The sequence below is a fragment of the Gossypium arboreum genome, chromosome 10 (assembly GCF_025698485.1).
Source record: "Gossypium arboreum isolate Shixiya-1 chromosome 10, ASM2569848v2, whole genome shotgun sequence".
In the NCBI taxonomy this organism is placed as follows: Eukaryota; Viridiplantae; Streptophyta; class Magnoliopsida; order Malvales; family Malvaceae; genus Gossypium; species Gossypium arboreum.
Window position 1 is genome coordinate 28,404,910 of NC_069079.1, and position 72,089 is coordinate 28,476,998.

General features: G+C 33.6%; 6 protein-coding genes across 12 annotated transcripts in view; 3 read left to right on the top strand and 3 right to left on the bottom strand.

The window, feature by feature from the left end:
* Positions 1–25,058: 25,058 nt before the first annotated feature.
* LOC108489242 (receptor-like protein kinase FERONIA) lies at positions 25,059–28,784 on the top strand. Its single transcript, XM_017793629.2, has one exon. The coding sequence runs from the start codon at positions 25,800–25,802 to the stop codon at positions 28,479–28,481; it is 2,682 nt and encodes an 893-aa protein (XP_017649118.1). The 5' UTR covers positions 25,059–25,799; the 3' UTR covers positions 28,482–28,784.
* Positions 28,785–29,518: 734 nt separating this feature from the next.
* Positions 29,519–34,743, bottom strand: LOC108487231 (thioredoxin H9-like). Of its 4 annotated transcripts, none has more exons than XM_053020002.1 (5): positions 34,631–34,743; positions 33,716–33,821; positions 31,087–31,209; positions 30,618–30,740; positions 29,519–29,857 (listed from the first exon to the last, which is right to left on the bottom strand). In XM_053020002.1, exons 1-5 carry the CDS (start codon positions 34,678–34,680, stop codon positions 29,705–29,707), a joined length of 555 nt encoding a protein of 184 aa, XP_052875962.1. In that variant the 5' UTR covers positions 34,681–34,743; the 3' UTR covers positions 29,519–29,704. The 4 variants fall into 4 exon arrangements, with proteins under 4 accessions (XP_052875962.1, XP_052875963.1, XP_017647015.1 ...); XM_053020003.1 differs by having other exon boundaries at positions 33,716–33,781; positions 34,631–34,703; XM_017791526.2 differs by lacking the exon at positions 34,631–34,743 and adding an exon at positions 34,370–34,624 and having other exon boundaries at positions 33,716–33,781.
* An 821-nt stretch (positions 34,744–35,564) lies between these two features.
* Positions 35,565–37,762, bottom strand: LOC108489758 (ubiquitin-conjugating enzyme E2-17 kDa). Its single transcript, XM_017794488.2, has 5 exons — positions 37,544–37,762; positions 37,322–37,437; positions 36,570–36,697; positions 36,359–36,463; positions 35,565–35,872 (listed from the first exon to the last, which is right to left on the bottom strand). Exons 2-5 carry the CDS (start codon positions 37,389–37,391, stop codon positions 35,729–35,731), a joined length of 447 nt encoding a protein of 148 aa, XP_017649977.1. The 5' UTR covers positions 37,392–37,437; positions 37,544–37,762; the 3' UTR covers positions 35,565–35,728.
* A 3,893-nt stretch (positions 37,763–41,655) lies between these two features.
* LOC108487086 (probable inactive receptor kinase At3g08680) lies at positions 41,656–45,731 on the bottom strand. 3 transcript variants are annotated; one of them, XM_017791316.2, is made up of 3 exons: positions 45,164–45,731; positions 42,570–43,856; positions 41,656–42,480 (listed from the first exon to the last, which is right to left on the bottom strand). In XM_017791316.2, the coding sequence occupies exons 2-3, from the start codon at positions 43,846–43,848 to the stop codon at positions 41,873–41,875; spliced, it is 1,887 nt and encodes a 628-aa protein (XP_017646805.1). In that variant the 5' UTR covers positions 43,849–43,856; positions 45,164–45,731; the 3' UTR covers positions 41,656–41,872. The 3 variants fall into 3 exon arrangements, with proteins under 3 accessions (XP_017646805.1, XP_017646806.1, XP_052875643.1); XM_017791317.2 differs by lacking the exon at positions 45,164–45,731 and adding an exon at positions 45,048–45,136; XM_053019683.1 differs by lacking the exon at positions 45,164–45,731 and adding an exon at positions 44,216–44,319.
* Positions 45,732–63,290: 17,559 nt separating this feature from the next.
* On the top strand, positions 63,291–65,158 carry LOC108487400 (NADH dehydrogenase [ubiquinone] 1 alpha subcomplex subunit 1). 2 transcript variants are annotated; one of them, XM_053020739.1, is made up of 3 exons: positions 63,291–63,522; positions 63,630–63,737; positions 64,905–65,158. In XM_053020739.1, the coding sequence occupies exons 1-2, from the start codon at positions 63,415–63,417 to the stop codon at positions 63,714–63,716; spliced, it is 195 nt and encodes a 64-aa protein (XP_052876699.1). In that variant the 5' UTR covers positions 63,291–63,414; the 3' UTR covers positions 63,717–63,737; positions 64,905–65,158. The 2 variants fall into 2 exon arrangements, with proteins under 2 accessions (XP_052876699.1, XP_017647222.1); XM_017791733.2 differs by having other exon boundaries at positions 64,910–65,158.
* A 6,103-nt stretch (positions 65,159–71,261) lies between these two features.
* Positions 71,262–72,089, top strand: part of LOC108488828 (acid phosphatase 1-like) — a 1,630-nt gene continuing 802 nt past the window's right edge. The window contains exons 1-3 of the mRNA XM_017793112.2: positions 71,262–71,420; positions 71,601–72,007; positions 72,087–72,089. The exon at positions 72,087–72,089 is cut by the window's right edge and continues 210 nt beyond it. Coding sequence (XP_017648601.2) covers positions 71,277–71,420; positions 71,601–72,007; positions 72,087–72,089 — 554 coding nt within the window. The 5' untranslated portion in view covers positions 71,262–71,276. The remainder of the gene's footprint in view (positions 71,421–71,600; positions 72,008–72,086) is intronic.

Below are 72,089 nucleotides of genomic sequence, written 5' to 3' on the forward strand. Positions count from 1 at the left end.
GGATTCAAGAATGGTGCGTTAGAGCCTTACATCCTTTCCCTTTTCTTCAAACACAATTTGAAAACACTAAATCATGAAGTAAACCATTACAAATCGAGACCATAAGTGTAATTACAACAGTTAGGGAAAAAATTTAATTTGACGAATACAATTTTAGTTACAAAATATTGTTCTTCAAAATCCTAAACCTTAGTGCCACCCCTATTGCCATGCATAACACAGAATCATTAGAGGTCTTACAACATGAAATATCCATTGGTGTGTCCTTAGTGATTCCTTTACTTCTTCAATGATCCTGAGAAGGAAAGGTTGTATCACCCTTAACCCATATCCATTGTCGGAACAGGGTTACGGAGCATTACCGAAATATATAGAACAAATACATTCATTTCATATTATTTAACATTCATGTCAGGAATTATTCATAAAGTCACTTATTTGAGCCCTCAAGTCCCAAAACATATATTAGAAACAAGTCAGGACTAAATCGAGTACTCAGAGAATTTTCCACAAAATCTCAAAATTTTTCCAAGGTGCAAGGGACACATGCCCCTGTGGTCAGGCCATGTGGGCATTCAAAATAGCGCACACGGTTGTGTTCCAACCCGTGTCTGTACCCGTGTAACTCTCTGACTTGGGTCACACGGCCAAGTCACACGCCCGTGTGCTAGGCCGTGTGTAGGTGCAGGGGTTACACGGCCAAGCCACACGCCCATGTGCCAGCCCATATGAAAAATCTTGAGTATTTTGTTTTAAAATTTTAAAGATGCAGGGGACACAAGGCCAAAACATAAGCCCGTGTCTCTGCCCATGTAGACGAAATAAGGCCATTTCTAAGCCATATTTCTCACCCATTTGGTCTTCCACCTACACTAACATTTTAACACATTCAAAAACCAATCCAAGACATTTAAACTAACCAAAATCAAGTCATAAACATGCCATACATTCTCTTTTCTCATCATTCAAATTTACCATATTAATGAAAACATCTATTCATTTACTTATACCAACTATACTATCTCATCTCATATATCAATATGCCTATAACTTATCCATCACTCAACCACATCAAACACAACAAACATGAAGAAGCTAAACAAATATATACTTAAAAAAGTATGTCCAACTCAAGCCCATCCAATGGCTATCTATAACCAAACACATATTTGTCATCAATGGCCCAATTAAACCTATACATGCCATTATACCAAAATTTAGCTCATTACATATACCAAAATGAGCTGAAGGATAGTGTGATGATGCTCTGACCAACTTCCAACCACTTCGAGCTTCTATATTACTATAAAACAGGAAAATAATACAGGGTAAACATATTATGCTTAGTAAGTTCGTATAACAACATATTATGCTTAGTAAGTTCGTATAACAGGAAATTAACTTACCATTCATTTTTATTTAAAGTAACATGCAAAATTCATCCAAAGAAATTTTGGCAATTTGCCTAAACACATATAATCTCAAGAAACAAGTTAGTCATGTACTTCATGTGAATATCAAGAAATAATAATGAGCTCATCATGTAAAAATTTCCATATATATATATATGCTTTCCACATCATATATTCATATAACATGTACATTTCCATAATAATTCATCTCAAGTTCAGATTATCCCATGTCGAAACTTTGCCCGTTGAATTTATTTGAAATATCAATGGATACACATGTAGTACACTCGAAATGTACAAAACTGTAATTTTTCAATTCATATTCGAGAATGCTCATACGAGCACATAAATGGGAAGCTCTCTCTCTCTAGAGCAATATAAAAGGAAGCTCATGTGAGCTGTATAACGGGAAGCTTATCCAGGCTATATAACGAGAAACTCATAAGAGCCATAATTAGGAAGCTCATGCAAGCCAATAACGGGAAGCTCCGGATAGCCATATATTGGGGAGTTCAAGCGAGCCATATCGGGAAGCTCCGAAGAGCGATTGATCAAGAAGCTCACTAAGAGCCTTTAATCGAGAAGCTCACAAAAAGCCATATATCAAACGCTCATAAGAACTGTGGTGTGTCTACAACACATGCAGAATCACAACCAATCAAGATGCTCCGAATAGCTATTAACGAGAAGCTCAGAAAAACCATATAACGAGAAGCTCGAGAGGGCTAATAACGGGATGCTCATGAGAGCTAATAACGGGACGCTCTTTCAAACTGTGGTGTGTCCACAACATATGCAGGACCATAACCAATTTGGGAAATCCTGTATCCATCGAATTTCATTTATTCAAACGGGACTTAACATTTATTAGGCTTTGTCAGATATCTGATTAATTTCATATACATGGCAATAATACAATCACACACATATAATTCAATTCAAACATATAAATATACAATTTAGTTACACGAACTTACCTCGATAATATTCGTGAACTTGTATGCTACTAATTCATTACTTTTTCTTTACCTCGATCTAGCTCCATATTTGGTCTATCTAGATCTATACGAGTAAATTTAGCTCAATTTAATACAATTCATATCTTAGGCAAAATTACCATTTTGCTATACTTTTAATTAATTCTAATTTCGTCCTTAGGCTCGGAAAAATGAAATTCATGCAATTTAACCCTTATTCCAAGCCTAACCAATTTTTACATGTAACATTTGCAGCAAATGTAATTCATAAAATTTATAATTTTCCCATAAATTTTACATCTTTACAATTTAGTCCCTAAATTACAATTTCATCAAAATTCACTTTAAAAAAGTTGTTTATCTATCAACAACCTTTCATTTTCTACCATAAATTTCATAATTCATGCATATTCATCCATGGAAAAACTTTAATACTTTGATAAATTTACAAATTAATCCCCGAGATAGTTAGATTAAGCTATTACGATCTCGAAAATATAAAAATTACTAAAAACGAGACAAGATTTCTTACCCAATTAAGCCAAGTAAGCTTGCTTGAGTTCTCTTCTCTTAACTAGGGTGTCCATGTATTTAATTTTGGGAAAGATTATATAAATGATGATATTTTCTTTTATTTTATTATTTTTCATCTTTCCAATTTTGTCATTTTCTTTATTTAATTTTCCATGGATGAATCATCATACTTATCTACTACCCTCTCTTAATGGTCTATTTGCTATATAAGGACCTCTAATTTTGAATTTCATAGCTATTTGATCCTTTTAGCTACTAGAATTCAACTTTTACATTTTATGCAATTTGGTCCTTTTATCAATTAAACATGTAATCGGTAAAATTTCCTAACGAATTTTTTATACGATATTTTTATCATACGGTCGACCATAAAATAGTTTTTAAAAAGATTTTCTTACGAACTCGAATTTGTGGTCCTGAAACCACTGTTCCGATTTCACTAAAAACAGGTTGTTACAAAAGTAATGGAGTAAGTTCATAGAACTTAGTGAGTTCCAAAGCAGACACTAAGATGACTATATATATGTTAAACAAATAAACCTTTCCAACTCAGTGGAGCACATAGTTCGCCCATTGGCGATACAATACACAAGAAGACTTCATACAACTCTCCTATTGACGAATATTATACACAAGCAAACTTTATACAACTCACCTATTGGTGAATACTATACACAAGCAAACTTTATACAACTCGCCCATTGTTAAATACTATACACAAGCAAAATTTATAGCAGACTTTGTTCCTTTAGCGCATACATTACTCCAATGCATTCATGCAGACAACTTTCTTCGTGTTGGCCAAAAACCCTAGTCCGTGTTTGTAACACCCCAAACCTGAGACCATCGCCGGTGTCGGACCCGAGGGGTTAACAAGCCAAGTTCACATGTTTTTGCCCACCAATTTGACATTTCCAGTCAGGCTGGAAAACTGCGTCACTGTCGCCTTAAAAACCATATCTCGAGTTTCAAAACTCGGAAACTGGTTTCGTAAATTTTCCCTGAATTTAGACTCATATATCCATCAATGGATTTATTTCTAGGATTTTTGGTCGGGCCAATTGGTACAGTTTATTAGTTAAAGTTACCCCTGTTACAGGGATCGACTGCTCTGACCTTCGCGCGGTATAACTTGAATATCTCTCTGTACAGGGCTTTGATGCTGGTGTCGTTTGTTTCTAATGAAACTAGACTCAAAATGGAATCTGTACATATAAGGTATATCTCCTAATTCTTTTGGATAATTTATAGTGAATTTTTAAAGTTGCGACAGGGAACCCAGAAACCATTCTGGCCCTGTCTTACAATAGCTTTAATATCTCTTAACCTGTAACTCCTATGACCATTTCGTTTCTTCCATATGAAAATAGACTCATCAAGGTTCATTTACATAGCTTATTCACTATTTAATTCCATTCCTATGAATTTTGGTGATTTTTCACATTCATGCCACTGCAGCTGGCAGCATCTGTTTTAAGATAGGACTTACCTATTTGGTGGTCTCCATGATTCAACTAGTCTTACCATACATAGGTTCATATATGATCATTTTAACCATGCCAATGGCTGATCATATGACCAACATTCCCATTTCAAGCCATAGCCACATCATGACACAAAATATATACATACAACCCACAATTAGTCTAAGTTCATGCTTCCCTTTTCGAGCCATTTTCGCATGGCCGTACATACTTACATTACAACATATTTAACAAACAAGGGTAGTCCTATACATGCCATCTCAAGTTCAACCAAAAATTTATACCAAAATGGAGGCTTGATAGTGTGGATGACTTGACTTCAACGATCCCAAATCCGATTGCTTGAGCGAAATCTAGAAAACTAAGAGCCAAAGCAACGGGGTAAGCATTTTATGCTTAGTAAGTCTCAAGGAATATAATTAACTCTAATTACAGCAATACATTCACATAGCCAAATGCATCATTTCATTAATACACATTCTTACTTCATACTTCATCATTATATAAGTTCGCAAGCATCAATCAATTCAATAACTGAAATTCATTAGTCGATTGAGCGAATGTTGCTCAAACACGTCGACTTTCCAATGCACATATAACGTACCTTATCCTTTGGGCTTTCCGAGTGTACTAATTGAATTCATTTCAGCAACCAACACTCACCTCCAGCCCAAGATTCTTGAATATAACCGGATATAATCACGTGCACAAATGCCTTGGTCTTAGCCGGATAGAATAACTTCATACGAATGCCTTGGGCCTTAGCCCGGATATAGCCACTAGCACAATTACCTTGGTCTTAACCGGATATAATTTCAACATAATTGTCTTGGGCTTAGCCCGATATCATTCAATTTCTCATGCACACATACATCAATAATCATTGGACATACATATTTCATTTTCGTTACTAAGGCTCAAACACAATTATAATCATTAGCATATTCACCTTCGGGACTTAGCCCGGTGGAATTCAAATACTCATACACACATAATCAATAATCATACACAACCATATTTCATCTCACATAATTCAAGTAAGGTCACTTCTTGAGGACTTACCTCGGATGTTGTCGAACGGCTTTTTCGGCTATTCGATCACCTTTTCCTTCCCTTGTCCAATTGTGGCCCTCTTAGCTCTTGAGCTAATTCAAACAAATTCAATTTATTAAAACCTCATTGTGCTTGCTTATGGCGAATATGACAAGGATTTTAAATGGTCATATGGCCACTCTTTAGCTTGAATACACAATGGTCATTCACATTTTATACTACATCAAGCAATTCAATACAATTTATTTGAGCATCAAGGAAATGCTAAGGCCTTCAATAGGCTACCCAAGGCCGAATATTCATGTACATGTTGAGGTCAATTTTGCACTTAATACCTCACAAAAACAGCATGCAATTTACTAATTAATGCTTTGCACATTGTATTAAAACTTATAATATAGCATCAAGCACCTACATGTGTGCTAGGCAATTGTGCTTGAAATTTCACAAGCATTCTTCCACATCTTCTTCTTTAAACCAATATATTCATCACTTAGTTCATAACCAAAACATAATGCGAAATCATAAATATGCATATATGAGCATGGCCGAATTTTCAAGGTGTCCATAGCCATCCAAAACACAAATTTTAACTAACATGCAAGAAGCATGAATCATGCTCAAGAATGCATCATGGCGAATATGACAATCATGCTCCTTTTCAACTTCAATCATGATAAAACAAAGAAAACTCAAAATCTTACTCATGAGTAGAAAATCCATCATTGCATGCATCATCATCAAGCTTCACACTTAGCATGCAATGGCTTTATCACCATAACAACTTTGCCCAAATACCATTTCCATGGCATAACAAAGATTTGAGCCATGGCTAACATGCACATCAAGTTAGCAACCAAGTCATGCATGAAACTCCTAACACAACCTCATACATACCTTAATCTTGATGTAAACTTAGCCAAATCTCCTTCTAGGTCTCTTCCAACCCAAGCATGAAGCAAAAATCCTCCCCCTTTTCCCTTAGTAATTTCGGCCAAGAAGATGAGAAAGGATGAACAAATTTTTCTTTTCTTTCCTTAGTACATTCGGCCAAGCCTATGGAGAAGGATGAACATTTTTTTTCTTTTTTTTTTTTCATACTCTTATTTTATTATTTCAAACATGCACCACTAGCAAAACATGTTTAAGACATGTTTTCTTTTGCCCATATTCATCACCATGGCCGGCCACTATAGTCAAATTTGGGGAATTTGACATGCAAGGACAACATTTCCTAGTGTGCATCAATAGGCCACTTCCACATTTGCCTATCTCAAATTCTAAATTTTCTCACACAAGTCCTTTCTAGTGAAATTCACCTTTATAACACTAAATCAATCATCAAAAAATGTCATACATGAATACTCACATATTATAGGCATCAAAATAAATTTTAAATTATTGTTATGCCTCGGTTTTGTGGTCCCGAAACCACATTCCGGCTAGGGTCTATTTTGGGCTGTCACAACTCCCCCTCTTAAGGAATTTTCGTCCCGAAAATCTTACTGTAAATAGGTTCGGATATCGCTCTCTCATAGAGTTCTCGGTCTCCCAAGTAGCTTCTTCTATCTCGTGCTTGAGCCATAACACTTTCACTAGCGGAACCCGCTTGTTTCGCAACTCTTTCACTTCTCGTGATAGGATACGAATCGGTTCTTCTTCATAACTCATATTAGCTTGAATTTCAATTCCTGATGGACTAATCACGTGCGATGGATCGGATCTATAACGTCGAAGCATCGAAGCGTGGAAGACATCGTGAACCTTTTGAGTTCGAGGCAAAATCAAGCGATATGCCACCGGACCGACTCGCTCGATATCTCATATGGCCCAATGAACCTCGGGCTCAACTTGCCCTTACGGTAGAACACGAGTATCTTTTTCCAAGCGATACCTTGAGAAACACTTTATCACCCACGATACTCGATATCCTTACGCTTCATATCCGCGTCGACTTACGACGATCGAAGGCTATCTTCAAACTTTCACGGATTACTTTCACTTTACTTCAAGATCCCTAATCAAATCCACCCGAAAATCTTGCTTTCACCAAGCTCGGTCCAAAACAATGGTGTACGGCATTTACGCCCGTACAAAGCCTCGTAGGTGCCATCTTAATACTCGATTGAAAGTTTGTTGTTGTAAGCGAATTCAATCAACGACAAATACCGTTCCCATGAACCACTAAACTCGAGGACGCAACATCTTAACATATCCTCGAGTATCCGAATTATCCGCCGGATTGACCATCGGTTTGGGGTGAAAGGCGGTCTTTGAAATGCAACTTGGTACCCAAAGCTTCTTGCAACTTTTTCCAAAATCGCGAGGTAAATCTCGGATCTCTATCCGACACGATAGAAATAGGCACCCCGTGTAATTTCACAATCTGAGAAACGTATAATTCCGCTAATTTGTCCATTGAAAAATCCGTATGTACGGGGACAAAGTGGGCCGACTTAGTCAATCGATCTACCACGACCCAAACCGCATCCTTCTTACTTGCTGACAATGGCAGTCCGGATACAAAGTCCATTGTGACTCGATCCCAATTCCACTCGGGTATCGTGATTGGCTGAAGTAATCCTGAAGGCACCTGATGTTCCGCTTTCACTTGTTGACATATTAAACATCTCAAACAAAGTCGGAGATGTCTCGCTTCATACCATGCCACCAAAATCGACGTTTCAAATCATTGTACATCTTCGTACTCCCGGGTGGATTGCCATTCGGCTACAATGGGCTTCATTCAAATTATCGAAATGAGTTTCAATTCTTTGGGACACAGACGACTTTTGAACCTCAAACAATCGTCATCGTCGATTTGAAACTCCGAGTCCTTGTTGAACACACGCAGCCCGTTTTGCAACCAACTCGTCATCGACTTTCGAGCTTCTCGAATTTGGTGTGTCAATAATGGTTTGGCTTTCATTTCAGCCACTAACACACTTTGTCGGATCGGATAGACAAGTGCACATTCATCGCTCGTAAAGTGAATAACGATTTACGACTCAAGCCATCCGCAACCACATTCGCCTTTCCGGGTGATAGTCAATGATCAGCTCATAATCCTTTAACAGCTCGAGCCAACGTCTTTGTCGCAGATTTAAGTCTCATTGGGTCATCAAATACTTGAGACTTTTGTGATCCGGTATACATGGCACCTTTCACCAAATAAGTAATGTCGCCAAATCTTTAAGGCGAATACGATGGCGGCCAATTCGAGATCATGAGTCGGATAATTTTTCTCATGTGGCTTTAATTGCCTCGACGATAGGCCACAACTCGACCTTCTTGCATTAATCGCAACCTAACCCAAGTAAAGAGGCGTCGCTATAGATAACAAACTCCTTGGGACTCGGGTTGCACTAGAATTGGGGCTTCATCAAATAAGTTTTCAGTTGATCGAAGCTTTTTGGCATTTCTCCGTCCATTCGAACTTAACATCCTTTTGGAGTAACCGTCATCGGCGTGGCTATCGTTGAGAAGCCTTTACAAATCGTCGGTAATAACCGGCAAGCCCCAAAAAGCTTCGAACCTCAGTAATATTTCTCGGAGGCTTCCAATTTAGTATGGCTGAAATTTTATTCGGGTCGACTCGAATACCCGATGCAGATACCACATGACCCAAGAAGCTAACCTCTCTTAACCGAACTCACACTTGTGAACTTAGCATATAATTGCTTGTCCGTAAAATTTGCAGCACTAACCGCGGTGTTCAGCATGTTCGGTCTCATTTCTTGAATAGACCAAGATGTCATCAATGAACACGACTACTGAATCGATCCAAATATGGTCTAAAAATTGATTCATTAAATCCATAAATACCGCAGGGCATTAGTGAGCCCAAACGGCATCACCAGAACTCATAGTGACCATATCTCGTTCTGAAGGCAGTCTTGGGCACGTCTGAATCTCGGATTCGCAATTGATAGTAGCCCGATCTCAAATCTATTTTCGAGAACACCGAGGCTCCCTTCAGTTGATCGAACAAGTCATCAATACGTGGCAACGGATATTTGTTCTTTATCGTCGCTTTGTTAAGGCGGCGATAGTCGATGCATAGTCGCATGGTTCCATCCTTCTTCTTCACGAACAACACCGCGCAGCACCCAAGGCGAAAAACTTCGGGCGAGCAAAACCTCTATCCACCAATTCTTGCAATGAGCTTTCAACTCCTTCAATTCCGTTGGTGCCATACGATCACGGAGCTATCGAAATTGGAGTGGTACCGGTACCAATTCGATGCCAAATTCTATTTCCGAACAGTGGTAAACCGGCAATTCTTGGGGAAAACATCCGGTATTCACAAACCACGGGCACAGATTCGGGTTTCTTCTCGATTCCTTGTCATCGAGTACGTCGCAAGGTACGCCGCACCCTTTTCTTACATATTTACGGGCCAACATCGGCGATATTACGGTGGCAACCCTTTAAGTCCGTGGACTCAACCCGAATTATTTCATTATTCGCGCACCTCAAATCGATAGTCTTGCTCTTGCAATTTACAACCGCATCGTGCATGGTCAACCAATCCAAACCAAGAATAACATCGAACTCATCGAATGGCAAAAGCATTAAGTCCGCGGAAAACAAGAACCTCGGAACACTAGGGGACTTTTCTTGCACACTTTGTTAACAAGCACGTAATGACCCAAGGGTTTGACACCGAATTACAAACTCAGAGACTCAATGGGCAAAGTCTTCTTTGGATGCTAAGGTTTTACATATATATGAATGAGTAGAACCAGGTCAATCAAAGCAATTACATTTGTATTGAAAAGAGTGAAAGTACCGGTAATAACATCCGGAGAGCGGCATCCTCGGCGTGCGCGTATGGCATAAGTCCTAGCAGAGCACGAGCCTCGGATCGATGGTAGCATCTCTAGATCCTCTCGACCGCCACCGACATTGCCCATATTTCTAGGTGGCCTACCTCGGCGATGGTAGCACCGGGTTTGCACTCGACTTGCATTTTGTTCATGCATCCTCGGGCAATCCTTCATAAAGTGGTCGGCCGATCCACACTTATAGCGAGAGCGATCACGAAACCAACAGCTCCCGAATGCCATTTGCCACAATGTGGACACTCCGCCTCTCTCGGCGATCATTTCCACCACCGTGATCGAGGTGACTCGTGTGGTCACAGGGGTCGATCGCGTCCTCGTCTAGAAAAGCCAAACGCCTCTAGACCGGCTCGCATCATCTCGAAATCTCTTGATGCTTGTTGAAGAGACTTTCCGAGGACCTCTTCGAATTCTCCAATCCCCACATCACTTTTGTTTCTCCTTTCTAAGCTCTTGACTTTACAAGCTCGCTCAACAAGTACTACTGAACTCTCGTATCTCGAGAATGCCAACAAACATCCTTATATCATCATTCAGCCCATCCTCGAAGCGTTTACATAATAGCTTCGGACGAAATGCATTCTCGCGTCTGGCTAAGCCTCACAAACTTTCGTTCGTAGTCGATAGCGGACATAGAACCTTGCTTAAGATCAAGAAATTCCCTCCGCTTTTGGTCGATGAATCTCGATGATATACTTTTTTGAACTCGGTTTGAAAGAATTCCCAAGTCACTTGCTCTCTAGGCACCACGAAGTCGAGTACTCCACCAATAGTAGGCGGACTCACGTAACAAGGAGATGGTACACTTTAAGCACTCATCGGTGTCAGGGATAGCTCATCAAGCACCGGATAGTGTTATCTAACCAAAATTCAGCGCTTCGGCATCATCATCATCCGTAGCCTTAAATTCAAGGCCCCATGTTTTGAATCCTATTGATGGGGCTTACTTGACCTTATTTGGTCATCACGGAGGTATTGTAGGTGCGGGGTTGCATTTGTCGGGAATGGAGGTTGTGGAACAGTAGTGTTGGTTCGAATGTATTGATTAAACCATTCGTTCATCACACTATAAAAGGCTTGCTTAGCCTCGTCATTAGGATTGCTGGCCATAGGTTGAGAGTCCGCGGCGCTGTCCCTTGCGCGGAGCAGCGCCACACTCTCCACATCATCAGCTATCGCTCGGTTGGGATCGGGATCCATTGCTATAAACAAACATAAAGTCAAGTTGTCGAAAATCATCACACTATCGATTCATCATTTAATGGCATGTATAGCTAGACCCCAAACACATCACGGTAGTCCTAGAATCGACTAAACCGTGGCTCTGATACCAATAAAATTGTAACACCCCAAACCGAGACCATCGCGGGTGTCGGACCCGAGGGTTAACAAGCCAAGTTCACATGTTTTGCCCACCAATTTGACATTTCCAGTCAGGCTGGAAAACTGCGTCACTGTCGCCTTAAAAATCATATCTCGAGTTTCAAAACTCGGAAACTGGTTTCGTAAATTTTCCTGAATTTAGACTCATATATCCATCCATGGATTTATTTCTAGGATTTTGGTCGGGCCAATTGGTACAGTTTATTAGTTAAAGTTACCCCTGTTACAGGGATCGACTGCTCTGACCTTCGCGCGGTATAACTTGAATATCTCTCTGTACAGGGCTTTGATGCTGGTGTAGTTTATTTCTAATGAAACTAGACTCAAAATGGAATCTGTACATATAAGGTATATCTCCTAATTCTTTTGGATAATTTATAGTGAATTTTAAAGTTGCGACAGGGAACCCAGAAACCATTCTGGCCCTGTCTTACAATAGCTTTAATATCTCTTAACCTGTAACTCCTATGACCATTTCGTTTCTTCCATATGAAAATAGACTCATCAAGGTTCATTTACATAGCTTATTCACTATTTAATTCCATTCCTATGAATTTTGGTGATTTTTCACATTCATGCCACTGCAGCTGGCAGCATCTGTTTTAAGATAGGACTTACCTATTTGGTGGTCTCCATGATTCAACTAGTCTTACCATACATAGGTTCATATATGATCATTTTAACCATGCCAATGGCTGATCATATGACCAACATTCCCATTTCAAGCCATAGCCACATCATGACACAAAATATATACATACAACCCACAATCGGTCTAAGTTCATGCTTCCCTTTTGAGCCATTTTCGCATGGCCGTACATACTTACATTACAACATATTTAACAAACAAGGGTAGTCCTATACATGCCATCTCAAGTTCAACCAAAAATTTATACCAAAATGGAGGCTTGATAGTGTGGATGACTTGACTTCAACGATCCCAAATCCGATTGCTTGACGAAATCTAGAAAACTAAGAGCCAAAGCAGCGGGTAAGCATTTTATGCTTAGTAAGTCTCAAGGAATATAATTAACTCTAATTACAGCAATACATTCACATAGCCAAATGCATCATTTCATTAATACACATTCTTACTTCATACTTCATCATTATATAAGTTCGCAAAGCATCAATCAATTCAATAGCTGAAATTCATTAGTCGATTGAGCGAATGTTGCTCAAACACGTCGACTTTCCAATGCACATATAATGTACCTTATCCTTTGGGCTTTCCGAGTGTACTAATTGAATTCATTTCAGCAACCAACACTCACCTCCAGCCCAAGATTCTTGAATATAACCGGATATAATCACGTGCACAAATGCCTTGGTCTTAGCCGGATAGAATAACTTCATACGAATGCCTTGGGCCTTAGCCCGGATATAGCCACTAGCACAATTGCCTTGGTCTTAACCGGATATAATTTCAACATAATTGTCTTGGGCTTAGCCGGATATCATTCAATTTCTCATGCACACATACATCAATAATCATTGGACATACATATTTCATTTTCGTTACTAAGGCTCAAACACAATTATAATCATTAACATATTCACCTTCGGGACTTAGCCGGGTGGAATTCAAATACTCATACACACATAATCAATAATCATACACAACCATATTTCATCTCACATAATTCAAGTAAGGTCACTTCTTGAGGACTTACCTCGGATGTTGTCGAACGGCTTTTTCGGCTATTCGATCACCTTTTCCTTCCCTTGTCCAATTGTGGCCCTCTTAGCTCTTGAGCTAATTCAAACAAATTCAATTTATTAAAACCTCATTGTGCTTGCTTATGGCGAATATGACAAGGATTTTAAATGGTCATATGGCCACTCTTTAGCTTGAATACACAATGGTCATGCACATTTTATACTACATCAAGCAATTCAATACAATTTATTTGAGCATCAAGGAAATGCTAAGGCCTTCAATAGGCTACCCAAGGCGAATATTCATGTACATGTTGAGGTCAATTTTGCACTTAATACCTCACAAAACAGCATGCAATTTACTAATTAATGCTTTGCACATTGTGGCCCAAAACTTATAATATAGCATCAAGCACCTACATGTGTGCTAGGCAATTGTGCTTGAAATTTCACAAGCATTCTTCCACATCTTCTTCTTTAAACCAATATATTCATCACTTAGTTCATAACCAAAACATAATGCGAAATCATAAATATGCATATATGAGCATGGCCGAATTTTCAAGGTGTCCATAGCCATCCAAAACACAAATTTTAACTAACATGCAAGAAGCATGAATCATGCTCAAGAATGCATCATGGCGAATATGACAATCATGCTCCTTTTCAACTTCAATCATGATAAAACAAAGAGAAAACTCAAAATCTTACTCATGAGTAGAAAATCCATCATTGCATGCATCATCATCAAGCTTCACACTTAGCATGCAATGGCTTTATCACCATAACAACTTTGCCCAAATACCATTTCCATGGCATAACAAAGATTTGAGCCATGGCTAACATGCACATCAAGTTAGTAACCAAGTCATGCATGAAACTCCTAACACAACCTCATACATACCTTAATCTTGATGTAAACTTAGCCAAATCTCCTTCTAGGTCTCTTCCAACCCAAGCATGAAGCAAAAATCCTCCCCCTTTTCCCTTAGTAATTTCGGCCAAGAAGATGAGAAAGGATGAACAAATTTTTCTTTTCTTTCCTTAGTACATTCGGCCAAGCCTATGGAGAAGGATGAACATTTTTTTTTTTTTTTTTTTTTCATACTCTTATTTTATTATTTCAAACATGCACCACTAGCAAAACATGTTTAAGACATGTTTTCTTTTGCCCATATTCATCACCATGGCCGGCCACTATAGTCAAATTTGGGGAATTTGACATGCAAGGACAACATTTCCTAGTGTGCATCAATAGGCCACTTCCACATTTGCCTATCTCAAATTCTAAATTTTCTCACACAAGTCCTTTCTAGTGAAATTCACCTTTATAACACTAAATCAATCATCAAAAAATGTCATACATGAATACTCACATATTATAGGCATCAAAATAAATTTTAAATTATTGTTATGCCTCGGTTTTGTGGTCCCGAAACCACATTCCGGCTAGGGTCTATTTTGGGCTGTCACAGTGTTTAGAGATCATATAATTCGTACATTTTTTTTCCTTTGTCATGCTTTACTAATCTAGTTTGCAATTATGCTTGCCCTACTAGAAGCCACATAATCATTCTCATGTATCACAATTTGCCAGTTTAATAATCATATCATTGAAGGTAACGTCATGATTTCATTTCCTTTTTGTTCAGACCATATGGTTCCTTTCAGAGTATGCGGATATTAACTCAACATGAATCAATGCCCTTATAATGTTTATATAGATATGCCAAACAAGACCTTTCACAATAAACATTCGTTACTTTGGTGCAAACACTTTACCTTTACAGGATCGGTAAACTTACCTTGTACGAAGCATGAACAAAAACATAACACACGCATGGAGTATGAAAGAGCTCACCAAACAAATTGTAGAAAAGCTTAGGCAATAGGACTTTTGCCCTTATCTCGGGAGCTTTCATGAATTTCTTGATTTATAATATCAAGGGTTATCTTATTAGTTCATTTCACCAAAAGCTAAGCAAGTTTTAACAAAAACATTAACAGGAAACCCAGAATATGAAAGTTTCCTCCTTGTTTCCCTTAAACTAACCTTAGGGCCCCGTAAATAACCATGAAAATAACTTGAGTTTCATTAGTATTTACTAGGTACTAATCGTTGGTGAAGTTTGTTAAATACAATGAACTTGTTCCTTCAGGCAAGTCTTAGTTTTTTTAGTTTTTCTGGAAAATGTAGAAAAAGTTTTTGGAGAGAAAATTTTAAGTTTACCAAAGAAAGCACAAAACTTAGTCAGGACGCCAATGTTGGCTTTATACAAGTGCACACAAAAAGAAAACCTAGTGGGCAAGCTTATCCTCCTACTACCCTTCTTTTGGTACCTGTGTCTAATAACAATCTCTCCCATCTTAAATGCATATCCTTTCAATATCAGAGATCTTGTACCATTCTAACTAGTACTCTTTAGGCAAACTAGATGGTTCCAAATAAAATAATAATAAAGTCAATCGTTCTTTTAAACTAAGGGCTTAGCACTTAAGGAATAAACATCAAAATTTATCAGATGGGGTGGCGTATACCCTGTGAAGGAGTCCACCAAACCACCAAGCTTACCTTAATAAAGACTTCGCCCAACGGTACATTGTATAGTCTTCGAGCATTTAGTCATATCTAGTACCATATTCACTTAGAACCTATTCCATATGTCTTACATCTAATAATAGTACTCAAATATTGTGGCTTCATCGAGCGAGATGTTACAGGTAAAATTAGGGTGAGAAAATTATTTAATATGTAGATATTAAAGTTTATTTTGGGAAATAAAAAATTGAATTGGGTTGGATCATATTACAGAGCACTGGATCAAAAATGTTCAAGAAGTACTCGTAATTAAACCCAACGTAAGAGATGCCCAAAACCAATCATTTAGGGAGGTGGGACGACAAAACCTTAGTATTATTAACTGGGGTTGCCACCCCTTATATCTTAGATAAATTAGGATGTTATTTTTCTAGTGGAAATAAACTTCTACAACTCTATAAAGGTTCTACCTTCTCTTCTTATAAATAGATGGCATTAGTAGAACAATTTACACAAATTTTGGGAGATTGTTATTTTGCCAAAAAATAGAGAGAATTATTCTCAACTTATAAACATATTTTTCATAACAGTAATTTTACCTGTTTCAATTAATGAAGAGAGAATTTTCACTTTCACCCTAAAAGGAAATTTTTTTCTAGTTCTGTGTTTTGATTTAATTAATTTAAGCCTACACTTAAAGCAGTTCGTTGTACGAGAATAGTAGAGAAGATTTTTTGGTTGAAAGCCAAAAAAATCAAGGATCCACTTATCAAAAAACACAAGTACGAATTCGGTTAAGGTTTATTACTATAAATATCACAAATAAGGTCAGTTATCAAATTTTTAATTTCTCGCTGTGCAAGAAAATCATTTTCAAACTGGATTTTTTTCCAACACTCACTTTATTACAAATTAACTGTCAGATGTATTTACAAACTTAATGAGAATAACCAAGTGTTATATACCATCTAATATTTTAATTTGAATCAAAATCTAGTAGGACAATCGATTAGAATAAATGATAGATTGATCGGTTCCAAATATGAGATTTCTTCTAGATGATCATATAGTGGAGGCGAGTACTCCAAAAGAGACCCAAGACATAATTAAAACTCCAAAAAAGATTCAGGTACCTGAAACTGAAGATTAAAATAGTGAAAATAAAGACATCTCAATAAGTTATTTCAATTTGAGAAAATGTGGAACCAATAATAAAAGTGGCCAACAATGATTTTGCATGCAATATTATTGTTGAAATAATGAAATAAAAAGAGAATCTTGAATAAATCTATTGAGAAATATAAATATGGAATAGATTGGTCAAAATAGAAAGATACAACTCAAATACAATTTAATTTGTGGAGTTTTTGGACCAATAGTCCAAATATCTAAAGGTATAAAGCTACTTAGGGTACAAATGAAGTGGTTTTGCAAAAAAGGAAATAAAATATAAAGTTTTTCACTAGGTCACAGGATTGATTATGAAAAGATATAATATTCTTTTGTGGTAGATACAATAATTTTTAGATATATTATTAAATTGGTAGTTTATAAAAGATTTCATTTTCGTCTAATGATTGTTGTTACAACATTTTATGAATCACTATATAGTAAAGTTTATATTAAAATCCTTGAAGGATTTAGAATGCTAAAAGCATATTGCAATTCTTGGGAAATTATTCATTTATATGAATTGAAATAATTTGAATATATGTGGTAAATTTGATTTAGTGAATAGTAGTTGAAGGAGGATTATAAAATGATCTAAAATACCTATTTGCAATTTTGGTAATGCATGGTAATGAATGGACCAGAGCTAATAATATACTAAGGCCTAGTTTAGGAATGTTTCTCAAAAACATTTTTGGGAAAAAGAACTTTTAGGAAGAAGCTAAAATTTTTAGCTTCTGAAAAAAGTGCTTTTGGGCCAATTTTTGGCTTGGGAGAAGCACTTTTTCTTTTTTCTTTTTTTAAAAAAATAGCTTGTTTAGGAATGCTTTTGTCCTAAAAATGTTTTTTTTTTGTCCCAAAACCACTTTTGAGAAGCATTCCTAAACTAGCCCTAAATAATATTAAATTCGTTATAAATCCATTGATAAATAGATGTTCATAACCCCCAAAATTTATCCTATTGTAACCTCTAAAAGATGAATGTTCAAAACCCTTAATTTCATTATCTTATATCATTTATAGGGCACCTTAATATTGGTTCGTAATGCTTTGTAACGTATAGTTTTTGAAACCCTATAAATAGAGGACATGTACAAGCTTATTGGATGCCAATGTGAAAGTTTTAATGCCCCAAACCCGGCCTAGAAGGTATGATGAATCTTGAGAAATTACACTGACTCATTCGAAAAACTATTTTTAGTACGTATTTAGCAATTAGAATCTAGCAACCAACCATTAAAACTAATTGCTCGTTTACAAACACAATTACAAATTTAATTAATTTACCGTGGAAAATCTTTTTGGAGTTTTCAATTTTGAAAACCACCAGATAATGTAGATCATTAAACTGCCAGAAACTTTCTTCTTTCACATCATCCCAAACCTCATGCAATGTGTCATGGCGAGCATATTCGAAATCAGAATGACAAGCATGTAGGACATGATGTCATACAATAACAGAAACAAAAGGCATGAGAATCGAGATTTTGCATAACAAATTGAATCAAATCTTAATGAATCATAATAGATTTGTCATCAGGTCACATGCATGGTTACATAACAGAATCAATATCAACCACAACGGCTTATTTGAATGTCACATGTTCACAACCAACAAGGTAACACAGAATGAACCATCAAAATTAACAGAGCATAGATCGTACTTGAATAAATCTCATACCTTAAACATGTCCCAAACAAAAACATATTATACGCTAACAGATCATGCTTACTTAGCTAATATCATGTCAGACATACGTATAAATTACAGATTATACATCAACAGATCATTAGAAATTAAGTTTTATAACTTGTTTCAAATCAGACAGACCCCACAGTACGTTCGATCCGAACGACGTTTTAGGAAGTTTAATTCATTTTTAGAAAAAATAAAAATAAAAACCAACTCACAAGTAGCATAAAAAATGTTTTCTTATTGCTTTCGTAGAAATTCATACACAAGATCAGAAGGTATATGTAAGCTTAACCATTGAACCACTAGGCTCATTATTGTCATCAACTGAGCGAAAATAATATATATACCAGATGCTCAAGAAAAAGGGTTTAGCTAAAAGCAGCAAAAATTCAAGGAAAGGGATTCAAACCCAGAACCCCGCGCACATAATCACAATGCTTCGCCATTGGACCAGATTAATTCACTTGCCACAATTTACAATCTTAACTCAAACTCAAGACTTAACTACTCTTGGTTTCTCTAACCCATTTCTTCTAACCCAATTTTTGGGATGTTAAAAAAGTTGAATTATCCTTTCATCTTCTGTTCTTCTTTCTTGTTCATTCTATATTTCTTTTAAGTCTTATAACATGTTATCAGCACGAGCCTCTACAAGTTCATAGTGAAGTTCACGTCATTGCGATTAATATAACTTGACTACAAAGCTCCTATTGAACTATATACAATATACATATTTTCATCATTATTTTAATTTGTTCATCATTATTTTAATTTGTTCATCATATTTTTATAGAAAGAGAAATATTTAAAGCATACAAATCAGTTTTTCTTCTTTTCTAAACCATGTTGGTTTATTCACCATTTTATAAAGGTTACTAAAGAAATTTCATTATTTCAATTTGTTTTAAGTTATTATTTTGATTATTTCTCTCTATGCCAATATTTTTTTACAAATTATTATTCGCAAATTTGGTATAAATAATTGTATTGTTTTTCTATTGAGAATGTTTATTATTATGATCTTTCTCAAAGTGATAGTTCATTTTATCGATGATCAAAATTACCTCTATTATTTCCAATATCTTAGACAACAAGATGCAAAATTTATCTGGAAGTTTCTTTTATTTAATGTTTCATATTTGATTTTTTTAGCTAATTCAGATCAATTATAATTGTTTTGATTAACTTATTTTATTTTTATGATCTTAGAGGATGGTGAAAGATTTATTATTTGTATGGATTTTGATTTGGTGCTCTTGACATTGGAGTGTCTTAGTATCATATAAGTTATTTTGAAATAAAATTTTTCTATCGATGAGTTTTGGGTTTGATTACTTTATGATAAAATCATCAAGACTCAAAGCTGAACAAGAAAGTTGCTATTAAAACTTTTGTAGAAGAAAAGAAATTAAGGTAAACTTCACTTATCACATTACATGCTTATATGTACCTGTATTTTTGTTTATAAAATATATTTTTCTTAATATATGCTATTTGATAATTACTTGGTAATCATATCATTGGTAATAGATTAATTTTAATGTTATAAATTAGTCGATTTTTAAATCATGATTCATAATATTATCGGTCATTTTTATTAATCAAGGCTTAAGGTTCATCATAATATGTGACATTACATCGGTTCTTAGTCATCATTAAACTAGTTATTTTATATGTTTATTTGATGGTTTCAGTTATATATATTTTGGATTTTGATATTGTTTAAAATTCTCTTACTCAAGAATGGTTAAAGTTATTACATATATTAATAAGATCAAAATTCTTTCACACTAAACAATTAATCAAATATTATTTCACATCAAACATGTTTGTTTAAAGTCATTTTAGTGACAAATTTTAAGGAATGTCTAAATTGATTTTTGGGTCGATTATAATATAGAATTTCAAATATAGTTGTTGTCATTTTTAATTCTTGAATTATTTTGGTTAAAAACATTTCTATAAACTTAAAAATGAAAATTAATATATTAATTTAGCCATTGGCATTTCTATGGACCTTGTTTGTATTAACTGATTGTTGTTTGATAAGAAGCATAAAAAAAAGGGTTGTGTGGTTTGATTTTGTAAATGCCTTTTATTTTTCCAACTATACAACCCTAACAAACTTGTTACTTTTATAGAGATGCTAAAGGTAGTTCATACGCTTTATATTATTCCATTTGTTAATTATTTAGAGAAATGACATGGACAATTATAAATGGAAAGATTTTAGTGAACATGAAATGTATTATTTTGAAGTAAATTTCATGTATGTCGACAATGGTTTATGAAATTTTTGCTAGCACTAACATTATATCAAGTTTAATATTTTAGATGTCAATTTTATCCATACATTTGATTTACAATAAACTCCATGCATGACTTGACTATTTCTTTCTAGTTAATTAAAGATACAAAACTCTTGTGAAAAAGTTTTTTAAGTATTCTGAATTGATCCCATGCCTTCTTATGGCTATACAAAATAATGAGTTATTCGTTCCATTGGTTTGCTCCATTTCTCAAAGTGAATGTAGCAATACATAATAATTATAAAAATGAAACTTATTGTCATTATTGACAAATAGATAAAAAAAAAGATGGATGATTCGATATGTTGTTACATGTTCATTCTTGAATATAATGATCAATGATTTATACTAATTAATCAATCCTTGAAACAGATGATATCTATATAATTTTATTGGTAAAAATATGATATACGCTTACATTATTGCCTAAATTATTTTTACACATTTCTTGAAGTGAATGTTTGCAATAAATATAACAAATTTTATAATCAATTTTGATCATTAAAGTTAATTTGGGAATTTAAATTTTTGTCATATTCCTCAAGTAAATATTACAAATAATTGTTTGTAAATTATATTTCTTTTATTAAGTTAATGACATTATGGATTTCACATCGATGTAGACATTTCTAAAAGTACATGTCACAATATTGCTTATATGTGGATAAAAAGTAAAAGGGATGATAATAAAATTATCAATTGTCAAAATTTATATTTACATTATTAGTACAATTGAAAAGCATGTTAAAGTAAACCGAAGTTTGCTATTACAAATACATTTACTACTTGGTGTAACCAGTTAAACCATTCTGGATTATATATGATGTGAAATTTAATTGAGAATTCTTATCGATATTCATTAAAGAACCAGAAATTTCTTTAATTTAAAGAATTCTCATGTGTTATTTGTTCTCAATGATAATTGATTATTACAAACTCACTAGCTAAAGCTGAGATTTTTAATGTCTTGAATTTCTGAAATGAATATGGGCCCATTCATCCACCATATGGATGGTTTTGATATTATATGATTTTGGTAGAAGCATCTACAAAATAATTACATGGTTATCAACTTGCAATCTGTCGTTTGCAAGATTACTTGTTTAAATGATTAAATTTAGATTATGCAATTACAAAAATTCATCTTGCTAATACTGGTGAGTTTACGTTCCAAACTTTCAATAATCTTATATGTCAATTGGGATAAAAGTTGAACATCCTGTAGCTCATGTTCACACATAAAATGGTTTAGTTGGATCATTTATCAAACGCCTCCAACTAATAACTAAACCATTACTTATGAGAACAAAGCTTCCTATTTCAACATGAGATTGTGTTGATTTACATGTTGTATGCATCAAGCTTATAAATTATAAATACTCCCTATTACAATTGATTTGTGGTCAGGAACTAAATATTTCTCATCCTAGAATTTTTGGATATACGATATATGTTCTAATTTCTCCACCACAATGCATTAAGATAGGTCTTCAAACGAGGTTGGGAATTTATGTCGGTTATAAATCTCCTTTTATAATTAAGTATGTTGAACCATTAACCAGAGATTTATTTACTACACAATTTGTTGATTGCCACTTTAATAAAACAACATTCCCGACATTAGGGTAAGAGAATACAAATTTGGATGAATAAAGTACTTGACATGAATTATCATTGTCTAATATCCTTGTTCAAAGCAATATGAACAAGAAGTTCAGCAAATAATTAATTTTACAAATCAACAGTTATATTCATTTACTAACCTAAAGAGAATTACAACGTCTCACATACCAACTGAAAATGCTTCAATACAAATTGATGTCCCAATAAGGCAAACTGTTACAAAAGAAAGTAACCCATGCTTAAATTGTGGAAGACCAGTTGGTTCCAAACATAAAAATCCTCGTAAAAGGAAATGAGCAAACATTCAATATGGTCATATAATGGAGGCAGGGGTTCTTGAAGAGACCCATGATATAACTAATTATAAAACTTAAGAAGAGATTCAAGTACCTGAAAGTGAAAATGAAAATTATGAAAATAAATAGATCTCGATAAGTTATGTAAATACGAGAAAAAGATGGAACTAAAAAAATATAGTTGTCGACAACAATTTTGCTTATAATGTTACTATTGAAATAGCAAAAGAAAATGAGAATCCTAAGGTTAAATCATTTGGCGAATGTAAAAATAGAAAAGGTTAGCCAAAATGGAAAGACGCAATTCAAGCATAATTGAATTTTCTAAACATGAGGATTTAAATGGACATTTATACGAAAATGAAATGAGAAAAATGAACTTGTAAGATATAAAACACGACTTGTAGCACAAGGATTTTCTTAAAGGCCCAACATTAATTAGTAAGAGACATAACTCGTAAGATATAAAACACGACTTGTAGCACAAGGATTTTCTTAAAGGCCCAACATTAATTAGTAAGAGACATACTCTCATGTGGTTCATGCAATCACATTTAGATATCTTATTAGTCTGATAGTGGAATTTATATAAAAATCACTGAAGGATTTAAAATCTCAAATGGATATAGAGTTCCCCAGAAAAATTTCTCAATAAAAAATGATCTAATTTGTTCATTTGTTTTTATAAAAAGATTTGGATCAGATTTTGTGATCACTTCTATTTACGTTGATGATATAAATATTATTGGAACTCCTGAAGAGTTTCAAAATGCAGTAAATTGTTTAAAAAAAGAATTTGAGATGAAATATTTTGGAAAAATAATTTTTTGTCTTGGTCTACAAATCAAACATTTAAAAGATGGAATTTGTGTCAATCAATCAACTTACACGAAAAAGATCTTAAAGAAAATTTACATGGATAAAGCAAATCCATTGAGTATCTCGATGGTTGTACGATCATTAGATGTGAATAAAGATTAATTTCGTCCTTGCGAGAATGATACGAAGTTTCTTAGTCCTGAAATACCATATCTAAGTGCCATAGGGGCATTGGCGTATCTTGCAAATAACATAAGACTTGATATAGCTTTCATTGTAAACTTATTAGCAATATTTAGTTCTTCTCCAACACATAGACATTGGTATGGAATTAAACATGTATTCGGATATCTTAGAAGACCAATTGATATGAGATTATTTTATTCAAATAATTCAAAATTCTTGTTAGTTGGCTATGTTGATGTTGGATATTTATTGGATCCACATAAAGGTCGATCTCAAATAAGATATTTATTTACATGTGGAAGTATTGTCATATCATTGTGTTCAGTAAGAAAGACATTAACTGATGTCTCTTCAAATCATACAAAAATAATTACAATGCATGAGACAAACCGAGAATATGTTTGACTAAGGTTATTGACCCAACATATTTAGAAGATATGCAATATGTCTTTACAAGAAAATATGTCAACTATCTTATACGAAGATAATACAACATGTATAGCTCAATTAAAGGGTGGTTACATCAAAGACATTGCCAATCACAAACGTTTGAAAGACTAGTATACAAGATTGAATGTGTAGACTCAAATATGTAATGTTATGTTGGCATTAGGGGGAGTCTAAAACACTGTTGTACTTTTTTCCTTTAACTAAAGTTTTGTCCCACTAGGTTTTCTTGGTAAAGGTTTTTAATGAGATAGCTTGTAATAGGAGATTGTGCACTATTTTTCCTTCATTAGGTTTTTATCCTATAGGGCTTTTCCTAATAAGATTTTAATGAGACACATTTTATTGATGGACATCTAGGGGGAGTGTTGTAAATCCAATGATAAATGGATGTCCATACCCCCCAAAATTATCCTATTGTAACCCCTAAAAAATGAATGTCCAAAATCCCTAAATTTATTATTTTATAACCCCTAAATCATTTATAGAGTAGCTTAATATAGGTCTTTAATATTAGATGCTAATGTGAAAGTTGAATCATTCTTTTTTTTTTTCTTACCTCTTGTTGATTTTATATTTCTTTTAAATTTTATAATAAAATTTCAATAATAATAATTTTTGAAAGGAAATTTCGGTAATACTATTATTAATGATAATCTTACAAAGTACATGAGAAAAATTAAATATAACCCATGAATAATGTCTCACCAAAAAAATAATGCATTAATTGCAATGAAAATGCAAATGGATCACAGCTGAGGTGCATGATCTATGCAAATACAAGCAAGTTGGCAACGGAAAGGGAAAAACTGTAGAAAAGAGCGCCTTACAAAAAAAACTCAATCAATCAATATATCTGATCTTATCTCACTGTCATCCGATCTTCAAACCCTCATCTGTAATATTAAAACGCGTTCAAGGCTGTTCTTGTCCTTTCCACATGTGTTTTCATCACCTCCGCTAGCTGCCTAGCTGTAGGTTGTAGCACTACGAACTTCCCATTTCAGATACACACCATAACTCAAATGTTGGTTCACTCACCTACTATCTTTCTTTCTCCAATTATTAAACAAAATATGACCTAATATCTCGCCCTTACCATCTTCTCCCATTTCACTCACTCAGTTTCTTTCTTTCTTCGGCTTCCAAAAAAGGTAAAATGGCTTGAAACTCTCTTCATTTACACGGTATTTCACGACCAACTTTTTTTTGGGCGGGTTTGCCTTTTTGAGGTAGCTAGCTTGTCCCTTGGATCTCAAATCTTTACGCTCTTTTAGCTAAGGAATTCTGGGCTTGCATTCATTTTTTCATTGCTGCTCAAATATTAAGTCTTTTCTTTTTCTGTCTCGGATCCCGCATTATGAACTCATGAGGAACTCAGCTGATCCCTCCTTTCCGATGTCTGTTATAACTTATGTGTCCTTGCTGTTGCTGTTGTTTCAACTTGTCTTAGCTGCTGATTATGTACCAACTGAGAAAATCCTCCTAAATTGCGGCGAAAAATCAGAGCTTTCCGACAACGATAATCGGAAATGGACCCCGGATTTTGGGTCCAAGTTTCTAGTCGGAACTGGGAATTCCGTCATTTCCCGAGCTGCCACGCAAGATCCCGCGGTCCCCGAAGTTCCTTACTTGACCGCCCGGGTTTTCCGCTCTAACTTTACCTATAGTTTCCCGGTCGTAGCTGGTCGGAAATTTGTTAGGTTGTATTTCTATGCTAATTCATATGATGGCCGGAATTCGAGCAATGCTTTGTTTTCCGTCACATCTGGTTCTTATACTCTTCTTAAGAATTTCAGTGCTGCTCAAACAAGTGAAGCTAAGAATTATGCCTTTATTGTTAAGGAGTATTCCATCAATGTAGATGGTGACCGCTTGAACTTGACATTTAGTCTCGGTTCGACCCCTTCCAATGCGTATGCGTTTGTCAATGGGATTGAGGTTTTGTCAATGCCTGATATTTATAGTAATACCGATGGGATAACGATTGTGGGGCAGAACTCACAGTTCACCATCGATAACAGCACAACTCTCGAGAATATTTACCGGCTGAATGTGGGTGGAAACGATATCTCGCCTTCTGGTGATACAGGTCTGTTTAGGTCTTGGTATGATGACCAGCCCTACCTTTTTGGGGCTGCACATGGAGTTTCAGGGGCTGCGGATCCGAACGTGACAATCGATTATGGTACCATGCCGAGATATATTGCACCACAAGATGTGTACACCACTGCTAGATCCATGGGGCCAAATGCTCAAGTGAACTATAATTATAATTTAACCTGGTTGTTCAGTGTTGACTCTGGATTCTCTTACTTGGTTAGGCTACATTTCTGTGAGTTTACGGATAACATTACTAAGGTTAATCAGAGAGTGTTTGATGTCTTCCTTAACAATCAAACTGCCGAGCAAGGCGTTGATGTGATTGCGCTGGCAGATGAAGTTGATGTTCCTGTGTTTAGGGATTATGTAGTCATTGTTCCTGGAGGGAATTCACAGCAGGATCTATGGCTTGCATTGCGTCCAGACCCAAGTAGCAAGCCCCAGTATTATGATGCACTCTTAAATGGTGTGGAGATATTCAAGATAAGTGACCCAAAAAGCAATCTAGCAGGGCCCAATCCAACCCCTGGTCCAAAACAGAATGTAGTTAATCCATCATTGGCTTTGCCATCTAGCCAAGGTCATTCGAAGAACCAGAAAGCAATTATCGCTGGGGGAGTCAGTGGTGGACTGGTTCTAGCTCTTGTTATTGGTTTCTGTGTTGTTACTGCATCACGTCGTCGAAGGCATGGAAATTATACGAGCCCGAGTGATGGGCCATCAGGATGGCTTCCTCTTTCATTGTACGGAAATTCACACTCAGCAGGTTCAGCAAAGACAAATACTACAGGGAGCTATGCTTCATCCCTCCCTTCAAACCTTTGCCGCCATTTCTCATTTGCCGAGATCAAGTCTGCCACAAACAACTTTGATGAGGCTTTAGTCCTTGGGGTGGGAGGTTTTGGCAAAGTTTACAAAGGAGAAATTGATGGCGGGACAACTAAAGTTGCAATCAAGCGTGGCAATCCGCTATCTGAGCAAGGTGTGCATGAGTTCCAGACTGAGATTGAAATGCTTTCAAAACTTCGACACCGCCACCTTGTTTCGTTGATTGGTTACTGTGAAGAGAATTGTGAAATGATCCTAGTTTATGATTATATGGCTCATGGAACATTGCGTGAACATCTATACAAAACAAAAAAGCCACCTCTTCCTTGGAAGCAAAGGCTTGAAATATGCATCGGGGCTGCTCGCGGTTTGCATTATCTCCACACCGGTGCCAAGCACACCATCATCCACCGGGATGTGAAGACAACAAACATTCTTCTGGATGAGAAGTGGGTGGCGAAAGTTTCTGATTTTGGATTATCAAAAACTGGCCCCACATTGGATCATACTCATGTGAGCACTGTCGTGAAGGGTAGCTTTGGCTATTTGGATCCTGAGTATTTCAGACGGCAGCAGCTAACTGATAAGTCTGATGTTTACTCTTTCGGGGTTGTCCTCTTTGAGATCCTGTGTGCACGTCCAGCATTGAATCCTACACTGCCGAAGGAACAAGTGAGCCTTGCAGAGTGGGCTGCACATTGTCACAAGAAAGGCATCTTAGATCAGATTATGGATCCTTATCTGAAAGGGAAGATAACACTGGAATGTTTCAAAAAGTTTTCCGAGACAGCAATGAAGTGTGTGGCTGATGAGGGAATCGAGAGACCATCTATGGGGGATGTGCTGTGGAACCTTGAGTTTGCCTTGCAGCTGCAGGAGAGTGCAGAAGAGAGTGGGAAGGGAATTGGTGAAATGGACATGGAGGAGGGGAGCTATGAAGGAACCTGTAAAGGGAAGAAAGATCCTAATGCATCCCTGGGGTTTGATGGTAACATAACTGATTCTAGGAGCAGCGGGATGAGCATGAGCATCGGTGGTCGCAGCCTGGCTAGTGAAGACTCAGAGGGTTTGACACCTAGTGCTGTTTTCTCACAGATCATGAACCCTAAAGGGCGTTGAGATGAGAAGTGCACAAGTGATTGTTGCATGACTTGAGCATGGCATGGAATGGAATATAGGAATATTGAGTTTTGTTGTGGCATTCATTTCACTTATAATTAGTATAATCTGCTTTATATATTCACTCTGGTAATATGTGTTATAATCCAAGTGGGGTGGTTGTAACTTGCATGTAAAAGAAATATAAGAAAAAAGGTGGTCCTATTATGTAAACCTCTAATGGTCAATAGTCCATGACATGAGAATCACTTTTATTCTTCCCTTAGAAATGAAATATATTTGAATTGTGCTGAAAAGAAAGAATGAGCCGGCATTGGCATCGCAAGAAATTAGAGGGGAAGGCCCTCTGCTAAAGTGTTTTCAATTAAAATAAAGTGATGTGATAGGAAAGTAGGGTTATTAAGGTATTTTAATTCAAACAAGGTTGATTCATTATTATAAAATTGAGGCTGTAGAATACTGTTTCAGGGTCCACACTCCACTATGGAATGGATGGGATACGTCATACGTTGAAGACTTGCCACTGAATGCCCCACTTTTTAGTATAAAGGCAGAAAGGGTCCATCCAGGCTCTCCTCTGGCACCATCCTAATTGGGATCTTCACTTTTCCTTTAACAGACCAAAAACACCAAAGCATATATCACTTTCTTTTTAAAAAAAGATAATTACAATAAAATGTTGAAATCTGAAAATCTGAAAAGTTAATTACAGCTACTTCAACCATCTGTCTACTCTACATCTATATGAAGCTATTTATTATCGTACCTCATAAAAATGTATATTTCCATACAGATTAATAGTTTCTTTTTTAAAAAGAAAAAACCATATACATCCACCTATAGTGGACTTATAAAGTACTTGTGTTCGAATCTTTAGTTGCCATCGATCCTGGATTTGATCGATAGACAATCCCTATCCCAGACTACTTGTCAAAAATATAAAAAGAACAATAGGAAGAGTAATAGCATATCACAAATAACATGGATGTGAAAAAGAAAAAAAAAAAAAAAACTTTGAAAAATAGAGTGAATGAAGCTGCACAAACTTAACAAGGTCATTGATAAACGAGGGTCGTTGATGCAACCAGGCATTGCAAATATTACACTTATATAACAAACAACAGTTTACAAATACACCACATTCAACCAAAGCTCACGACAACACAAACAGAGACAGAAAAGAAGATACTGCCAAGTCTTTGAAACTGGAAACCTCACAAATGTCATTTCCCATGATTCCCCACCGAATCTAAAACAGCAGTAAGCTTCTTCTGCAACTCTGGCTTGTTTGCTCCAACAAGCTTGTCTATTTGCTGCCCATCTTTAAGAAAGAAAAATGTAGGAGTGGCTTTAATATCCCATGAGGTGCTGAAATCCTGTATCACCAATCAATTTGGCTACTTTATAGTAATGATAGTAGTATAAATAATCAACTAAAATGTCACTTATTTTGTACATACATACATATATATAGATTTATCTCCCCTAGCTATATGTGGAGACTGACCCACTGCACACTATTATACAACCCTAAACTTTTTCTGCATGATTCGAGCCTGCGAGTTATCAAGATAAAGCTAGTAGCATGCTTGCCCGCTTGGGATCCTATATATTTGCTACTAAACCTGTCATTGGATGGATCAGGTTTGCTTTGGGCCGAATCAATCTAGTTCGTGCCAATTCAAGTTTTAAATTTTTCGGTGATCTTAGTTCAGGTCAGTTTTAGGATCAGATCAGATCATTAAGGGTTAGAATCATATCAGGTTTTGGTCACTTTAGGTTTAGGCCATTTCGGGTGAGTCGTTGGCTTTTTATGGTCAAATTGGGCTCATGTTTGATTGATCAGGTTGGCTTGATGGTCAGGTCCACATGAACAGGTCTATTTGCTACTGATAATTGAGTGAATGACTGCCACTCATGTATATCGAGCTAAATTTGGTTTTTATGCAATGGGGCGAAGCTGTTGATAAGACAATTCCCCTGACAGTACCAAAGAGTAAATTGTCAGGATACAGTCCATATAGCAGACCACTCTTTTAATCACTAGACACAAATGAAAAAGAATATAACGCATACAGAAACACATGACATGTATATATAAAGTTGGAGGTGGCAGATAGACGTTTCAATACTTACAGTTAGTTCATCAACATCTATCAACAAGAACATTAGAGAAGGGTGCTTCTCTGAGAGTTCACAATAAAATGGTGCAAGCATTCTACAAGGCCCACACCATGTCGCACTGAAGTTTGCAATAACCTGATAAATCATTGGGCTTTAGACATTAGATAAATCAAGGGATTCATAAAAACAATAAATTCTCAAGTAAACAAGCAAGGCTTATGAGTGAACTCAGGGCATGTAGTCTTTCCAGGAAAAGGCAAATTAAAGGAGAAAGGGATCCATAAAGCAGCTACGGCCATCGTAGATATAGCTATTCACATATAGAATTTTCATGTGTGAGAACATATTAAAACGGATAGGGTTTTACTCCCAAGGGTATAGAAATTAAACGAATAGAGGTTTGAGAAATGATGGGAAATCCTCTAGCATCGTTACTACTGCCCTGTTACCTTGCCTGAGTAGAAAGTAATAAGAAGCTTACAATCTTGCCATCTCTCTTCGCTTCAGACAACTTCTGATCCCAATCCTCCTTAGAGGTAACCCGGTGCACATTTCCACCAACAAACTCAACAGCCTGTTCTGAATCAGATCCGTCAGATTTATCCTACAGGTAACACAGGTATCAAACAACTTTAACCAGGTAGAACTGATAACCCACGCAGGATTGCAGTAAGTGTTGAGACAAAAAAAAGTCGGTAAAGACTAAACCATCATCTTTCTTAGTTAAAAGAACACATCATTAACAAAACCATTGAATGGCTTTCTCGGACCGAATCCCATTCCCGAAGGCAAGACAGTAGAATCTTGAGGTAGGCATTAGACTTATCAGTAGTACGGTAAAATGTCTGTTTTCTTTTTTATAAATAAATGTTAAACAGAACTTTTACAATAAATAAATGATAGTTAGTCAACAAAGAGGTCTAGAAAACCAGTTCACCTGAGAAACTATATAGCTAACACATGTATATATATTTAAAAAAACAATTATGGTCTATTATTAGTGTGAACAGTTTGCAACAAACACTACCAAAAAAGGAACAAAATCCTGTAGCTATATAAGAACATATAAACGGTAGGATCTGCATATTCTTCAGCTCAGTGTTCTTGCATTTTTAGCTTTTTTATTAAAAGCTGCCGAACAATTGTCATCATGACTTTTGTTGATATAGGTCTAGGTTGTGGAGGAGAAGGGTAGTTCACACAGTGATGCTAAGAGCTGCGTATGGTGGTTAAGAAGCTAGGAAAGGTGCTTTTGGGTTTTTGACGGTATTTTGGCAAAGTTTGGGCATGTAAGTGTCTTTCACAATTCCTAGAAGGCTGGAATGGGATGGCCTTATTTGCCATCGATCCTCATCAATTTCATCATCTTCACAAAGAAATTTTTATATCCTCCCGCATCCTTTCTCCATTCCCAACATTGTCAAACCCATCAGCACTAAAGATGATTCACTCATTAGATTTTTCTTTGCTTATCAACTCAACACCTATGTTTCATTGTAATTATTATGAATGACCCTTTATCACCATCATTCAGCCTATTCCCACAATCACCAGAACCAACTCTATTCCCAAAATTGTCAAACCCATGAGATCTAAATATGCTTCCCTCATCAGATTTTTCTATGCTTATAAACTCAACACCCATGTTTCTTTTACCATCATCATTTAAGCCCATTTCCACTATCACCAAAACCGACTTCCCTTGCCATTGCTGACAAACTCATTCCTTTCATATTCACCATTTCCCCTTCTTGCTTCTCTTCACTTCCACCATCCCTTCTCAAACATATGAAGTTGGACAATTCCTTCTTTGTCAACATAGCTTTCATTCTCAGCTGTTTGAACTTGGCCACTTGCTGCTTGTGCCAACAATAAGGTCAATAGAATTTACCCATATAATCAAATTCAAGTTTCCAAGTTATGCACACCTCATGGAAAGCAATTGGGCAGCCATTTTTGCTGCAGACCAAAACCTAGCCACTGCTGCTATTGCATTTAATACAATACTCTCCTTTTAACCAATCACCAACAATGCAGTCTCCAGCATGGTTTCCTCTTGCACATCTATCCACCATGTTGACAGAATCAAGAATTAAAACATTATCACCATCACCATCATCCTACTCACCAACACCATCACCCACCTTGTCATCAACATCCACATGGACATCACTTTCTTTACTGTTGCTAACACACTTGCTCCTTTTAGGTTTACTATTTCATCTTCCTCTTCCTGCGCCCTTTCTCCATTCCCAACACTGTCAAACCTCTAAGCTCTGAAAATGCGAAGGATGCAAGTGGAGGAAGATGAAATAGTAAACCTGGAAGGAGCAAGTGTATCAGCAATGATAAAAAAAAAAAGTGAGTTTTGATGATTGTAGAAATGGGCTGAATGATGATGATGAGACTACTGATCGATGAAATACAACAGGGTGTTGAGTTTATAAGCAAAGAAAAATCTGATGAGGGAAGCATCACTAGAGATGATGGGCTTGACAATGTTGGGAATGGAGAAAGGGTACAGGAGGACCGACAGCAAATACGACCATCTAGTTCAAGTCTTGTAGGAAGTGTGGAAGACATTTAACTACCCAAAATCTGCCAAAAAAAACACCTCTCCTAGCTTTTGAACCAGCATATCAGGCTGTAAGCACCACAATGTAAACCACACTTCTCCACAACCCAGACCTGTATCAACAAATGTCATGCTGACAACCGTTCAGCAGCTTTAAATAAATGCAAGAACTCTGAGAAGTTTAAATTGGATGAAAAATGTTTCAGAACAAATTTGCATGTCCAATAATGGACGTAAAATATCAGCAAACTTTAATTTTGAAAAGTTGAGAACATTTTTTGGTATTTAATTAAAGATTCATTGCATCTTGGCCAACATAATTCTCTCATCAGATATATTATTAAGTCATTAAAAACTCAAAAGACCAAAGGATTATACCCTGTTCTTGCGGCAGTACAGTTACTAAACCTATCAAAATGTTATTCACTAATAGATAAATAAATGCAGAAAACCCGAGAACCAGAACGATAATTGTTAGGCGAGAAAACCAAAATTGCATTCTATAAAATAAATAAAATGTGCTAAGAGCACTTACCTTAGAGAAGCAATGTCCCATATTTGAAAAATGCCAAAACGCCAACTGCAGCAATGTATCAGTACCCTTGAAAGTTGGGAAGACATCAAAGTCCAGACATTGCAGACTAAGTCCATGGTAAAGAATCAATTTTAACTATCAATTTATACACAATAATCAATCTTAAACAAGTTAAAAGTAAATCCTCACTACTTCCACACAGGCAATAAACTTCAAAAGGCATAATAGCTGTATTATTTCCTAATAAACAATACTTGGATAAAACCCTAAGGGTATATATTTACATTTCTGAACAAGTTACATCCATCCTGTTTTTCAAACCCAAAATTATGATATACAAAACCAAATCATGCAATTTGCTTTCTCAAATCCTTGCAAATAAAGCAAAAGAAAACCTCCAAAAATGAAATTCTCATTCGATTGAACAAATAGTCAAAATGCAACAAGAATTCCAACAACATTTAGACATAGCTTTTTCACTTGAATTATCAGAATTTTAACAAATACCAAGAAAGGAAACAGAAAAGTAAAAGAGTAATCTGAAAGTACTCTACAAATGGAATCAAAGACAAACGCAAGCTAGGAATGCAAGCTAAGAAGATTAATAGAACACCCGTCAATTACCAACTTAGAACAAAGCGACGGCTAATTTACCTGTAAAGATTAAGGCTTGATTTTCCGATTAGATTAGTGACAATAAAAAGAATCCAATACTAGATGCGAAAGTTAAAGTAACCTTGCGGTTTAAGGAATCTAATGATGTAGAAATTAAATAAAGAATGAGTAAGCAGAAAATTTTGGGTAAGAAAAGCTTCTGAAAAATCAATGAAGGAAACAGAGTAGTAGATTAGAAGCCCAAAGAGTCAAACACAAACAGGAATAGAGTCAAGCAGGCTCAAGCTTCGAAGGACTGACCTGTTCTCTGACTGTTTGGATCCTTGCCTTTTGTATCTCAATTTACTCATATACCCCCATGTTTTTCGCTGTTGCCAACAGGTTGGTTGATCCAATATTTTGGATTTTTCTAATTTCTATTTTATATTTTATTTTTAGAATAACTAAAATTTTTAGATCAAAATATTCCACTAATTTCTAACATATTCATTTTTCCGACTAATCCTTTATTACAATTATGGCACGATTTAGTTATTTTTATTTATATATTTAGTAGTTTTTAAATCAAAATTTACCTATTAAATACATTCATACAAGCAAATTTGGAAGGAAAAAAGTAATGGGTCAATAATTGAAAAAAGTAAATTATTTTAGTACTTAAATGCAATTTCAAACTTTCGTAAGTAAAATAATTAATGTTGTGGAACAAGAAATTTTCTGTGCTGAAATCAAGTTGTTCCATTCAAGTATGTATAATTTAAAATTAATTAAAGAAATTCTTGAGCTTGAAGCTAAATCAACAACCCTATTATGAGGTTGTGGTTAAAGAATTACGATTCGTTTTACCTAAAGTTTGGCAACTGTTTTCAGTTGCCCTAAGCGTTGGGTTGTCCATTTATGGATATAATTATTTGATATATAAACATGATGGTTTCTTACCTCAACTTTTGCATTTAAAGACCTAATCAGTCCCTGCACTTTTCAAAAAATTTAAAATTCAATCTTACACTTTTATTTTTAAAATTTTGACCCTGTTAAATGTTTTTTATTAAACATATGGTGTGAAATTTTGAAATAAAAAAAAATTTACCTAACAACCATGTAACTAAAAAAGTAAAATTGTAATGAAATGAACTTGAATTTAATAAAAAATTTTAACAATTTTAATATAGGGACTAAATTCCAAATGTTGGAAGAGCACAAGGACTGATGGCATATTTTTAACTGTTAAAAATTTTATCGTCAAACCATAATCCTCCATTTATAAGCATGAAAGTTTTAGGAAATGCCTTTCATATAAGATGTCCACATAATTCAAATCCAAATCAAAATATATGAAGGTTTTAACACATATATGGCATCGTACCAAAGCCAATACGTATTACACACTAACCACCATCATCCCATGGCATACTTCTGGGTCCAGCCACGTGCTGTCGCTTCGTACTTTGCCCGATCAGTCTTATACATGTGTGCAATCTCCGGAACAAGTGGGTCATCAGGGTTTGGATCAGTCAACAACGAGCAGATCGAGAGCAGAACCTGGTTTTGCATTGGAGTTAAACTTTTTTTTTTTTTTTACCATGTTATCTTATTCTAAGACAAGCTCTAATGATATTTAAGACCAAAAATTACTTAAATTTCCAAGCAGCAGCAGAAGCCAATGCAAAGAAGGATAGTAACAATGACAATATAATGCCAATGATATTTGATCAAGGTTGGTCTTTCTCTTCTGATATTAATTATTCAATTCCCAGAAAGAAATTCTCTTCTGATATTAATTATTCAATTCCCAGAAAGAAAATTAAACTCGGGGAGTAACGGCAGTGATTGTTCGTATGTTGGAAACGCGTACAAACTCGTAAAATGCAAGTCTAACTTATAACCAATAGAAAGTAATTTTACCCAAGGATATTGAAATCAATTAAAAGTGACACCAGAGAAACTTTTGTGCAGCCATAGTCAGCCAAAAACCGAGATTCTGCATGTGTATGAAATACCATAAGGTTAGCAGGAGTAAGGTCAAACCTTGGAAATGGTTAGGGCTGGACTCCACTGTTCTTTTAGGATATCAAGACAAATGCTCCCATTGCTATTGATGTTTGGATGGAAAACCTTGGTCCTAAATGCAACCTAAACATGATGGCAGCATTATCCATGAAAAGAGTACGTACCACTCAAACAACATTCTACGCACACAGAAAAGGGATAATAAAACGATCCAGGTGAAGCAAACTACCTTAGGGGGCTTGAAAGGATAATCTGGAGGAAAATGAATACTAACTAAAAATACACCTCCCGCATAAGGGCTATCGGAAGGGCCCATGAGTGTTGCTTGCCAATGAAACATGTCTTCAGCTACAGGACCTATCACAAAAAAAAGTGCAAGCATCCCGAGGTTAGTGACATAATAGAGCATCACATGACAAAAGTTAGGTCTAAAGAATGGGACTTGAAAATTTTGTAGACTAAAAACTTAAGGACTTCGGACCCATGCTACTTTGTTGAGGATCACTAGCCCAAGCCGTACCCTGGCTCCCTCAAGGAATTCTATATAGTAGAGGTCTTGAGTTCGAGCCTTGCCATTAGCTTGCTTTTCGGCAACCATGGCACCATGTGCTCGCTCTTCAGCAACTATGGCTCCTGCCTATTCAGGCATCCCGATAGGCGCACCCCCTTTGTGAACCCATCAGCGCTCTCGACAGAGAGACAAAACCTCGACATGTTGAGGGTCCGACCCTCAGCATCCATGGTTAAGGAATTTCAGCGATAAGCACTGGGGATGGACAAAAGTAAGCTTGCTTGAGCAAAGGTTATACGTATACAGCCAAATACATATAATCCTAAATGGAATTCAATAAATTCATGGGTATATAAATGACACGTATTGTACATGAAACCAGAGAAAAGAAAAATAGACAAAGTGGTATAAATGAAGTTATTATCAGGAGGGGCATAAAATTTATGTCTGTCCAGAAAAAGAAAAGGGACCTGCACTGCAAGAAGTGGGTGGATCCTTTTGCAAATCCTTGAGTTCCTTCAAAATCCGCTTCGATGCCATGACGCTTTGAACAGACCACAAGAATCCTAAGAGAACAGGAAGGAACCTGAAGGCAAAATCAGAAAAAACCATCACATAAAGAACAATATATAGCAACCACGGTGAAAGTAAAGCTTGAAGAAGAAAGTTGTGAAAAAAAAAGGAAAATATACCTAGAGCAGAAGAGAGAAATTGGGGATTAGATATGAGACGGGAAAGTTTGAAACTTTGAAGCAGATTCTCCTTTTTATCTCTCTCTCTCTCTTCCTCCTTCCTTCCTTGGCCCTCAACGAGCGCGTCGTTTCCACCGGCAACCCCTTGATTTTGCACTCAAAACAGAGGGAGAGAAATAACAGTTTTTTATATAAGCAAGAGGAATCTTATCACACGCAAACTTAATATTTAAAATACAAGTATTAGATAAATAATCAGTATAATTAAAAATTAATTAATAATGAATATGTATAATATTAAAATAGAAAAAACTTAAATTGTGAGTAAATAAATTTAGATAGTAAATACTTCATATTAAAAAATACTAAATGAATTATAATTATACATGATATTATTATTAGTTAGTATTGAGTTGATTTTTGACACCAACTCAATTAATAATATTACGAATATATATAATTGATTAAAGTAATAAATTATTATAATACAATTGAAATGTAAATATCATAATATAATAAAACTTTACTTCAGTTATAAAATTAATGCTTTATTGACATGAATAATATAGGTTTAAATCCCACCATATACAATTTTTTATTATTAAAGTATCTTGAATAATATAATTAATTTTAATAATAAAATGATATTTTCGTAATTTCACTAATTAATTTAGTGTTCGATTGACTTGTAACACCAACTCAAATAAGAACTTAAATAATATTATAGATATACAATTGATAGAGGTAATAAGTGTATAGAATAAAATTAATATCTATTTCGAATCAAAATAAAGCTTTAGTTGAGTGGTAAAATACAGTTTTATTAATGCAATTAGCATTGGTTAAATAAAAAGACTAAAGTATTTTTAAATAATATATTTTATTTTAAATACTAAAGGACATCAAATTAATTTTCTTAATTGAGAAGGCGCTGAATTGACTTGTAACACCAAATTAAGGATTTAAATTATGCTAAAAAACCCAAATATTTAAATAATAGTATAGATATATAATTTATGATGTTAATAAAGTGTGCATAACAAAATTAAAATATATAAAAGTATTAAAATAAAGCTTTGATTGAATAATAAATTTAAGATTTTATTAATGGAATTGACATGAGTTCAAATATTATCATATGCTTATTATTATTTGTTAGGATTTCGACTCGGTTAAGCAACGAACAAGAAAATTGCAGAATAAATTAAAAAATTGAACTCACAAATCTAACGTGAAAAAACCCCTCCAAAGAGGATAAAAAACCACGAGTAAAGATAATTTTACTATAATGGCAAAAGAACGAAGAGTACAAAAGATGGATATAAAAATTAAACCCCAAAAACCCGAAAACAAAGAACCCACAAATGTGTTTTAAGTTTTAATCTCTAATGGGTATATTTTCTAAGGTTATAAAATAGTCTATTTATAGGCTAAATTTATAGATCAAATAATAATAAAATAATCTAAACTAATCAGTGTTTGATTGAAATAAGTAAACAAAGTTTAACTGAAAGATTATTTTTCAAATTTGACTGAAAATAGGAGTCATATTTAACATTATTTTTAAAATAAAAGATTAAAATACCCTTAAATAATATAACTTATGTTAAATATGAAAAGATATCAATGTAATTTCATTAATCGAATTAATATTTGATTAATTTGTGACATTAATTTTTTATTAAATTTTAAATAAAATAAATAAATTACCCTTTCTTTAATTAAATTCAACTTTGAGTTAGACATGTACTCCACTTCCAAGTAATGAGTTAATCTCACTTTCAAACTCAATAGCCTTTTCCGGCAATGATTGAGCGATTTAAAATTATTTATTAATTAACTAATTATTGCCTATTTTATATTTATATAATAATGACTGAGTTAATCTTCTATTTAGATGGAGCATAGAGATAATTAAAAATAATATTTATATAATAAAAACAATTTTAGTTTCTTCTTATTTGTATTTTAGCATTTTAGACATGAAAGTATATTTACGTATTAATTTAATCATAATAGGCATATAACAAATATAAATAAAAACTAGTTTTTATACAATAGAATTTTATTTAAAATAATTTTATATATTGCATATTTTATATATGTTAAAAGATATATTATAATTTAAAAAATTGAAGCCTATTAAAGAAAAAAAATATAAACAATTTTAAGAAAAATATAATGTATTTAAACAATTTTATTTTAAGTAGATATTATCAAATTTATTTTAATTTTGATCTCCAGAGTAATACGTTGGATAATTTTCTAAGTGTGGAAGTTAAAAGTATAAATTGAAGAATTTTCACATAACAAATTAATAAAAATATTTTATTTTTAAAAATATCAATTAAAAATAAAACTTATATCATGCTTATAGTCAAAATACTTAGGTGTCAATCATAGAAAGTGTCACTTTCCGCAATATAAAATACTTCACATAAGAAAACATTTATAAATGTGTCTATACCTTGTATATAGTATATTAGTCTACATACCTTTTATATTATATGAATTGATTGTATTTATTAATTAAAATATATTAAAATATTTTATATTAAATAATTTTATTTTTATAAATTGTACGTATAATACGATAAAAATGCAATTTAAAAAAAATCAATCAACCAATATTACAACATGGCTGGGCATTAAAGATATCAATTAGAAAAGAAAAGAACAGAATTTTAACATGTAAATCATTTACTAGATTAAATGATAAATATAAAATTTTTAATTATATTATTGTTAACAAATTTAATTAATTTAAACAAAATTGATATATAATAAATGGGACCCATATTGCAATTAAAGTCAGTTTGTTAATATGTTACATAAATTTATTAATTTATTTAATGATTGAAATCATACAATTTAGATAAAAAATAACAAACACTTATCATAGATAGTGAAGGACAATTTCTATCAACATAACAAATATTTTAGCCTCAACATCAATAAAACATCATGACACGTTGACAATTGGCTTGTCACAACTCAAGCATGACATATCTCGAGTAATTGCAAATACTTAATACGATAAGAAAATCAGCCTCAAATGGTCTAAAGCTTCAAGCAAAAATCGACAAAAGAGTCGAGTATTTACCAAACTAGAGAGGGCAGCAACAAAACCATCTCTAAAATCACTTGTAAAACTACGGTTACATGCATAAGTAAGACTAAAAAATTTGCTACAAGAGCAAACAAAAATTTCTAAAACTGAAAACTTATTAAATAATAGAAAAATAAATAAAAAACATATAAAACTTAAGACAACATGGGTCCAAATCGACTCATGAAATCATTATTATTCTAAAATACTCTCAAAATAGAAATAGATTAAAAAACTGCCGAAGAGTCACCCACTTTTCAAGAAAAAACTACTAGTGACCGATGGAGTTTTAGCGAATAATAGGTGCTGTTATTTGTCCATCACAACTTGTGAAGACAACAAAGATACTAGAGGTGATCATGGGTTGGGCTACCTTAAGATGAAAATATAGGCTCGAAATATGGGTTTGGGCAAAAAAATGAGGCCTGTTTAGAAAACAAGCCGAGCCTCGAGTAAAACTTTTTTGGCCCGGGCCAGGCTAAAATAATTTTTTTATTTTTAATCATATTTACTTTTTTATTTTCAATTTTAATATAACCACTTTTTATTATATTTTTAATTTGTGTATTATTTGAATTATTTTAGTCTATTTTTTATTTGTTTCTTGTTTTAATATTTGTTTTTAAGTTTTTAAATGTATTTGATTTATTATATTTTTAATTTTTTATTTAATGAATTAAGCTAAAAAAATAAAATGGGCCGGGCGGAGCCGAGCTTAACAATTTTATTTTGGGCTAAGCCTGAACTTAAAAAATAGGCCTAAAATTTTGTCCAGGCCTGTCCCACAATTACCTCTAAAAAATACCCATAAAATATATAAAGTGAATAAGATGGAGAAAGAAAAAAAAAGGTTGGTGGGAGGGCGAAAAAGGTAGGAGATAACCAATGTGGAGGATGGCATGAAATTACCTTAATTGTGTATATATATATTAGATAACTTGAGTGATAGAGCAACAGCAACCAATATATATATATATATATATATATATGCTAGTGGCGGTAGTTTATTAATAATTTCAATCAAAGATATTTATATGTATATGTACTTAATAATAAGTTGGGAGAAAGGAAACCAAAAAAATAAAAAATAAAAAATAAAAGCAATTGAATAATAGGTATAGAGGTCAATACTCAAAACACATCTTGTCAATCATTCTCTACTAATCCTAAAATAATCACATCACACGTATAATGGACGGAGGCCTTGCAAATCACAATAGCTAAGCAACTTCTTGATCTGACGAAGATCGGTTCTCAGAGTCAGATGGTCGGATTTCTTCAATCGTCCTGGTTACTTCCTCCATGCTAGGCCTCACGTCCGGTAACCTTGCCACACATGCCATTGCTATCTGAAGCATCTGCACCAGCTCTTCTTCAATGTCGTTGTATTTCATCAGCTCTATATCGAACACTTCGGCAGTCCATTCCTCTCTCACAACTGATTGAACCCACCTCGGGAGGTCCACCACATCCTCATGCCCTGATGGTTGGACTTGTGCTGCTTTGCCTGTCAGCATCTCTAGGAGAAGCACACCGAAACTATAGACATCACTCTTTTGTGTAAACTTTCGAGTTTCTATCGCCTCGGGAGCTCGGTATCCTACCGTTCTAGAAGAAACGGTTGGGGAACTCATTAGAGAAGTCAATCCGAAATCAGAAATGCAGCCATGTAAGTCTTGAGTGAGGAGGACGTTGGAGGACTTGATGTTGCCATGGACGAATTTTCCACCTCCAGAAGCATGGAGATGGGTGATGCCTTTTGCTGCTCCCAAGCATATTTTTAACCTTGTATCCCAGTCTGGTAAGGGACGACCACTTTCCCTGCTTCCTGCAATGAAGTTTCAAACATATCTAAATTTGACTTTGTTCATCAAATAAACATGATTGTAATGTTATGTATGGTTTAGATAAATGTACCATGCAATAATGAGGAGAAGCTGCCAGCTGGTATGTAGTCATAGACAAGCAGCTTCTCGTCCTTGGAATAGTAATAAGCACGGAGAGGTACAAGGTTTGGGTGGTGACCAAGCCTTCCCACATTTTCCATTTGTAGTTCAAATTCTCTTTTTACTGCAACTACTTCTTTCAATCTCTTTACAACCATTGTTGTTCCTTCTTCCAAGATGGCCTTATAGGTTGTACCATAGCTTCCTTTTCCAAGCACTTCAGCAGAAGCTCTCAACAAATCCTCTAGATCGAAATTATATGAGCAACCTTCAAAGAAAACCAGTTTGTTCTTCTCTGCCTCTTGCACCCCACTACCAAAATCTTCCTTCGGTTTTTCGGTCCTTCCACCATTAGCTTTTGATGTAAAGCTGCCTTGAAAGTTCTTTCTGGTTAAGCACCGCAGCACTAGGAACAGAAACAAGAATAAAACTAGTGCTGAACCCCCAACTGATATGGCAATTATAGCACCTGTACTTAGTTTCTTATGAGAGTTCCCTGGTTTTGCTGATGGAGGTAAATGAGTAGGGGAAGGAGAAGGTGAAGAAGGGTTGATTGTAAGACACTGGTTCAATGGAGGCCCACATATATGATTTCCTACAAAAGAAGAAGCAGGGAAATTGTGGAGGGAAGATGGTATGGATCCATTTAAATTGTTGTAGCTCAAATTCAAAAGCTTAAGCCTTGGAAGGTTGAAATTGGGGATCTGTCCTGTAAGGGAGTTATTTTGAAGCTCTAAACCAGTGAGGTTGGTCAAGTTTTGAACTGTGGCCGGAATGGTGCCTGTCAAGGAGTTGAAGGAGAGATCAAGGAAATTCAAACGGGGAGGGAGAGATGGAGGAATGTGACCTGAAAAGTTGTTGTGCTGAAGGTATACGTAACGGAGAGAAGGAAGAGAGAGTAAATCCGTTGGAAGGTTACCGCTAAGACTATTCAACCGGAGGCTGAGGATCATGAGAGCATCCAACTTTCCAAGTGTATTGGCTGGAATTGGACCATGTAGTCCAACACCAGGAAGATGGAGAGCCATCACACGGGATTGATCCTTGGTGCAGTTGATGCCAACCCACGAAGTGCATACCGGAGTAGCAGAGCTCCAGTTAAGTTTCCGACCATGAGGAACCCTGGCAGAAAATCGCAGGAGGGCTTGCTTATCTGAGTCTAAGTCGGCAACGTTTACTGAAAGGAAACACAGAAACAGGAAGGCAAATGTAGCAAAATAGGAAGGCAGCTTCATCTCATCAGTCTTCATTCCTTCCCCTGGCAAACCAATGTGAAATTTAGAACATGTACTTTTGTTAATAATGGCAGAAATGAAAGTTGTGTTATGTAACACATGCAGTATTGGTGTGACACAAAGAAGTAAATACATGATCATGACATGTAAATCCAATGCCTAACAAAATTTTCATCATGCATTTAGTTAAAACATCAATTTAGCCTAAAGCTTTCTCTTGCTCTTTCGCTTTCCTTTTTGCTTTTCTTCTCTTTTCTTAACAGTAACAATGGCTTTTTTTTTTCCATGACAGACAAAAGATTTAAATTTTCAGAGAGAAATATAATTATGGGAAGGTCTAAACTTGAAATCTGGGAATTAGCAAGATTAAAAGAATGATCACCTTTTTCCATACAGAAAACAATCATATTGAGGCATCAATGAGTCACTAAAAAAGAAGATGAGCAAAGAGAGTAATATATCTTAGGGAGATTAAAAAAGAAAAAAAATTGTAAGCATAACGTTATGTTAAGTGAAGTCGTCACCAAAAAGGGTTCAAAAGCATAATCCTTTTTTCAGTAAAGCGAAAGCAATGAATTGTAAAGCTAGCAAGCAAGGAAGCGATACAAAATTGTAAAACCATGGCATTTTCAAATTTTAAAATGTATATATATCCATCATAGTGAAAACCAGTCAATACTTACATCACAGGGAAAAGAAATAATAAGAACAATTGAACAAATATATGTTTACCAAAATAAATTAAAATAAAATAATAAAAGACAACATTGGTTAGTCAAAGTCCTCTTTTTCAGCTCAAAATATAGGCAAAAAAGTACCCAATGTCAAAGCTATTTACTTTGAATTAATCAGAGGTTATTGAGTGAAGCTTTTTAAGTGGGTGAAGAGGAGAGGACGGTTGTTTATCATAAGCGGTTTTGCTGCCTTTTTATGACCTTTAACTACAATTAGTGTTTCAATGAAATGCTAATTCTATTCCTTGATTCCAAGGAGTGGTAGCATTGTAGACAAAGGACTCGAATTTTTTTAATAAAAAAATTATAATCATTGGAACCTCTAAAATCATCATTTATTGTTCATTCTTTTCAAAAGGAAAACACAGAAAACTTGAAGTTGAAGAACATAGTGCCGAAACAACGTAGAATGGAACATATTGGAAACTCTAAAGAAAAAACAGAGCAAAGCTAAAGAATGGTAGATAAAAGAAGACCCACTTCCAGAAGTTGGTGAATTCAAGGAACAAAAGCCATGGAATTGCAGCAAATACAAATGCTATAAGAATATAATGAATGGGAAAGAGAATAAGAAGAGAGAGGTGAAAGAAACAAACCTTTAGCAATGGGGGAAAGGGTAGGAGGCTGAGAGAAGAAGGGATGAGGGCGGAGGGGGTTGAGAAGAGAAGAAGAAGAAGGTAAAATGGCAAATCTTGGATTCCTTTTAACGGCATTTCGTCACCAATACGCTTAACTAAAGAAGAAAAGAAACCAAAGCTATGTAAGTAAAAGTAGTTAAGTTGTCATGTTTTATGATATGGGATATAATAGAGGAGCCGACAGGTGAGGCTTGTCCGTTAAGCTAACGTGGTTCTTAAATCTCCGAATTGCAGATCTCGAAGATTCATATCTACGTCCCGTTGCTGCCTGCAGTCGTCTTGATCTTGGATTCCCAAGCAGGCACCCACACTCAGTGGACTAACAAAAACAAAAGGCAAAGCAAGATGAATATGAGCTGAAGTGACGCAGAATCTTATTCAGGGAAGCACAATAAATGATGGTTGTTCTCAAAGTTTAATTAATTATTATTATCACGAAATCAAAAGGATTAGTGTCCATTTAATTCATAATAAGAAAAACTGACTGAGAATATGATACCCTATCTCGTTCATTAGTATTAATTGAAGCACAAGAAGTGATGAGCTGGTGTCAATGCTTTATATAGATTGTAAAATATACATCAAAAATAAATAAAAATTTATATTATTTCTTGTAATTATTAATTGAAGGGTAATATAATTTGAAATAATATTTGATGCAAGATTAATACATAAGTCTCACGTACTATTAATAAATAATAACAAAATAAATATGAAAGATTTATAAATAAATATTAATAATTTTATTTAAATATAATTAAATATTAATCATAACTATTATATATAAATATTAATAACTTTTAGCATTAAGATCTTGAGTTTAAGGGTCTAAGGTTTTGAGTCATCGAGTTTTAAGGTTTTATCATTTATATATAATTAATTATTATTTAATTATATTCAAATAAAGTTATTAATATTTATTTATAAGCCTTTACTATTTTTATTTTATTTTATTTAATGATGAGGTGTCATGTTATTAGCATTAAAGATTCTCTCATATAATTTTTTACTTTTGAACTTGGCAGCTAGGTTTAGTTTGGTAGCTGTACTTTTTTATTTGATAATTGTACTTTTTTTTATCCACTTTGATATCTAAACTTAGCAATTAGATTCATGTTGGTTCATTGACTTGAAAAGAATATAGAAGTTTAATGATGTAACATTCTAAAATTGTGCCATATCTTTACATGAAAATTTTTAAAAATTATATAAATTTTCAGGCAATGATATTGTACAATCTTCCAGTCTCACATACAGTATTCTAATAATCGAACCAATGGTTGCAATAATCAGATCACTAGTTCCCAATTCAATCGTTTGATCGATTCAACTTATAGACCATCAATAATTAAATAAATAATTAAAATTTAGAAAAATAAAAATAAAAAAATTTATTAAACCAATTCAACTATTTGTTTTTGTCCTTTTTTTCATTTTTACTAATTTTGAGTAGTTTTCGATTCAGCATTCAAGCCCTTTGTTTGGGCCAATATATCGGTCGATTCTCTATCTTATTGGTCTGACCAATCAATCCAATCATGTTTCAAGAACACTGATCACATCATCAAGTTTTGACGGAATCCAAATTCAGGAATCAAAATGAATTTAGTTGCCAAATTTAATACCAATGAACAATATAAAGTACAATTACCAAAGTGAATCTAATTGCCAAATTTAAAAGCGAAAAGTTGTATTATCCCTTTTAAGAGAATAAAGGTTTTGGTTGCTTATTATCATATTTTAAAGTTGATGACTTCACCACAGGGGCTAGATGATATGGCAAGGATATCTCCTACTCAAGGGCAAAACTAAGAGGGGGTTGGCAAGGGCCTCAGCCCTCCTAAAATGGGAAATTTTTCATTTAAGTAAGCCCTTTAAAATTTTTAAACTTTTAAATTAATAAAAGTAAATTTGCACTTTGGCCTCCCTTAAAAATATAAAAATTTGATTTAATCCTTTAAAAATTATAAAGATATAGGCTATTAAAATGGTGAAATTACATTTTTGCTATCGCAAAAATTACAATTTATATAACATCCCTCGTCCGTCTCCTTCATCGGATTAGAGTTACAGGATGCTACGATAAATAAACAATCAATAATATGCAATTTTAATCCAAAAATTCAATTTAATCATTCATTAATAGATAAACATTCAATAATCATACTATTCATATAAACTGATACTTAAATCAAGGTTTTAAAACTCTAAAATCAATTTGGAAATAAGTAGGGACTAATTTGAAACAAAGCAGAAAAGTAAGGTAAAAACATAAAACAAAAGTCACACGACCGTGCATGTTATGAGACATGTTCGTGTTGTTCAACCTTGTGTGAGGACTAAAATCGTGTGGAATGAGACATACAGTCGTGTCATCTAACCATGCAACTAACTGTGGTTGTGTGTGCAAAATGAAAACAAAAATTACACAGATCACATAGTCGTGCCAAGAATCTGTGTATGGAACACGGTCGTGTGTCAAGCGGTGTAAACTGAAATGTACCTTTAATAGCAAGTCAAACATTTCATACTTACTTAAGCTACAAGCATGCCATGTACCCATCATTCAACTTGTTCAAATTACAACAAAAACATATCAAACATGTCATTTGCCTAGTTTTAACCAATATGCCGTAGGGCATCATCACAAACAACAATCCCAACTAACATCCAAAGTTATTTCCTAATCAATTCAAGCTTGCCTAACAATGTTATACAAAGTGTCAAATACACCAATTTATGCACATCCAACAAACCGTATATCAAAGTATATAAGTAGACATGTATTCAACAATAGTTATACCAATTCACCTAATCAACAAAAATATCCCAAATCAACAATTAAAGTACCGTGTCATATCTATTAATCATTAAACAATTAACCAAAGACCAACTATATATATATGGCATTCAATAATCCATCAATCATGCAATTTAACTTTTAAAACCATTTCCACCATTTTAGCATCACATACCACATTAACCATAATCAACCACATCATTATATTAACAAGTTCACATGGCTAGAAAGTTTCAATCATACTCTAAAAACATCAAACACTTATGTACATAACTTCACTCCTATCACATGCCATATGTCCCAAAATAAACATTTTCAAAATCTACCGAAAGATAGTTGGATAGTATGATTTTTAATTTGATCCGATTGCTCGATTTTGCAAAACGATATCTACAAGAAAACAAGAAAAAACAACACAAGTAAGCTTTAAGAAGCTTAGTAAGTTCACAAGTTAAAACGATATAACTTACCAAATTCATTGCTTAATAATTAACAAACTATTTAACTAATATTAACCCTGTCAACCACAAGCATTCAACAAGTGAAAATCATATACACAAGTCATTTGATCATCTCATTTGAATGATATCAATATTATCAAGTCACAATATAGAATCGGAAATCATGAAAATATATACAAGTCATTAACAAGGCATCATAACCAAATGTCAATTACATATCATCACCATGTCATTTAACCATTGAAAATTTTCCCGATGAATGATATAAACAGATACGAATACTCAGTTATCCACCCAAGACACGCCAAAATGCTCAACCAAGCCAATCCAACCAAGAATATACCTGGACACTAAGTGCCTATCCCTAGTCTAATATCCCTCTAAAAACATGCCTAGGCACCAATTCCCAAGCCCGACTTTACATCCACCCCCAAAAACATGTTAAAATCACTGTAAATATAACTCGACAATTCGTAACAAATACTAGACTCTGGTATATTCAGTGTATAATAACAAGTCAAGAATCATAATCTCATCACAAGTCAATCTAGTTATAGCATCCCACCTAGTGAAGTGTACTGCTCGAGTATTTTTAATTGAACTAAGGCTTATAGTGTAACCCCCGAGTAAGGAAAGTGTTAGAAACTTATTAAGTATTTAAGGTCTGCAAATATGCCTTTGGGCGAATCCCTGATTAAAGCGAGCTCTGAGGTTTGGTGGACTCTTCGATAGAGTATATGCTTGATAACTCTTGAAATGAGTTATATTTTATGCCTTTAGACTTGGTTAATTGCTTGTACTTAGGTGAGTTTAATTGCATTTTAGGATTTTTCATTAGTGTTTTTAGGAAATTACATTGAGGGGCTTGGACTATACTTATGTAACACCATATACCCGGCCTGGTCGCTAAGCCTGAATACGGGATGTCACACCACCGTCTCATGTCACATACATTAAGTAGAAAGCTCATTGTAAATAAAACGTCCATCATTTTATTGTTCATATAGGTTTTAAGTCAATCATTCAAGATAGTTACCATTGCTACATGCTAAATTTACAATAATTTGTCTTATAAACAATTTTAAACATGCATAAGATCCATTTAGCAAAATTCCCAAAACATGTCCGTAGGTATCGATACTGACACTAGGGTATCGATATTTTCTCTAAGTGGTATCAATACCACCTAGAAAAATGATACCAAACTTGCATTCTATTTTTTGATTAAAAACCTAAAGTCTAAAAAATTATCAGTACCTGTCATGAAATATCGATCTTTTAACCCCAAGTATCGATACTTGAGCAAATATATCGATACCAAATCTGTATTTTGACTCATTGCACATTTTAAAACGCAGAGGTATTGATTTTAAAACTCGATTATCAATACCATTACTCCATACCTCAAAAATACAGCATACATAAGCAATTAATCCTTTCCAATTTAGTTCCTAAACATCATGCATCAATTACTTCAACACATAATCATTCAACGACTTAATTAACAGTTCAATATTGTAAAATAGTGTTTGAGCAAGTAACATCAATCCATCCACATGTTCATGAACCCAAGCATAACAATAACATGTAATCATTATAAATCGAACTAAAAACCAACAAAATGTTTAGGAGTTAACATGGTTATAACAAGTCTACCACATTGCCTCATTTCCCAAAATGTAAATAAATATAGGACACCTACGAAATAATAAATAGACTTGCTTGGATCACTTTTCGGAAACCACACCACTCACACCGGCTCCCTACTAATCTGCAAGGGTTTAAAAAGAGTGAGTGAGCTTAACAAGCTCAATGAATGCTTAGAATAACCACAGTGCAAACAATTCATCAAAGGTTAAATAAACAACCATATAACATAACCTCAATAGTTCCAACTCTAGTGTTATATTATACCTACTCAAGCATTATTACTAGTTCTTTTACGTAGTAAACACAATCACTTTTAAGCATATAATTACATAATGTTCAAGCGTATATAGCAATACTCATATAATCGCATAACATTCAGTGTAGATCGCAATACTCAAAAACATGTTTATAGGTAAATTGCATAATGTTCACATGTCATATAAACACATATCACAGTACACATATATTCATAGTTTAAGATAATTTGGCACTTGAGCTATGAAACATAAAAGTGAGCTCTGTAACAGCCTGATTTTGGGGCTAGTCAGATAATGATTTCGAAACCACTAAACCGAGAAAATTATTTTAAATATTATTTTATGTATTGTAGCATTGTAACACTCTAACCCGTATCCATTGCCGAACTAGGGTTAAAGGCATTACTGGACAAAATCAGAACATTAACATTCATTTCATAAGTATCGAAGCATTAAATATCAATCATCAATATAGAGACCCTTATATAGGTCATCAAGACTTTAAACATGTATTAGAAATGGGTCAAGACTAAATCGAACACATACAAAATTTCTCTAAAATTTAAACATTTTTCCAACAAGTACAGGTTACACGCTCATGTAAACAAGCTATGTGCCTCACACGGGTTTAGACACGCCCGTGTGTCTAGACCGTGTCAAATCAGGGCATACATACTGACTTGTTCACACGCCACAAGACACGCTCGTGTGCTTTGGCCGTGGTCGAATTTGACTTTGGTTGGCCGTGCTCGAGCCTGACTTACAATTGTAGGGTACCCTAGGGGACACACGGCCGTGCAACATAACTGTGTGTCACACATAGCTGAGACACACGCCCATGTCTCTGCCCGTGTAGACAAAAATAGGCCATTTGAATAACCAATTTGCCACCCTAAATGGGTCAAACCTACAAGCACCAAACCAAACATATTTGTACAATAATTTCAGCCAATTTCAACAAATTTTATATATCCAAAATCAAACCATAATCACAACCATACCAAACCATATCACATGGCTAAATATAAACATTACAAAACCTATCCAAAGTACTTCTAGCCTATACATGCCATACTTTACTAGATACATTCTCAAAAGGTACTAAAATGAGATTCGATAGTGTAGTGATGATCCTCGAAGATCCCGAGCTCATAATAGCTTCGATATCTATAAGAACAATGCAAACATACACAGAGTAAGCTTTCAAAAGCTTAGTAAGCTCGTACAAAAAATCATCAACAGTTTATAAAATGTAAAACATCAACACCGGGGTACTTATTAATTCTCAATTCATCTATCAATTCTATACCAACACCATTCATATATTTATACCAATTCAATGAACTTCATATGCATAACATCATCTATCACATAGGTATCATACATACCTCAACCTTCCCATATTTATTCATTTTCATTCTCAACTCTTGTTTAGATATTTTAAGACTTTCCGGAGATTATTCATGCTTTAACATCCGCACACTTAGTGCTTTAAGGGTTAGCCGAATCTAGAAATATTTTGCACACTTAGTGCCATTTCAATTAACTGAAGCTATCTTGGTATCGCACACTTAGTGCCTCAGATAGCCGAAGCTATTTTGAATCGCACACTTAGTGCCAAATACCATTGATTTATCATCATATTCAACCATAATCAATTATATATACAATCTATGTATAATCCAAACATCAAAAATATAATTGTAACATCATGTTTTAAGTACGAACTTACCTTGTACTCGAAATTGTCGACTCAGACTGTTTACTCTATAATCTTTGACTTCCCTCGGTCTAAGTCTGAATTCTTCTTTTCTTGATCTACATGTATTCAAATTAATCCTTTTATTCACTAAATTATTCAAACCAATCCATATACACACAATTAGGGCATTTTGCAAACTAACCATCATATTTTCACATTTCGACACTTTAGTCCCTAAATCACAAAATCACAAAATATACATAATTTGGTTGTACACAAGCTTAGCCGAATTCTCCTAGTACTCATACTAGTCCACACATTTGATTTATTTCACATTTTAGTTCCTCAATTTATCATTTTCACAATTTAGTCAATTTTACTCAATCATAAAAAATCCAAAGACAAAACATGTAAACTCAATATCAGACTTTCATTTATCAACAACTAACTATACAAAGCTCATAATTTCATCAATGGCACATTTCAAAATCATCATCAAAATTAGAAATTGAGGCATGGGTTTGATCATATACGAAGCAACGATTACAAAAACGTAGAAATTATCAAAAACCGATCAAAACACATACCTTAATCAATGAAAATCAAGGCCGAACCCTGGCTTATATTTCTTTTCTTTTTCCTTTGATGATTTCGGCAACAATAGCATGAAATGAGTTTATTTTAAGCTTTTGTTTTATTTTAATTAACATATAATCTAAATGACAATTTTTCCTTTTTTATTAAACCATTATAAATGTCCATTATATATATATGACATAATAACCACATAAGGACCTCTCAATTATAAAGCCAAATCAAATAGGCACTTTTAACATCTAGCACACAGCTTTTACATTTTACGCGATTAGGTCATTTTTACTAAATTAAGCACACAAACATTCAAATTTCCATACGAAACTTTCACACATGCTAATTCACACATCATAAACATAGGAAATAATATTTAAACATTTCTCTAACGTGGATTTGTAGTTTCGAAACCACCATTTCGACTAGGGTCTAAACCAGACTGTTACAAGCATGATTAGATAAGTACATGAAAATTTTGGTGAATTAATTTTAGGGATTGCTTGTTTAATTGTGAAAAAGGACTAAATTGCATAAAGTGAAAAAGTTCTATTTTGTTAGATAAGAGTGTTAATTAGCTAAAGAACCTAATTTGGGAGCCTTAAAGAGCAATTAGACCCCCTAATTCTTAGGCTAGCAGGCCAAACGGGACAAGTTGATGGGAAATTCAAAATTAAGTAGTGTTTGGTCACCAATTTTGACTAGCTTGAATAAAATAAAACAACAAAATGTTTTATTTTTTTCACTCTTTCTTCTTTCACTGAAAAATTGGCCATTAGAGGGGTTTTTGAAGCTTGAAAATTTCAGAGCATTTAGGTTGTTTTCTAAATTTTTATGGAAAATTATGATCCTTTGGTGAGTAATAAACAACTTTTATGAATGGATTTCTCATGAAAACCCTAATAGGGACTATTTTGCATGAATTGTAAAATAGATGATAATGTGTGAAATAGTGGAGATTTTGGATTACTATAAGAGTAAAAAGGGTTTGACTAGGCTTATAATATGAAGAAATTTAATAAAAATAAATTTTCGAGCATAGGGGTAAAATGGTCATTTTGTGAAAGTTTAGGGACAAAATAGTCATTTTGCCCAATTATGAAATTTCGGGCATTTAAATTGATATGCTGATGAAATAAATGAATTTTATTAATTTAGATCAAGAGAAACGTGATTCGGGTCTTGATTGGGGTAAGAACAAAATTACGGGGATTAAGCTCGTCTTCATCATTTTGTATCGAGGTAAGTACATATGTAAATAATGTGTTATTGAAGCTTACTTTGGTATATTTTAATAATATACATGTGTAATTAGCTTATTGTTTTTATGTATCTAAATTCTAATTGTTGCCATAAATGTTTAAATGACATATTATACGAGTAAAGTACAATGTGAGCAAATGCGATGCTAGTCGATTAGATATGAAGTCCCATTGAACCTTAGACATAGTATAGGATACAAAACGGCATGTTATGAAAATTATGTGGTCTGAACTCATGGGTTGAGTCTGAATTCATGAGATAAATGCTATAGGTAACATGGGTCCAAGTACTGACTTTGTGTACATACCCGTGAGTGGCTCAATGAGCATATGTTACATGATAGCTATGGGTCCGGGTCCTAACTTGATAAAAAGGCCCGTGAATAGCTCAAATGTGAGTGTTTCTTAGATGAGGTAGCCCTGATTTCTTATATGGCATTTAGACGCAAATTCCTCGCTTATCCATATGTATTTCGAGAGTTCAACGGGTAACTCAAAGATTTAGTTGGTGAATACTTTGACAGGGTATGTATACCGAATTCATGGTTAGGACCTGAGTAAAGAACTAAGTGTATTAAGTATACATGAATGAAAAGAAAGATAAGATAGAGACGTTAAGTGATTTATATCTTTTGAGCATGATAAGCTACAGTTGGATGAATATGATTTTCTTATAATTACACTTTATTTGCATATATGTACTTACTAAGTTCCCATACTTACCCTCCTGTCCTTTCTTTCCTTATAATACCGCCAAGCTAGCATCGGGGATCAAGTGACATCAAAAGCTTCGATCATACTATCACTCAAGACCTTGGTATAGCTAGTTTCATTGTTTTGTTTTCTGGCATGTATAGAGACTCGAGTCTTTGTTTAGTGTTTTGTTAGTTAGCCATAATGTGTTGGCTCATATGATGAATATGATACTCATTTTGTATAAGGAAATGGATGATGGTCAATACTCATTTTAATTTATAAATATAAGATGATATTTTCATGGATGAGTAAATTGCATAAATGAAATGTTGGCCATTGTGGTTATTTTGGCTGTGTGATGTGCCCTTATGTTAGTATAAAGTGATTTTTGTACAGGTTACATAATTAAGGGTGACAAAAAAGCTTGGTAAATAGCCTTATTTTGTCCACACAGGTAGGCACACGGGCGTGTGTCTAGGCCGTGTGTGACACACAGTTCACCACATGGGCGTGTGATATGGTCGTGTATCCCTTGCACGTAAGAATTGTAAGTCAGTATGCATGGTAGTAAACACACGGGCAGAGACACGGCCGTGTGTCTCAGCCGTGTGAAGGGCACGGCTTAGCACATGGGCGTGTGCCTTGGCAGTGTGGCCCTTAAGGATTGTTAACGTCAGAAACAGAATGTCCAAGTTTTTGCATACGGGTTAGGACACGAGCGTGTCATGGCCGTGTGAAGGACACGAGCCAGAGACACAGACGTGTTCCAAGCAGTGTGAAAACCCCTGTAGGTGTACATTTAGAATTAATTCCACACGGGTATAGGACACGGGCGTGTCCCTGTATTGCTTAGGCAGTGTGAGCCACACAGGCCAATAGCATAACCATGTTGAATTCGGGGTGTTGTCCCTCCCACACGGGCGTGTGCCCCTGTGTTAAAAGTTATTTTCAGAGTTCTTTAAAGGACTCAGATTGTTTCCTAATGGGTTCCAATGGATGTTTTGGGCTTATTAGGCTCTTATTAAGGAGTTTATAATAAAAATTTAAAAAGTTTTAATTTGACCATGTTTCGATGTTATGAAAATGTTTATATGCATAAGTTTAAGTTAGGTAATGCCTCATACTCCGACCCGACATGGGGTACAAGTATGGGGTGTTACAAGCTCTATCATCACTCATCGGATATACAGATCTCCAACACACCAAACATAAACTCATAGAGTCAAACATGTTCCAAAAGTGAAGCATAAAGCTAACACTCTCTTTATTTCCCCTCACATGTTCCATTGAATGGAGCTTAGCTCACATTCCCTTATCCCTCCAACATGTCCCAGGGCCTTAACCCCTAAAATCACTATACATATAGGTGAATATTCACAATCTTATGGCATGCCAACTATATCCAATGGTTTCAAGATCATAAGGCCAAAATATCTGAAATTAAACACATATCACTTACTGATTATCCGTGCACTATCACTGCATATTTGCATCTTTAGCAAAGCACTGTCACTAACATTTAGCATATACATATCATGTACACATTTGCACTTTCACAACGATTAAGATAACCACATATCACATGTTATACCATCTTATCTCAATTCACATATTCATAAACACATAAGCACATTTTTCACAATATAACATATGTATGAAAAAGCTTACACTAGGAATTTAGAATAGGGTTTTAGGTTACTACCAAATTTCCAAATAACACATTGAATCATGTCCACAAGCAATTATTCCAAACACTCACCAATTACGCTTTCGCTGAAAAGCCAAAAGCTCAAACTAGCTTTTCCTTGCCTTTATCTCTACTCGTAGAAGGTCCTATCGAATCCGGAACTTCAACACAACAATGCATTCAATAATTAGCTAGGAACTTACCACAAGCAATGAAAAACATAAGCCTAAGCTATGTTCCCATGTAACCAAAACTAATAACATAGTAAACTTTAAATTTGAATATCTCTATCTATACTTAATCTTTTCACTTAAAACCAATTCTATTCATCTTATGATTCACCTACGACTAATTCCTAACCTTTAAACTATAATAAAATACTCAATTCATAGTATCAACTTTTTAACATGTTTTATGGCTATTTTTCAAAAATTTATTAAAACTCGAGAATTCTTTTACAAAACTTCAAAGTAAATTTAGAAACCTCTTAGTCATGTCAAGACTAATTGAAAAACACTTTGAAACCACATTTTTACTCAAAATCCTGAAATTCATCGTTAACGACCCAATTTTTGGTTTTATTTAAAACATGCAATTTAATAGCTAATAATTCAGTTTTTAAAGACTAGCTAACATTAAAAACTTATAAGGAATTGAATCGTTACCTTTAATGATGAAAAATGGAGTGTTTGATAGAAAACTCAAAAAATTCAAAAGCTTGACAATGGAGAAAACTATGGTGTTTTGGGTGCTTTTTTCTTGGTTTTTATAGAGGTTTATAAGTTAAGAGATGATAGAAATCAAAAGGAATTAGGATTTGGAGTTTAAAATGATTGGAATAGCAAGAGAGAACAAGGGACGACAAGCACAAATTATAGGGGTTGTTTTATGTGAAATAATTTGGAGAATGGAGGTTATTTAGCTTGGATTTTAAAATCTGGTTAAATTCCTTCATAAAAACTCTCAATTTTGACTCTTTTACTAATCAGTCCTATTTTTAAAATTAATTGAGAAAACAATTTTTAGACTGATTGATGAAATGGCCAACATGACGGACTTGTTGATGGGTTCATTATGGCAAATGGGAACGTTAAAATGGATACCAATGAGAAAAGGGTCATTGAGATAAATACAAATATGTTTGAAATAAAAATAGTAGACAGTAATGACATAGATGTTTCTTTGAATGATACATCTTACGTGCATAAACAGAGGCGGATCTTTGTTAGGGTTTAAGGGGTTTGAACCCTCAAAATTTTTGAAAATTTTAATTAGACCCTTTAAACTTTTTTGAAAATATTTATTAAACTTTTGAAAAATTTTAAAATTTTCAATTAAACTCTTGACTTTTCTTTTTTGTAAATTTTCATAAAACCTCTAATTTTTTTGAAAATTTTAATCAGACCTATCAAAATTTTGAAAATTCTCATTAAATTTGGTTACATCTCAAGATGGAATATTGTTGAACCAATTTCTAATTTTTATAAACATGAAGTTGAGTTCTACAAGCAAGTCTATGCTTTTAGAACTTCTAAACTTACATCCCATGCCAATTCATCGAACAACCTTATATCATTTTGAAATTCAAGATCTTTTCAAAGTAACAAGGTGTATTTGATTCGATTTTTAGATAAAAGTTAAACTGAACTGCTCCATTCAGTTTTTGACTTTTGAAATTAAATTCATATTAAGTAAAAATCGAAAAAATCTACATCGATAATTCTAGTTCAATTCGACAATTTTTGACAAATTTAGGCTTTGTTTATAAAAACACAATATTACATTGTTTTAGGCCCAAATATTCTAATATTGCAATGCAAAATTTTTTCACATCAATCACTATATGTGCTTTAGATTCATTTCTACATTGATAAACTGAATTATATAATTAAATTTATATCATAACAATTCAAAATATAATTTTAAAAAATCATATTAAGTTGAGTTACTAAGATGATAAATCATTTAAAATTGTTAAAAGGAAAGTTAATACATAAATAACTAGTATATATAATGTTTTACTATGTTGTTTCTTTTAATTAATTTAATTAGTTGTTAACTTTAATTAGTTATAACTTAGTCATTATGATATCTCATATAATCGATTAAATTCATAACTATCAAATACATAATTGACAATTTGTAATTAATTGTTTTATTTATAAATAAAATATTATAAAGTTTCACAAACTATTTTTAAAAGTTATAATTATGCTTATAATTATAATTATTATATTTAAGAAATGGTCCACTTACACTAATATAAAACTACACTTTCATAACTTTTTTTTGTAAAACACTTCCAAAACTTTAACTTTTTGTGTCATTACATCCTCCTCTATGAAAATTCAATTACTAACAAATAATAATTAAATCATTTATCTTTAAGACAAATCGCCCATTGTAACATCCTTAAAACCCCTTAAGCCGGGAATAGTGCTAATACAAGACTAGATGTGTTAAAATTTTTGAAATTAATAAAATAGGAATTATTGATGTTAAATAGGAAGGTAGTTGGATACTAGAAGGAATTGGAAAGAATCGTGCATTGAGAAAAATAAATTTGAGGTACTGACTAAATTGTAAGAAAGTGAAAAGTGTTGGGGAAAAGGTGGTATAAAGGATTAAATTGAATTAAAAGTAAATAGAAGAAGGATTAAAAGTGAAATTATACGAAGAAAATGTCATGGATTAAGGATGGGATTGTAGAGAAAGTTCAACAGCAAAATGGACATCTCATAAACAAATAATTATGGAAAAAAATCATAAATTGTGGTACATTTTAAGCCCTTGGATTTTGATGAAAATTGTGAATAAATATGAGCCATTAGATGTAATGATTATGTTGAGATTTTTATGATATATTTTAATATTTTAATTAATTAATTAAAATAAATTATACAAGAGAATATGATAGAATTCTCTCAACCTTTCTTCTCTTCCAACGCCACCATCATTTCAAGAAAGGAAAGTTTTCTTTCTATTACAATTTGGTTTTCTTCATCATTTTAAAATTTTTCATAGATTTTTAGTGAAATCAATAGGGAAACCTTATAACAAGCTTGGTTTCATGAGAAGAGAGATTATGTTCATCTTGGAGGAGAGAGAAAAGAAGATAAAGGGTTTGAAGTAAAGAAACAATGTAAGGATAGTGAGATTTTGTTATGGATTCCATACTAGTTTCATTCAAAGTGTATAAAAATAATATTTAATCCTTGTTTTAACATTAAAATTTGTGTGTATGTAGTATGTTAATAAACTGAAAGAGGAGAACTAATTGTCAAGGGGTTGATGAAGGAAAAGAGGTAGCAAATGAGTGAGAGAAAGAAGAGAAGCAAATTTAAGCATTTAAGTGTAAGTACTTCAAGAATTTTGTTTTACCCAATTAAATCTAAGTGTAAGATATATTTAAGTTGTTACAAAAATAATTGTATGATTAAATTATTTAAGAATATGATATTATTTATTATGCAATTGAATAAGAAGTATTATTGAATTGAAAACAATTTCAATGATAAAGTGAATATATTACGTGTAATAGAATTCGGTAAAAATGGACTAAATAGCCAAGTATACAAAAGAATTTATAGGTAAAATAAAATAATATGTTAGTAGATTTAAATGAAGTATTATAAGGTAGTGAGTTAAAATCAAAGAGATATTGAAGTGGATTTATAGTTGTTATTGAATTTCATATTGCCAAGGACTAAATGGTAAAATATTCAAAAGGGACCATGTGCACAAAAATATTAATAAAATTCTTACAAGAAGCGATATATGAAAGTGAAATGTATTTTGAAGTGAGAATATAATGATTATTGAATTATATGAAAACAATGACTAAATTGAAAATATTGTAAAGTTAAATGTAGTGAAATTGATGTAAAGAGGACTAATTTGCAAAGAGAGTAAAGAAAACTAGAAGGTGAAATAAAATACTTGAATTGAGAGTATGAATGAAGTATTTATGATAGTAAATTTATTTCTAAGTGATACTAAAGTGATAGTTTAGTGAATATTTATTTTCAAGAAAATAAGGACTAAAGTTTTATATGCTATTAATTGATAAGCTATGGTGATGAAAATGAAAATATAAATGCCCAAGTAGACAAGATATAAACATGTTTGATATAGATGACATGCTATTAGGAAACTTTCAGTGCACATAGTGATAGTGACATTTCAGTGCAATTAAATGATAGTAGCGCTTCAGTGCAATTTAATGATAGTGGCTCATTGGAGCATTTCAATGATTCTATGCTTCGGTGCATTTCAATATTCTTTTCGCATATCCTGCTTGTTCTACTATGTGTAAAACGAAAAGGGTTAAGTGAAATCGATAGTGAATCAATAAGTGAAATATGGTAAGATTGTAAGTGAAAATAAACATTTAATGATTATTTATCTAAATTCAATATGTTATATTTAAAGTATTGACATGTTAAATTTAATTAAGGTAATGATGAGTTTAAATTATTAATGTACTTACTAAGCTTTCATAAGCTTAATGCATTATTTTCTAATATATAGGTGAAAAGATTAATTTGAAGCACTTTAACGAGGATTCAGTTTCAACATATCTCATCACATCTCAAGGTCTAAAATTGAGTATAAAATATTTCTTTTCGAATTAGTTATGGCATGTACATATGTATTGTTAGGTTTATTTATAAGTACTGGTGAAAAATGCATAAAGAAGCTTAAATAATATGATAGCGTAGGGAATTTAGTTGGGCTATGCCTTGAACATATGATGATATATATGATAATTTGAGATGTTTTATGGTTTAAATTGTTTGATGGATGTTTAGGAGTGAATTGGATTGATCATGGCATGAAAATGAGTGTTTTGGGCATGATTTATGGTCCCTTACAAAGAAGTATCGATACTTGTATAACTTGTATTGGTACAAGTATTCCAGAGAGAGAAAATGAACAATGTTAGGGGAGTTGTACTAATACTTGAAAGAGTGAATACTGGTAAAAGTGCCCAATTTGACCCTGTTTTTGCTTAATTTGGCCTGAACAAGCCTTAAATGACCTCTGATTTCAACCAAAATTTATAGGAAGCTTAGAAATGGTTTGATAAGCCTTAAAAAACCTAAAAGATGAATATAAATTGAAGGTATAATTTATAACTAAAGTGAAGTGATCGATTTGTAAATGTAGCATTCCTTGGTCGGGTTTAGATATGAGTTTGGGTAAAGGGTGTTACACCCGTGGTCATGTTACTTTCCATCTATCATGTAATGCAGATGAGAGAGTATCATTTACCATTTATTGGCCTATGAATTTTACCATTTCAATTGAAGCTATGTCATGTAGAAGTCGTATACCCGACATACCAACTTTTGGCTCTATTACCAATTGAACATAGACTATCAATACATCAAAGTATATGAGTCATGCACACATAGTCAGTCACTTACTTGAGATTTTGGTAACTCACACTATGAATGTATCAAGTGAATAAGTCCATAAACATAACTAGGATATATTTTACTTCGGTCCCATATGATGTAATATCAGTCCAATTAATCATAGCTATGTCTTTATCTTTTGAGAGTCGCCTGCTCCAGTACCCAAGATACTGTATCTCCCTTTTGGACTCGATAGGTAACTTATTAGTCTTTTAATTGATTTGCTTAATTTTGATTAGACTAAAGACATGTTTGGATTATCTACTAACATAAGTCGTCTTCTCACATTACGATCCAACCACGTAATGTTGTTTAATATTAGTTAAACGTTAGATACTTAGTGAGCCAATATTTACTTTCATTTTGTTTTGCATGCAAAAATCTTTAAAGACAATATGCAAAAGATAATAATGATAATGATGAAATTTTATTAAACTAGTTTATTAAAAAAATTACAAGTACATAGACGTAATCATTACACTGAAGGCACTAGATCCCAATAAAACTTTTGTTATTGACTTAACTAAAGAGCAACTAAAAAAATCTAATTTCGAAAACCGTAATGAATAAATAAAAAAACATTATAGTTGAATGACCCAAATAGAAACACTTTCATAATTGGGTGATCATTCACGTAGTTTACCCATTTTTTATAATAAGAGAAAGATAAAAAGTGTTTAAGAATTGAATCCAAGATATAATGTTAATCAAAATTTTATTTCAAAAAGTCCTTTTGCTATTACATTATGAGGCACGAGCTCGGTTGACAATAATAATAGTGTTGATGTAAAAGGATAGTTGAAAAATGAAATATTATATATTAATCTATTTATGCTTTATATTTAAATTTTTAATTAAGTTGGTGTTACAAGTTAGTCGAACACCAACTCGATTGGAAAATTATTAAAATATTCTTTTATATACAAGATAAGTTAAATTATTATGAGAGTGTTTTTATCTTTTATTTTTATATAAAAAATAAAATTAAATTATAGTGTGATTTGAACTCACAACACAATGAATTTTAAACATTTAATTTCACCATTTCAATCAAAGATTCAATTAAATTTTATAACATTATAATAAATATATTTATTGTATAAATTTTTCAACCACAATTTGGCTACAATTTAGTATCATTTACTAGTTTAAAATTTAGGTTAAATTATAATATAAGTTTTGTACTCTTTACAAAATTAAAATTTAATATTTGTAATTTTATTTTAGGAATTTAGTTCCTCTAGTTTTCATATTTCAAAATTTAAGTCTAACTTTTAACACTATTTTTTGTTAAATTTGTTGGCGTGACTTTTGAAATAAAAAGTACTCATTTGATAATAATGTAACTAAAATATGATATTGTAATGAACATGAATTTAATAAAATGATTTTAACAGTGATTAGTTAGATTTAAATTTTGAAATCTGAATAGTAAATGAACTAAATTTCTACGTATAAAAGTATATGGATTAAATTTTGAATTTGTAAAGAGTATGGGGACTTACTTGATATTTTAACCTAAAATTTAATTAAAGGGATTGTTAAAAGTTAAAGAGCAATTGAAATGAAGATGGAAGGCCCATTTTCATAATGGTTGGGTTAAATCCCTAGACAAAACAAAACAGTTTATCAGTCCTCACTCAGAAAATTGGGAGATTGGAAAAAGAGAAACAGAGAAGAGAAAGAATGGCTTGGATATGGTTGGAAGCAGCACTTCCCCTCGGAATCATAGCTGGAATGCTCTGCGTTATGGGCAATGCTCAGTATTTCATCCACAAAGCTTATCACGGCCGGGTCTGTTTTCCTTTTTCCCTTTTTTTCCCCTTAAAATTTAAAATTATGGATCCATTCCTTCATTGGGTTTTAGCTGAAATCATTCAATGAAACTGAAATTGAAACAGCCCAAGCACATCGGGAACGATATGTGGGACGTCGCCATGGAAAGAAGGGATAAGAAGCTCTTCGAGAACCTCTCGTCCTCCGATTGATCCCTTTTTAGTTTTCTTCTGGTAATTGCTTTTCTTTCTAATTTAAATTTGCTTATTTAGTTTTACTCATTCTTTTATCTTTATGGACATTTTTTATTCCTTGATTTCATCTGAGCTCAATTTGTTAGGGTTTTAAGTTCAATTTCCTTTTTGCCCCATTTTTACTCATTGTGATTTCAATTCATTTTCCCAATTTTTTCCCATTTACTTCAGAATCCTTCTTGCTGATCAATCATTGTTTACCAATTTTCTGTCACTAAACGTATAATCTTAAAATATTCCTTCCCATCTTAGTGCATTAATCGATGGACTAAAGATCTGTAACGTAAAGTTAGATAAGAAAAGTTGCAAATGCATAGCTGAATTTGTTAATGAATTTTGGAGTAATATGTTATTGAACTTTTCTCCAGCCATTCCCCTAGCTCACTTCTGGTCTCTAAGGATGGTAGCTTCAATCCTGTAACGAATTGTTCACTGCCAAGATTAACAAATCTAGACCTAATTTTCGATTTCGAATATGTTGAAATGCTTGTTTTTATCTCATGAGCTGACTACTGAATATACATGATATATATGTGTATATATGTATGCATGTGTGTAGGAAAGCTTCCTGTCTACCCACAAGGGCCTGCCTTTAGTTTCAAATGTTACAATTCCATTTATATTTATGTCTTATGTGAATATGAAAGGATGTGCATTCTATTCCATATTTACTGAATGGTTTGACTTGAATTATTTTTACATAATTTTTTTAATGATAGTTGCAAAGTTTAACAAGTTAATCCTCCTGAATTTTACTTTTAGTGCTGCATTTGGTTTAATTACTTTGCATATCGTGCAATATGAAGGAGACTAGCATTGCCACAAGTCTATGCTTCTTGTGCTATTTTTTTTTTTTTTTTTTTGTTGTTGTTTCACATGCATTTAGTTGTGTGTGAGTGTGAATGCAGTTGAACACATCTCGAGTGACAGGTTTCCCAACAGTCTCCATGCAGCAATACTATATATTTGTTACAGAGATAGATTATAACAGCTAACACCCATTTTATTTCTCTCTACGTATTTCTTGGTAGAAGCAAGGGAGAAAAAAAAAGGAAAAATATCTTTCCTCCTGCCTTGTCTAGATATATCTGCTCACTTTGCCTTTCTTTGATCCTCACATAGAAGCTCATGCAATTTATTGTTAAGTGTAGGAAACTTGGTCGATGGAGTGAGAGAAGAAATAAAAAATGCTCTATGATATTCTGTAATGCTGAAGAAGACTAAAGAGCAGATGAACTCGAGTATTTTCTTTTTCTTTGTAATGTTAAGCATGAACTTCTGAAATGTTGCACTTTTGGCAACACTTGCTAATGTTTACGCTGGTGGTGTATTGGAGATTTGTTGCTTCCAAATTCCTTGTGATCTTCTATTTGCAGGTCTATGAATTATTTTGGATTAAATCAAGAGTTTGATTTTGAGTTTTGAATTTAAATTGGGGATTGGGTAGCCAATTCCCTATACTCTACCATGCTCTTCACAATCCTTCCATCTTCAGACAAGCTCTCAATGACCAACTTGAATGTGCCCATCCTCAATCATACTGTCCTATGCTGTTTTAGCAACAGGGTTCTGACGTTTCCTAAGGTAGCTTTCAGTTGGCAACTGGTAAGGATTTGCATCTTTAGGCTTCCCTTTCCTACTTTTGATCTTTAGAAATTCAAAAACCGAAACCAGAGGTATCCAGGATGCCTTCGTCAGTTGTCCCCCCCAAAAAAGCATCTGCTTTTCCTGCCCAAGAATGCTGGCACAGATACCGAATTATTGGATTATAACCACTAGCTTTCATGTCCAAGAAATTGCGGTCTCAAGAAAGTTTCATTATTAGTGAAGAGACCTATGAATATAAACATTTAGAAAAGAGAAAGATCTAGATTGAAAAGAAATCAACATTATTGCCAGGATAATAAGCAATTAATTATATACTAAGGGCTAGTTTGGCAATGTTTTTGAAATATGCTTATGAGAAGTGCCGTTGAAAATTACTTTTTATTTTTGAAAAGTTTGGTTTAAAATTTGAGTATTTAGTATTGTTGTAAAAAGTACTTTTAAGAAATAAAATATTAATTTTAGACATGTTATTATCAAGTAACAAATATGTATTTAAATTATATTTAAATTAATTAATATTATTATATTTTAGTAAAATATAAAAAATATTATAACTTGTTAATGTTTTAATATATAAAATATAAATTTTAAATATTTTAGGCAATAAATATTAATTATTTATCAAATTTAATTAGAATATATAAACTATATTTTAAATATTTAAATATAATAATTAAATATTTGTAATTAGTATTTAAAAAATATATTTTTATTTTTAATTAATGATTTTAACAAATTTGTAATTAAGCACCAAGAAAAAAAAGAAGTTACTATGTTATTAGAGAGGTAAAAGTAATTAAGCACTAAAAGTGCTTTCGGAGAAGAAAAGTTAAAAATTTTAGCTTTACTTATTTAGAAGTGCTTTTAAAAACAGTTTTAAAAGTTAAAATTTCAATTAAAAGCAGTTTGTTAAGCACAATTTTGTTTTATAAAAGTACTTTTGGAGCCAAAAGTATTTTTTAAGCACTATAGAATAGGCCTTAAGTGATATCGGTTTGGTTGGGTTTTTTTCTTAGATTTTTAATATTAATTTTTTGTTTTGAATTTTTAGATTTATTTTAATAAAATGAGTTTTGTTTTATAGCTTTTGAATGTTATTTGAGGAAGTTTATTTCATAAATATTTTCAAGTTTTTTTCTTCATATATTTACAAATTTTATGGATAAAATTAAAATGTAGGTTATCCTCTTGATGTTTTATGAAATAAAATTATTGAATGAGCTTATCTAAATGCATTTATGATGTGTTTAAAGAGAACACCTTGTAATAACATACTTATAAAAATGAAAAATATAATATAGCATTCCGTATCTTCAAAGTGAAAGAATAGAATGGGCGAGAAGGCATGTTTTTTTGTATAGACCCATTTTAATTGCTTGGGAAATTTAAAAAAACCCTTTGTATATTCTTTTTGTATAGGGTTAGAAAAGTGTTTTCTAAAAAAAAAAAATTGTGTTTGCAATTTAATTGGAATAGTTGTGAAAATGTTAACTATATGGATTAACTAATAATATTGTAAAAGTAAATGATTAAATTATCTCAAATTAAAATATAAAGATCAAATCCAAATGTAAGCATAGTAGAGGGATCAAAATTAGAATTTTACTACTATCTTGGCATGAAAAAAAAGGTGACAATGTGTCATGAAAAGAACCCCTATGTCTTTGGTCATATTATGTTTTTGACCTTTTTACTACGCTTAAATTTGAGATTTAGTCCATATAATGTTAATTGGTATAATTTATTTTAAGTGTCTTCAATCATATTATAGTTATGGTCTCCTTACAATGTTTAAAATTGAGATTTAGTTCTATTTATAGGGTACCCATAGGGGAAGAGATAGGGAGGAGGATGTGGTGGTGTTGAGGAATGTCGACTCACTTTAGCAGGGCAAAGAGCCAGAGAAGGTATGTAAAGTATGGAGGAAGGAGCTTGAGAACTCGAAGAAAGAGACTGAGGACTGTAGGTTTGTTGTTTGTATTTAAGGGTCGATCCATTCTTCATCATGTTGAAGAGTATATATAGTGGAGGCCTTTTATTCAATAGCATTGACGTGGTAAACTTGCTACCAATAGGCTATCATCATAGAACGCTTAGGGGAAGTATGTGATAGGACTTATTCTGTCATTCTTTCTAAATTGCTCTATAGGGTTGTTACAATTAGGTAGGGTCTAATGATTTAAATGGTGTGTTCACATTAGGAAGAATGTTCATTATAAAAAAGGGAGTGCTTTAAAGAGCTATCGGCCTGTTTACAAAGATAGATAAATAAGGTCCTTTTTGAAGGGAACGGGTAGTTTGTTTGTAAGGGTGAACGACTTAACCTCCAAGGCCCTTTTGAAGAGATCAATAAAAAGGGGTTGAATGGAGGTAGGCTGTCCTAGACGTGGGTCATGTTAAATATGACTCCTATTTTCGGTCAAATTTGAAAAATAATCTTTCAGTTAAACTCTGTTTACTTGTTTCAATCAAACACTGATTAGTTTAGATTATTTTATTATTATTTGACCTATGAATTGAGCCTATAAATAGGCTTTTTTACAACCTTAGAAAAATACACCAATTAGAGATTAGAACTCATAACACATTTAGAGAATTTTGTGTTTACGTTTTGAGGGTTCTTTATTTTCAGGTTTTCAGGGTTTAGTCTTTATCTCCATCTTTTGTACTCTTCGTTCTTTTGCCATTATAGTAAAATTATCTTTGCTCGTAGTTTTTTATCCTCTTTAGAGGGTTTTTTCCACGTGAAATTTGTGTGTTCAATTTCTTAATTTATTCTGCTATTTTTCTTGTTCGTTGCTTAATCGGGTTGATCCTAACAAGTGATATCAGAGCTAGTTCAATTTTCATAGATCAGCTCATTCAGAGATGGCAACAACAAGGTTTGAGATTGAGAAGTTCGATGGTGAGACAAATTTCAATCTGTGGCAAGTTCAGATGATGGCAATTCTAGTTCAATCCGGTTTGAAAAAGGTTGTTACCGGGAAAAAACCTGAGAATCTAAATAAAACAGAACGGGAAGAGCTTGATGAAAGGCTTTGTTTGCAATCCAGTTGTGTCTCGCGAATACGGTATTGTAGGGGGTATTAATGGAGAATACCTCATCTACCTTGTGGAAAAGGTTAGAAAATCTTTATGCGACTAAGTCTCTGGCTAATCGTTTAGTGTTGAAACAGCGTCTATTTACGTTTCGCATGAATGAAGGTGAGCTTCTTAGAGATCACATCAGTCAATTCATTACTCTTTTAAATGATTTAAAGAACGTTGAGGTTCATATTGATGATGAAGATCAAGCTATGCTATTATTGTGCTCTTTACCTCCTTTATACAAATCTTTTAGGGAGACCCTGATTTATGGCAGAGACAAACTCTCGTTCGAAGATGTGAAGGGTCATTTGTTGAGTAGAGACAAACTCAACAACGAGCTTCATTTGGATAGCAAGACAGATATACAAGCTTCCGTTTTAGTAACATCAAAGAAACGAGACAAAAAGTGTCACTATTGTAAAAAGTTAGGTCACGTCAAAGCAGATTGTTAGAAACTGTGAAATAAAAGAGCTGCTGAGAGTAACGAGGAAGATGTAGCTGGTGCTAATTTGGCCGACGAAAATGGTGATGATTTCTTGTTAGTGTCAACAAGCGATAACTCTAAGCTTACGTCCGAGTGGATCCTAGATTCAGGATGTTCTTTCCACATGTGTCCCAATAGAGAATGGTTCTCTATATACAGTTCAGTTGAAGGTGGAGTTGTGCGCATGGGAAACGATTCATCTAGTAAGGTAATTAGTATTGGTACTGTTAAAATTAAGATGCACGATGGGACGATTAGGACACTCTCAGATGTCAGGTATGTACCTGATTTACGAAATAATCTCATCTCCTTGAGTATTTTAGACTTGAAATGATGCAGAATTAACATCGAGTCGAGCGGCATTAAAGTATCTCGTGGAGCTCTCGTTTTGTTAAAAGAAAAAATAACCGACAGTCTTTATATTCTGGAAGGTTCTACAGTGACTGGTGAAATCGGACGTCCCTCGTCCGTTACGAATTTAAAGTCAACTCGTTTGGAGTGGAGGCAACTTGGTCATAGGAGGGAAAAAGGTATGACCGTTTCATTGAAGAGAGGTTCTCTTTTGGATGCAGGTTTTGAAAAGTTAGGGCACTATGTTCGTGAAAATCAGACCCGAGTTAGTTTTGATTTGACAGTGTACAAGTCGAAGGCTATAAGTCTTCCAGTTTCTAAGCACAAATTCGACTCAGTTAATTCCCTACATAGTTCAAGATAGGCTCGTGGCGGGCTTTGGCAAAGATGGCGTTGTGGAAATATGAGTCAAGGTGGAGATTTGTTAAATATGACTCCTATTTTCGGTCAAATTTGAAAAATAATATTTCAGTTAAACTCTGTTTACTTGTTTTAATCAAACACTAATTAGTTTAGATTATTTTATTATTATTTGACCTATGAATTTAGCCTATAAATAGGCACTTTTATAACATTAGAAAAATACACCCATTAGAGATTAGAACTCATAACACATTTAGTGAATTTTGTGTTTACGTTTTGAGGGTTCTTTATTTTTAGGTTTTCGGGGTTTAGTCTTTATCTCCATATTTTGTACTCTTCGTTCTTTTGCCGTTATAGTAAAATTATCTTTCCCCGTGGTTTTTTATCTTCTTTAGAGGGGTTTTTCCACGTGAAATTTGTGTGTTCAATTTCTTAATTTATTCCGCTATTTTTCTTGTTCATTGCTTAATCAGATCGATCCTAACAGGTCATTCGATGACCATTCAGGCAACGAAGAGTGAAGAACAAAGAGCTAATTGTCAGTGCTTCTCATGTTGTTTGCTATGTTGATATGTGTCCAAAGTTAGGTGGGGTATAACAAGTTCTTGTACTTTTATTTGGTAAAATTGAGTCTCTATACTATTATAATTACATTAGTTAATCCAAATAATTAACATTTTAACTATTTTTTATTAAGATGCCGATGTGAACTTTTTCTTAAGAACATTCATTCGAACTCATTATGATAATTTTTTTTGTTAAAATAGTGTTTAACATCAACATCTTAATTGAAACAATTAACCATATTAACCATTTAAACTAATTTACAATATTATAAAAGTAAAAAAGAATCAAATTATAGCCGAATGAGTTTTAGCTCAGTTAGCATCGACATTGTTGTTAGTGTAGGAGGACGTGGTGGGTTCAAGTGCACTAAAGCATGTTATCCTCTTATTTAAGTGTTGGGAAAGGGTTATGGGTAGTTTTAGACATTGTATGAAAAAAAATATGGTCCTAATATTGTATTTATTAGGTTTTATATTTCTGTTATTTATTTATTCCGAATTTTAGGATATTTTTAAGTATTGTAAGTTGTTTAGAGTTTGTTTGTTTCTTAGTAAAGAAGAAAGTTTGGTTCCTCCAAAACTACTCAATTTTGTTCAAAGAGTCATGGGAATCATTTTTTATCCTTTAATTTACCAATGATTAATAATTAAAGGATTGAGTTAGATAACTCTTTTTCATGCATATCTATCCGATCCCATATTCCACATTTTAATTTTTGCTTTCTTTATTTATCTATATTTTGAATCTTTATATATATATATATATTTACTTATTTTAGTTGTTTTCGTTTTCTTTGTAAATCTATTTGTTTTTTTTTTCAAATTAGATCTGAACATGGTTTTGAATTGAACAAGACATGGTTAGAGTAAAATTCAATACGTGGAGTCAACCAAGATGATTATTTTTATTATACTCTAATCTTTGCTCGGATGGCAGTGCGAGACCTAAGCTAATTCCCATTAGATTTTGCTGCCTTGCCCAGTGCTCAAATTTCCACAATGTACGCCATCTTTATAAAATTCCACTTCATTTCATTGCAAATGCCATGGCATTTTTTAATGGTGATACCGGCCCAGCCAATTGGAAAGAGCCAAGTTTCATGTCGACATCATGCTTCTTGTTCACGCCATATTTTATCTATTATTTCATCACCCACCAAACCTATCTCCATCTTTGTCTTCGGACCTTCATGTCTCACAATGGTGATCGCCATTTTTATCTCCTTTTCATATACTATTTCTTTCAAATTTACTTATTTAATGAATATCCCTTTCAGTTTTATTTTTTACTGAGATTTACATGCAAATGAATATCACTATGACATCTTTAATTTCTTCCATCATCTCACTCAATTTGCTTGGGTTGTGTTTTTTGTTTCCTAGGAAGGGTTTATTATTTCAGAAATGGCGAAGCGGGTGCGAGACATATTATCCATGTTTGTCTTAGCAATATTCTCCAAGGTAATTGGCACAAAGCTGTACTCGAGAAGGAGCGCACCAGCTGAGCCCGAGAGTGAGGCTAACGTGTGCTTGAGCTGGCGTCTGGCGGTGGAAGCTAACAACATGCCGGGATGGAGCACCGTTCCACTTCATTGCCTTAGCCATGTTGAAACTTACATGATGGGTGGACAATACGAGCAGGACGTTAACTACATCGTGGAACAAATAGAGAGTTACGTTAGCCAAGTAGTTTTGAAAGGCGATGGCTGCGATGGCTGCGATGCCTGGATCCTGGATATTGATGACACCTGCATCTCAAATCTCTTTTACTACAAGGATAAGAATTACGGGTACCATTTATTCTTGTATTTTCATCTATATATGTATAGGTGTTTATATGATTTAATTACAGTATGTGTGTATGTTTAGGTG

Bases quoted from the DNA above. Each gene is read 5' to 3' on its own strand.
- LOC108489242 (XM_017793629.2), top strand. From the start codon at position 25,800: ATGAGGAACTCAGCTGATCCCTCCTTTCCGATGTCTGTTATAACTTAT.
- LOC108487231 (XM_053020002.1), bottom strand. From the start codon at position 34,680: ATGAGTAAATTGAGATACAAAAGGCAAGGATCCAAACAGTCAGAGAAC. The intron at 31,210-33,715 runs GTAAGTGCTCTT...TGTTACCTGTAG, and splicing joins TGGGACATTGCTTCTCTAAG to GATAAATCTGACGGATCTGA. The intron at 30,741-31,086 runs GTAAGCTTCTTA...ATGATTTATCAG, and splicing joins CGAAGAGAGATGGCAAGATT to GTTATTGCAAACTTCAGTGC.
- LOC108489758 (XM_017794488.2), bottom strand. From the start codon at position 37,391: ATGGCATCGAAGCGGATTTTGAAGGAACTCAAGGATTTGCAAAAGGAT. The intron at 36,698-37,321 runs GTCCCTTTTCTT...TTTTTGTGATAG, and splicing joins ACCCACTTCTTGCAGTGCAG to GTCCTGTAGCTGAAGACATG. The intron at 36,464-36,569 runs GTAGTTTGCTTC...CATCATGTTTAG, and splicing joins ATCCTTTCAAGCCCCCTAAG to GTTGCATTTAGGACCAAGGT.
- LOC108487086 (XM_053019683.1), bottom strand. From the start codon at position 44,240: ATGATTGTTTTCTGTATGGAAAAAG. The intron at 43,857-44,215 runs GTGATCATTCTT...TTGGTTTGCCAG, and splicing joins TGTTTTCTGTATGGAAAAAG to GGGAAGGAATGAAGACTGAT. The intron at 42,481-42,569 runs GTACATTTATCT...ACTTCATTGCAG, and splicing joins CTTCTCCTCATTATTGCATG to GAAGCAGGGAAAGTGGTCGT.
- LOC108487400 (XM_053020739.1), top strand. From the start codon at position 63,415: ATGGCTTGGATATGGTTGGAAGCAGCACTTCCCCTCGGAATCATAGCT. The intron at 63,523-63,629 runs GTCTGTTTTCCT...AAATTGAAACAG, and splicing joins ACAAAGCTTATCACGGCCGG to CCCAAGCACATCGGGAACGA.